We start from the raw sequence: 72,089 nt of genomic DNA, 5'->3' as shown, positions 1-72,089 counted from the left end.
TCTTGTATTTGGCCCTTCAAAAATGTAATGTGATAAAAAGTTGCCCATGGGAATTCCTCTTACCTTCTTTCCTAGCATTCATTCAGTTGATTATTTAACAAATGTTTGTTACACACCTACTATGTGCCAGACACTATGTTTGACACTGGACAAAAATATTTTTTGCCTCCAAGGAGTTCCAGTGACTTCAACAAGTGTAGTGGGCTTATATTTCATCTATTAAAAATATAACTGATGACCACATAAAGACTGATATACATTAAACACACACAAAGAAATTTTATATCAACTAAAATGAAATATAAACAAACCTTCAAAGTAAAGCTTCTATCCTGACAATTATAATAATAGATAATACTTGGAAATTTACCTGCATACAATATGGCTTCGCCAGTTTGTCCTGCTATAACAAACTACCATAGACTGGGTGGCTCAGAAACAACAGGAATTTATTTATTGACGTTCTGGAAGCTGGAAGATCAAGAACAGGATGTCAGCATGGGTGAGGTTCTGGTGAGGACCCTCTTCTAGGCTGCAGATGGCCATCTTCTTGTTGTATCCTCATTTGATGGAAAGAGGGTTGAGAGAGCTCTCTGGGGTCCCTTTTATGAGGGCACTAATCCTACTCCTGAGGGCTTCACCCTAATGACCTAATTACCTCCCAAAGACCCACCTCCTAATACCATCACATTTAGGAGTGGGATTTCAACATATGAATTTTGGAGGGACACAAACATTCAGTTCACTGCACAATGTGTACAATCTTAGGAGGTAATTGCTGTTATTACTCTTTTATACAAATGAGGAAACTGAGCATTGCTGAAGTTCCATTACTTGTCCAAAATCACACCACCAGTAAAAATTTAAGCAAGGATTTGAGCCAGGTAGTCTGACTCTAGAGCCTAGAGTGGAGATATTAATATTTTCAAAACACATTTTGTTTAATAAGACACAGGAACTGCTCATATTCCTCAAATGTTTAAAGACCTGAGAAATGTCTTCTCCAGAGTGGAAACTTGTATTTAATATGTCCCATAATATGCAACTTGTGGCAGCCTTGCATTTTTAAAAACACATATTTCAAGCTCAGACTCTTCCTCAAAACGGGGCACAACACCTCACCATTGAATTCAGAGTGGTCACAACTCTGAGCTTCTCAAAATTAAAAGTATTTTTATCTTCTTGTTGAGATAGGTTGGTGCTGGTAGCTTTGTTTCCATTCAGTTCAGATATTCCAATGTTTATTGATTAAAATCTCATACATAAAAGATAAAGTGCTATGAAAGAACCAAGATGATTTTACACCACCCAAACACATGCAAGCATGTTCTGATCAATTTCTGGCTCTTGCTAAGTACACCAGGCCACTCTGAAGTTTCTATATATGACCCTTCTGTATATAATCGGCATTATTAGTAGATGTTGGTAAGTTAGGATGATATTAATATGTGAGAAACAGAACCCAAAAGACATTTAAAATATCAGGTTTAGTGTAGACTGTCCAAGGCTGAGGCAGCATCTCTAAATGTCAGCAAAGAACTAACTTTGTTCTCTTTCTGCTCCATCAACCTTAGTGATGACTTTCATCTTCATGGTTTCATGATGGCTGCTATACTTCCAGCCATCACAGGCATGTTTCGAGCAGGAAAAATAGGGGAAAGTAAAGCAACAAGAAGCTGTCAGTCCCCAGGGACTTCCATCTACATCTCATAAGCCAGAATTGAGCTACACAGCTACTCTTAGGTGAGAGAAAGGTTGAGAGTTGAACATTTTTGTTTTCTAGCCTCAACAATGGAGAAAACAAGAGAGAAGGGTTGGAAAAGGTATTGGAAGAGCCATACGATGGTGTTAACTACAGAAGTCATTTGCATGTTTACCTCAGAAACGATGGAGAGCATAGGGATGTTTCTTTGTCTCTGTTTGTGTGTATGACTCATCACATATTTTGGTAAATGCAAGGTCTAAGAAGACAATTTGGGTTCTTGCTAATCCATTTGGTTACTTCAGGGAGAAAATGATAGGGTGCAACCTTTTGAGGTGGCACCTTTGGGGCATGTGACAGCTCACTATGAACCAGAAGAGAGTAGTGTCCCCACCCAGCTTGGTACATATACAGAAAAGGGGTCCTTTGGGAAACAGAAAGTAAAACCGTATGGGGTACCACAGGGACCTTATTCCCGGAACATTTCCACAAGAGGTTGTTGAGCATCTCAGGATTCTGGATTGGAGCTTCACAACTGCCACTCTAGGGATGACCAAAGACATAACTATTGTCTGTCCTTAGTCCCCAGGAAGTTCTCAAATTATCCTTTAAGAGAAAGACCTTGAGTATGCCGTTGGGATTGAAGAGATTTGAATAGAATTCTAGCACCTTTTCACTGGAAGGAACCTTTAGAATTCATTTAGTCCAAGCCCTCTTACTTTCATCTGAAGAAATTGATTGAATCCCATGAAATTATTTGCACCAGGATACCCAGACGAGGGTAACTTTGGTGTCCTTTTCTACTCTACCAGTTGGAAGAAGTGGGAACACTTCCACAGTGTATATGCAACACTTAACTGCAAACATCTGTTTAGTACCCTTCACCTCTAAGCTGCAAACTCTCGTGCAGGCACAGACTATGTCCATCTTATTAAATGCAGTATTTTTCTAGGGGCTGGTACAACTTTGGGGATAAAGTAAATACTTGATGTATTTTTTATGGAGTCAGTAAATGGAAGACTAGATGGTCTGAAGGGGCTAAGCAACACCTGATAGAGGTTGAAATCTTTTTTTCCCAAACACCAGTATTTTCAAGGACATTGTGATTCAGCTCATTAGCAGAAATTGGGTAAAGAGCCGATACAGTGTTAGACTAGGGAAGATTTTTCTACCTATTCCATTCCTGACCTTCCTCATCACCCACTTTCCCAGGACTGAGGAGCATTTAAGTACCCCCTGTTTGTGAATCTGTGAGTGAAGGGAAATAGAGAGATCTTCAGTAAAATGTTCCATTCTCTGAGAAGGTACTAGTTACCTGACAATGACACAGACCCAGGAATTCTGGGTAGAAATTGAGCCAAACATATACTTTTAAGTGCAGAGTTAAAGAGATTATAATAATGTCTGTCACGGTAAATCCTAAGGGATCGTCATTGATCTGTGTGGTGTGGTACAGAACGCATGACCAGTTCACGAACTCTTCTAGCTTATACCCTGTATCCAGCTGGAGCCCAGTGACAAAAACACCTCATTTTATTTTTGCCATATCCTTGGGGTCTGTTGTTTATCTTATGTTTTTAACGGCTTGCTTTTGGAAGATGGCAAAGTGTTTTTAAGGTTACAGAGGTAATCGTTCTAATTTCATCCCAAACAGAGATGCCATCTAGAATACTGAAAGCCAGAGAAAACTCTCAGAGTGCAGATTGCCTAGTCAGCAAGGCACACGAGTCGTTGGAAATCTTTCAGTCATTTGTTACCCAAGTAAGAATGCGTTATAGGAAGACAAATCACTTGTTGCGATCTCACTTTTTTTTAGCTTACATTTATTTAAAATTTTTATTTTATATTGGAGTATAGTTGATTAACAGTGTGTTAGTTTCAGGTGTACAGCATAGTGATTCAGTTATACATATACATGTATCTATTCTTCTTCAAATTCTTTTCCCATTTAGGTTATTACAGAATACTGGGCAGAGTTCCTTTGCTATACAGTAGGTCCTTGCTGGTTACTTATTTATTGGCCATGCCACATGGCTTGCAAGATCTTAGTTCCTTGACCAGGGATCGAACCCGCGCCCTCAGCAGTGGGCAGTGAAAGCATGGAGTCCTAACCACTGGACTGCCAGGGAATTCCCTGTTTATCTATTTTAAATATAGCAGTGTGTATATGTCAATCCCCAAATCCCAATCTATCCCTGCCCCCCACCCTTCCCCCCGGTAACCGTAAGTTCATTCTCTAAGGCTGTGAGTCTATTTCTATTTTGTAAATAAGTTCATTTATATCATTTTCTTTATAGATTCCACATATAAGCAATATCATGGGATGTTTGTCTTTCTCTGTCTGACTTACTTCACTTAGTATGATAATCTCCAGGTCCATCTATGTTGCTGCAAATGGCATTATATCATTCTTTTTTAGCGGCTGAGTAATATTCCATTATATATATATATATATATATATATATACCACATCTTCTTTATCCATTCATCTGTCGCTGGACATTTAGGTTGCTTCCATGTCTTGGCTATCGTAAATAGTGCTGCTATGAACATTGGGGTGCATGTATCCTTTTGAACCATGTTTTTCTCTGGATATACGCCCAGGAGTGGGATTGCTGAATCATATGGTAGCTCTGTTTTTAGTTTTTTTAATCTCTAAATCTATTTACAAACCTTTATGTTCATGCAGGATGAAGCACCATGGAATTAGCAATCATACAGATTTTGAAAGATCAGAATGCTTATTTCAGTAATTCCTGAGAACAGATAAGTCTTTCCCTAGTAGTAAGAGAAGAAAAGGTTTGAATCTTCTTAAAGGCTATAGTTTCTGCCACTTAAAGAGATTATGCCATAAATTGAATATCATCATTTTGTTTCCTGTTAAGTTACAGTCTAAAACAAGTGGCTTTTAATGTTAAGCTGATTGTCCTAGTCATAATTTTTTCTCATTATCATTCATTTTAAAATACTGGTGAATCTCAGCTCTTGTATGTTCTCACCTTGCCAAATAAAGCTTATAATTTAAAAATTATAATAATCACCTCAGCTGAATTTTTCAAATTTTGTATCAGTAATTCCATTTTCACATATTCCACAAATATGAGATAAAAAAGTGACAAAAACTATTTATTTGTGTCATTTTTTCTCTTTAGGTAATAGCCTTTAATCGAAGACACATTTTTCCAAAATATCTACCTGGGTGTCTTTTTGGCAAGGATATATTGCTTATCCCATTAACGTCATGGGACTTTACAGTGAGTTTCCTATGAACAGACATTTCAAGATTAGCTCTTCTAGTGTTAGACTGTAGTTTGTAAAAGGAGTCAGGTTTGCTGCTTTGTTTTTCTGTCCTTCCAACTCTTTTGCCTTAGCAAACTTTGATCACTACATGGTCGATTTAAAGCTTAATATTATTGTTTCCAAAATAGTGACTTGATAAATTATAATAGATACTCATATATTGCAAGTAGTAGCGGCCAAATAAGAAATTTATCTTAGGTGAAAGCAGAGTTTGAAAAGTCACCATTTAAATAAAAAAAAAACTCAAATTGAATTCTAGCAATAGTGATCCTTCTAGTCCATTTGGGCTGCCATAACAATATACCATAGACCGAATGGTTCATAACAACAGTAATTGATTTCTCACAGTTGCGGACGTTGGGAGATTCAAGATCAAGGCGCTTGCAGATTCAGTGTCTGGTGAGAGCCGGCTTTTTTGGTTCAAAGACAGATGTCTTTTTGCTGTGTCCTCACATGGCAGAAGGGGACAGGGGAGCTTTCTCTGGCCTCTTTTAGAAGGGCACTAATCCCATCCACCTGGTTAGACCTAATCACGTGCCAAAGGCCTCACCTCTAATACCATCAACTTGGGGTTAGGATTCAATGTATAAACTTGGGGGGTGGGGAACAGAAACATTCAGATCATAGCAGTGATCTCCACTTTTCCCAGGTTTTATCTAAAGGCAAATAACCTCTTTGGGGAGGAACTACATTTAATTAGCTTCAACCACATGTAACCTCTGCATTAATTGCATGATGTATGTATTATATGTATGTGAGTAGCTAATTTTTATTACAACCAATCATGTAAATATTACGTTTCCTACTTTACAATTGAGAAAATGGAAATATAGAAAACTTAAGTAACTTGACCAAGGTCACACTGCTAGTACGTTGCAGAGCTAGGATTCAAATGCAGATACTGGTCTCTTTATCCAATATCTGCTCGTTCAACAAATATTTATTAAGCATGTGCTATGGGAGGGATATTGCGTGAAAGGCTGAAGAAGCAAAGAAAGTAAGTCAGAATCACTGCTTTCGAAGGAGTCACTGCTAATTTTAAAAGAATAAGGAAGTGCCTGAGAGCAGACTCACAGGATAGCAGAGAGCCATGTTATGTATGAGAGAAGAGTGGTTTTTCCACTTGAATTCTCTCATGAAAAGTACCCTTCCTTTAGAAGAAAATCAGTAAGTTAAACCTTCCAGAAATTTAGGACTATCAAATATCTAGCTCCTTGTTTCTTTCCTAATTCAAACTTATTTTCTTTGAGCACAGAAGTGGCCATGGCTCAGATTGTGTTAATAGACCCGGCCTGGGCTTCACAGCACCTATTCCTTCAATGTTAGCACATCCCACCTTCACCTCCCCCAAAGTGATAAGGTAGCAGAAAAAACCCTTTCTTATCAGATCTATTTCAGTGTTAGCCAAGCTACAGACATGACGTCTAAAATGGGAAGGCCCTAAATTGTGAGTGTGTACCCACACCAAGAAACTGCTAATTAGGTTGCAGATAATTAAACTGTATTACAAGCTTAGGGGGAACTCTTTCTTTATTTCTGTTTATTGCAGATACATGAGGAAGTGACCCTTGGAAAGATTATGATAATGCTATCACATTACCCCCTCTCAGATGCATTATCATTGGCTGCAATAATCTTATTTTGTAGTTGTTGTTTGTCTTCTCCAATTAGGATGTCAGCACTATATGTGTCTCATTTAGCACTATGCACTCCATGCCCAGAACTGTACCAGATATACAACGGACAATAAATTTATTCAACAAATATTTATTGAGTGAATGAACGCAGAAAGGAATAAATGCTCTTTTATAACAGAACTTTTATGAGGCCAAAATCTATCCTCTAAAAAGGAATTACTCCCCTCCATTTTACCCAACTGAAACTTTTCTCATTTCATTTCTCTGAAAGAATATTCTATTTCCTTTAGCAAAGAGAGTATCAAGAGGTATATAACCCTATTTTAAATGGTGATAGGTGTTTCAAATATCTATCGCCAGGTGACAAACATCCTGAGAACAAAATGGCTTCCCAGTACCAAATATGTATTTTGTTGTTGTTGTTAGGTCCCTCTCAGCTTTATTTATTTATTTAAATTTATTTATTTATTTTTTTGGCTGCGTTGGGTCTTTGTTGCTGTGCGCAGGCTTTCTCTAGTTGCGGGGAGCGAGGGCTACTCTTTGTTGCGGTGTGCAGGCTTCTCATTGCAGTGGCTTCTCTTGGTTGTGGGGCACAGGCTCTAGGCACGCGGGCTGCAGTAGTTGTGGCATGCGGGCTCAGCAGTTGTGGCGCACTGGCTTAGTTGCTCCGCGGCATGTGGGATCTTCCCGGACCAGGGCTCGAACCCGTGTCCCCTGCATTGGCAGGCGGATTCTTAACCACTACGCCACCAGGGAAGTCTCTATTTATTTATTTTGAAATTTTATTTATTTTATTTGTTTATTTTTGGCTGCATTGGGTCTTGTTGTTGAGTGTGGGCTTTCTCTAGTTGTGGCAAGCGGGGGGCTATTGTTTTTTGCGGTGCACGGGCTTCTCATTACGGTGGCTTCTCTTGTTGCAGAGCACGGGTTCTATGTGCGTGGGCTTCGGTAGTTGTGGCACACAGGCTCAGTAGCTGTGGCTCACGGGCTCTAGAGCGCAGGCTCAGTAGTTGTGGCACACAGGCTTCGTTGTTCCACGGCATGTGGGATCTTCCCAGACCAGGGATCGAACCCATGTTCCCTGCATTGGCAGGCGGATTCTTAACCACTGTGCCACCAAGGAAGTCCGCAAATATGTATTAATTCTCCTGTTTCTGCAGTCTGGGCTGGAGAGTTCTTTGGCTTCACATGGTGTCTACTGGAGCTGAAATGTTTAAGATTGCTTCTTCACTCCTCATGTCCATAATGTCAGATGTGATGTCTAGAACATCTGAGAGCTGGTTGGCATGTCTCTGTCTCTGTCTCTCCACTTGGCTAGCTTGAGCTTCCTCCTAGTGACTCCTTGCACTGCAGCTCTCTTCCAAGAGGGAGGAAGCAGAAGCTGCCATCCTCCTGAAGGCTTGACCTGGAATAAGCAGAGTCATAGCCAGAGCAACCTACTGGTCTAAGTCAGTCCAGATTCAAGGGGAGGAGAAATAGGCTCAATCCCTTGGTGTGACGTGCATATACATGCATATACGAGGAGAGAAGGCATCAATGGTGGCTCTCCTTGGAGACTATATATCACAGTAATAAGGTGGTTCTTCCAGGGTTGTCTGCATGCCTGCCTGCCTTGGGACTGTTGTGACTGTGCACCAGTATGTACCAGGCAGGGATGGTGATCAAGCAGTGTGTGAGTTGGGCAGATATTGCACTCTTTTTGTTCCTAACTTGATGCAGTTGACACGTTGACAGCGCTGTATTGCTTTGGTGTGGTGACAGCTCCAGCCAAGTCACTGCTGCCAGACATCTGCCCATCTGCCCTAAAATATGACTAATTGCCATTATAATGACTCATCAGCTGTATTAAACACCTGTCTTCAGCAAAATCAAATGAGATTCGTAAAGACTTCCTCATTAATCATCACAGCATCCCTGTTGAAAGTCTGAAGGAGGTAGGTGTATTCTCATTTTGGAAATGAAGGGGGTGCAACAAAATGAAGCTCCAGGAAGGTTAACCAAGATCATACAGCTGCTCAGATAGAAAGAAGGGACGAGGCGAGGGGGGAGAGAGAAAGAGTGTGTCCTCGGGGAAGAAAGGAAGGAGAGTCATCAAAATTATTCTTTTCTTTCCTCTTTAATGCTATATGGCAACCACCTAAGTATCTTAACGTACTAAAAGATTTCCAGAAGCAACAAACTTCTGGTATAATCAAAGATTGAGTTGTCCCCTCACCCCTGACAAAATTATTGTAGTGAGATTTAACTTGTACCAGATTCAGATTTGTTTTCCTTCTTTCTAGCTATATGTCCTTGGAAAATACTGTCCCTCATGCATTGATAAGTATAAGTTTCAAAGCTTTGTTGTGCAGATTAAATGAGAAGACATATAGTACATAAGGTCTGCTAAGTGGCTCGTAATAGGCACCCAATTATACATTTTTTGGTCTTAGGGATATTAATAGGTTAATTGAAATACAGAGGATTTTAAAAAGCCTTCTCTCTCTATTCTGTACCTAGCGATTTTAAAAAAAACAACAGAATTGATTAACAGTTACCTGGTCTACATGTTATTATATGCAACTGAGTTTGTACATTTAGACCTGAGTCTGTGTGACCTCGAACCAGTCAGTTTATATTTCTGGGCATTAGAATCCTCATCTGTGACCTCACAGACTGTACCAGATGATCTCTAAGGTTTTTTTCTGTGTCTCTGACATCTGTAGTTCCATGGAAAGAGAAAAAGCCTTTCAATTCTTTCCTCAAGCCATCATTTGTGACTATTTTGCCCTCTAGTGGTAAGAATCAAGGAAAATTATTCCTCCTGAGAAAAAGTTTCACGTCTGCACTCCATCAAAATGTGGTGTTTCGATGAATGCTTAGATTTGCTTCAATATCGTTCTAGTTACGTCATGTAAAAATCCCCCCCCACCAAATTAGCAGCTGGAAACAATATTTATACAGTTTCTTTGAGGGTCAGGAATTCGTGAGCAGCTTAGCTGGGCGCTTCTGGCTCAGGGTCTCTCAGGAGGCTGCAGTCACTGGAGAGCTTGCCTACACTACAAGATGTGCTTCCAGTGCCTTTCAGGAGGCTGATGGCTGGAGGCATCAGCTCCTTACCATGTGGGTCTGTCCACAGGGCTGCTGAAGATACAGCAGCTGGCTTCCCCAGGGGGAGCACGAGAGAGAGAGAGAGAGAGAGAGAGAGAGAGAGAGAGAGAGAGAGAGAGAGAGAGAGAGAGAAGCCAGAAGCTGCAATGTCTTTTACAGATTAATTTCAAATGTAACATACCATGGGTGAATGTACTAGAATTACATAGCTTCAACATAAGTAAATCTCAAAACAAACTATTCCACTAAAACAGCAAGTTGTACAAGTACATACAGCATTCATACGTGTAGAACTTTGTATATGTATAGTAAATACTTTATATACCTATAACTAATATAAAATACTTATATGATTATATAATTAAATATAAATTTATTAATGTATAATATATAAATGTCATATATAAAATATTTATAGTCTACTTTATCTTGATTAAAAATTGTGTGTGTGTGTGTGTGTGTGTATGTGTATGTGTAGTAGCAGTAGTAGCCATAGAAACAAAAATAGTCATGGAAGTGATAAACACCAAACTCAGCGTAGTGGTCACCTGTGGTGGAAAGGGGGAGGAATGAGATTAGGGAAGTGTATACACAGGGACCTTAACTGGCAATATTTTATGTCTTAAGTTTAATTATGACTACAAAGCATCTGTTATATTAGTCTATCTGCTTTTTTTAAGTCTGAAATAGTTTCTTAAAAAATCAAATTATATAGTTAGTGCTTCTAGAAAATAGAGAAATAGGACTGTGGAGAGGGTGACTTCGTTTTGCATTTATGTAAGATTTTATTGTATAAACATTTATGTAAATCTGGAGCAAAAATGACAAAATACTAACATTTATTAATTATAGGTAGAGGGGTCTTGGACGACAACTGCATCGTTCCTTGCATTTTCCTTTTTTATTCTTTTTTTTCAAAATTAAAAGAAAAAAATATAGTCATTTACCATAGGGAAATATGCTACATGGGAGAATAATCCTTTTATAGAAGTTTACACCAAGTCACCACAACTTCAGGAGATCAACCTTTCAGTATCACCACATGTACCTGGAGAAATAGTAATCAACTTATTAGACCAATCATGCATTTTTAAAACCTCACGGCAAATATAGAGAATTATTATCCTCCTCCCCCAATAAAATTTTAGCTAATAATTCCTACACCTATATGTGACTGAGTCTAAGTCATTCTTTAAGTGTGTGGCTTATTTTAATGAAATGGTGACATGAGAATGAGGGAAGATGATGGATAAAGCCTGACATTTTATTAATCCCTTGGTAACTTGCTCTCCGTATGGTAGTACACATTATGTGTTTGCCCCTCTGGCCAGCATCCATTCCCCTTCCTTTAGAAGCAGCTCTCAATCTCCCCTTAGCGATCATTCCTTCCTGTTCCCAGCCCACATGGTTTATGATGCACCGCTGGCTGCAGCATGTGATCTGGGACTGGTAACTGAGAGTCTTCCTGGGACTTTTTATGGAACTCTTAGAAAGAAAGAAACTCCTCTTTGGTTGAGAATTTAATCCTGGAGCTGCTGGTAGACATTTTTTGCTTCAGAATAAAGACAACAGAGAAGAAGCAGAGCCAAAAGATAAGGGAGGGAAGGAGGGAGGGAGGGAGGGAGACAGAGGTCTCAAGATCATGATTGAGAAAAAGCATGAATGTCTCCATGACATTGTTGAAGTCCTAGATCCAGTTCCCAGGTATGTAGGACAATAAATCCTCTTTTTCACTTGTTACTTTGAGTTTCTATGACCTGCAGTCAAAGGAAACTTGCACATACCTATATGCAAGTACTAAAGCATCCTAAAATTCTAACTGTAGAAGGTATGTGCCTATTTAAGGTAAAGGAGCCCCTCCAACCCCCTGCCTCTCCTGGGGAGCTCTAAGAGCAGGGAACTGGAGAGCGCATAAAATCTGATCCAGGCTTCTGAGACACTCCTCCCATGCTGCTTTAAGGCAAGGGTCCTTAACTCAATAACCTGATCCTCTGGGGGTTCTATGAAGAATGTGTGAACATCCCATAAAATTGTGGTGAAATGTTATGTGTACCCAAATATATGTGCTTTCTGGGGAAAGGGTTTATAGATTTCATCACATTAGTAAAGGGACTGGTAAACCAAAAGAGGTTATATCTCTGATAGATGATCAAAGGCAAAATATAGTGTTAAAGTCTGAGTTTCCATAACTCTAAGTGTGTCAGGTAGCTAGACTTTTTAATTAGAGAATTTGAAAGAATGAAGAAGCAATGTCACCATCTTATTAACACCACGAAATTACCTGTTTAAATAAAAACCCATTAAATGTTTAAAATACTTCATCTAAAAGTTCATTTCATTGTGGGCCATCTGTAGTTTCCACTATCTGAAGGATGGAAGAGGCATATAGATTTAACAAATGACTAGAAACTGCATCCTAGAAAAGTTCAAATATCCCCCCAATGTCATGTAAACAAATAAAAGATTGTAGTTTGCTTGTTCTATCTGCATAGAATAATTCTCAGCAGTATCAATTCATTCACATGCCACTGATTAGATCTTGAATATTCATGCATGCATTAAAAAGCCTTCTGTTGCTATGGTGGAACCTCATATCATGAAATGTGTTCCAGCTTTCCTTTAGGGAGAATATTATAACTGAACATTAAATCAAAAGCTGTTGCTTATCAACAAGAACAATCTGGAAGAGAAAGAAGGCAGATTGCCCTGGAAACAGTTGGAGAGGCTAGATTGGATTCCCAGTGAAATATTGATGTTTTGTGGGGCTGGGGCCTGGACAGACTAATACTCAAGCAGTAATGAGTGGTTTAGACCCCAAGCATCTACTGTATGTACAAGTCCCATTGTTAATTTGGGTAATAAGACAACAGAATTCCAGAAGGACAGGGGCAGAGTTGAGGGAGATGGAGCAGGATTGTCTATGGAGGATCCCAGCATAATAATGAACAGCCATCTGGAAACTCTGGCTTTTGACCCCAGGCAAGCTCTGCCCTAGGTAGGTAAAAAGAGTGGAAAATAACTTGGTTTTCATTGTGTGCCTGATTAGGAGCGTAAAACCCTAACTGGCCCTTTGAGGTAGAATCATAGAAATTAAGAACACCTGTAGACCTGAGTGTTTCAACCTTAGCCTTATTGACATTTTGGGGGTTGTGTAATTGTTGTCAGGGCTGCAAATTCTTGGACCTGATGAACTGTAAACTTGGAGTGGGGTCACCCCTCCATGTGATTCTGATGTTGGCTAAGGTTTGAGAAACAGTAATCTAACTCAACGCCTTCATTTCACAACGGAAGAAACAGAGGTTGAGTGAGTGCCTACTCAAGATGCAACAGCTGGTTAGCAGCCCAGGCAGTACACCACAACTCTTATGCAGAGAGTTTGCTAAGCATGGCCTTGCAGGAAGAGGTGGAAATCCTGCAGATACTTCCCAGCACCCTGACACATGAAACATTCTGCTGCACAGCAGAAAACATTCCAAGACTGGATGAATATGTTTCTCTAATTTGGTCTCTCTCCTGGATTCCCAGGTTTCCTAGGTTTTCATGCAGAATACTTCACTTTTATTGACATTACTTTTTAAAAAATAGGGTAATAACATGATTAGTTTACAGCTGGGCTGCTTTACTGTGTTTTTTCTTTTCAACTGTTATCATGAGGTCCCTTTTTAATATGCAATCACTTGGAGTTAGAAGAGGCCTTATTTTACAGCCACAGTTATTAAACTATTGTTTTTCATGTTGATGGATAAATGTTGATTGAAGGTTTTAAACCTGTCTGTGAGGTTGACTGGAATAGAAAGCAGCTTATCCATGTTAGAAAATAAAAATGTGTCAAAGCTTTGTATTTTAGAAACCCTCTCTTGATTGCTTATTTTTTAAAAATTAGCAAAAAAAAAACCACCCCACAATAGATTACTGTGAAAAAAATTTTTTGTCTCTGATAAGTGAGTATAGAAATGTTAAATGGAAACAAAATCACACTTATTTGCCTACTTTTTTTTTGCTTTTTAAAGTAAGAAATAAATGCACACCCCTGACATTAAGCCACACATCCTGAATTCTCTGCCCATTACCCTCTGGGTTAATTTTGTGGGAATTAAGGTCTCTAATTCCAAAGGAGAGTTGTGAAGCCAATTTGCTTTTCATGGGAAAATGAATAAGCAGGGTAAGAACTGGTGAAAGGTATCATCTATAGGAAGATAGCTGTATGTGGGTCTAGGTTGCTTAACAGTCCAAGGAGGGGAGAAGTCAAAACCAAAATGGGTCTGCCTGCCAGAGAGACCTTCCTAGCCTGATTTGTGCCAAGAAACTCTAGAGGCAGCGATTTTGCTTTCCCCTTTTAGTGTTGTTTGTGCAATTTCTGGAAATAACCTTGCAGCTCTGAGTACATATTTATATTCAGATTTCCAAGGAAGTTAAAATAAAATGATGTAAATTGTGACTGATTTACATTGTACTGCTATTTAAATTGCCATCCTTTGAAATGTCTCTATATGGAGAGGTAACATAGTCAACATTTTGGTGACCGTTTTTTCATAGACTTCCTTATGAGCACACAGGAGCACACACACATATGGACAGTTTTACATAAATAGATTCATATGCCTGCTGTTTTATCATGGATGTCTAGTTTTTTTAGTCTTTTTGCCTAGTTCCTTTTTCTTTTCTAATCACCTTCATCCTTAAGGTAGTCTTGAAAGCTTAATGTGTATCCTTCCAAATCTTTGTTCATTGTATAATCACATACACACACATAATTATTATTATGTCCAGAACATAGAACAGAACCGAGTATTTAAAAATGTCTGCAGCATTATAGATGCTCAATAAATATTTGTTAAATGAATGAATGGTTTGCTTCATAAAAGTGGGATAATTATATACATGTATATATAATTATTATAATTATTCTCTCTCTATATATATAATTATCCCATCTTTCTGTATCTGGCTTTTATCCCTCAATGCCTCTAGGTAATCTCTCCATATAGATTTAATTAATTCTTATGAATGGCTACATAATATCTCACAGTTATGAAGGCAACACCAATTTATTTAACTATATCCCTAATTGATAGTGAAGATGATTTTACTTTTTTGCCACAGTAAAGAAATAATAGCTAACACCTACTGAGTGTGTACCACATGCAAAGTATTTTTTTGTAAGCACTTTACGTGTATAAAGTCACTGAATTAAGGTTATTCTCTCCATTGCAGGAAACTGAACAGGAGTGGATAAGAAACTTTCCCAAGGCTGTATAGCTAGTAGATGGCAAACTAGTCAGTATGGCTCCAAAGTACCTTTCACAGAACTAGTTCTATACAAGGCAGTAATCAACACCATTGTACGTACATCCTAATGGAATGGTGCTTTATTTCTAGTTGACAGTTTCCCAGGAGTGGAATTACTGTGGAACATTACCTGTATACTTTATATTGATAGTTGCTTTGCAAAAAGGCAGTAACAGTTTACCTTTCTACCAACAGTATATGAGAGTCCTCTTTCCTTCAGCAGATTATCATTTAAAAAATATTTTATATATATATGTATTTTTTTTTACCAATGTAGTGGGTGAGAAGTGATATTTATTGTTATGTCTCTGTGCTTTTCTGACAGTGAGGTAGAGTGTCATGTTCATCAGCCGTTTGGATTTGCTCTACTATAAACTTCTATATTTGTCAGGGTTCTCCAGAGACACAGAATATAGAATTACTTAGGTGATTATGGAGGCATGGACAGTCCAAAATGTGGGCTTTTGGCAGGGTGGGCCAGCAGGCTGGAGACCCAGGGGAGTCGATACTGCAGCTCAAGTCCAAAAGCTATGAGGCAGAAAACCGAGCCCTCCTGCTGACATATTTGCAACGACTAATCCTTTTGGTATAGTAGCCTTTCTGGAGCTATTAAAGGTCAAACTGCTTGGACCTGAAGTCTAGCTCTCCACTTACTAGTGACTGAGTTCCTTAAAATAAGGATACCAAAAACCTGCCTCATAGGGTTTCTGGGAACACTGAAGCTGTTGCTTCTCACTTTATAACTTTCACCTGCTGTTATTTGTTCTATTTTAGGTTTTAGGGATTTGTCCTTTTTTAAAAATTTTTTTTTTAATTTTAGCAAATTGCTAAGAATATAGGGATGAAATCACTGCCTGTCATTTAGAAAACACACAGGATAAAAGCAAAAACCTTTACATAATTATGTGTCTTGTGATTTTCTGTCCCTAAGTAATTGTTTATTTTATTCATGTATCTTATAAAAGAAAATCTTTTATAGAAGATACAAGAGGGTGATTTTCAGATAAACGTTCCCCATTTCACTAATGCAAGAAATTCAGCCTATCAAACACTTTCCCTATTTGTGCTGCAGAAAAATTTTAAAACGGCAAGCAATAAGACCATTCATCAAAAGAAGTCTTACCTTTATCATGTGTAAGAACTTTTAGGTTCCGAGAAGTATAAAGATTTGTAGTAGAGATGAACCTCACATCTTGACGTCAGCTATATATGCAGTGTTGGGATACACAGGAGTTAGTCATTTGGGGAAATGTTAGGCTAGGTGAAAAACTTCAGAAGGGTCGCTTAGTTACTACACCTCTGGCTTAGCGAAATGCCACGATCCAAGAAAGTAACCATCAGAAGCAATGACTTTGAAAGCTTACTTTCCAAAAATAAATCAACCTTAAAGAGGTTTTAACTTTGTTTTTGTTTTAAGGATTAGAAATAATGCAAATAAAGTGCCCGGCACAAAGTAGTCTCTCAATAAATGGTAGTTATTACTGTCGCTTCTTGCCATCATGGACCGTATATTCTCATATCTGTACCACTTCCCAACGCTTAGCACATATTGGTCGATCATATAAATATTTATCGAATGAGTGAACGAGTGATATCAGTACGATTCAGGTTGCACTCCGGCTAAATGCGTTCCGCGTTAGACCCTGAGGCCAAGAGAAAATGATAGATAAAACCGTCTCCGACTCACCCCCAGTGCTAAACTGCAATTCCCAGCATGCTGTGAAACTCCGTAGTTGCAGTGCGTCCGGGAAGAGAAGTCTCCGGCTCGCCATTGGCTCCGCGGGAGAAGCGTAGTAGTGTACGCAAATACACGGGCTCTAGCTTAAGCACACACGGAGACTGCGCAGATCTCGTCTGAGTTCTGCGGAACTCACTTTGAGCACGGGGATTTTAGCCGGTAGGATTTAAGAAAGGGTTCACTTCCGGTAGCACGGGAAGCAGTTTGAAGATGGCGTCCTCCAAGCAGGACGGACAAGCTGCAGCGTCTAGGAAAAGTGAATTTCGTAGCCAGAAGCCGAAGCCGGAGAGCCGAGGTGAGGTTGTTTGAAAACCAAAGACTGGGGTTTGGGGGTTTTGAGTTGGGGTTTTTTCCTTTCGCTGGCTGGGAACGTGTAACGCCGCCTTGGAACGTGTAACGCCGCCTTGAAGTTAAGTACCTGTAATTGCTGAAGGTTGGGGTTGTTGGCCGGACTCGCAGGAACGACTGGCCTGTATGGCGCCGGCGCGTGTTCCTAACTAATTGCTTTTGCTGGAAACCCCCAAAGTAGGGGTCTTGCTGGATGCGTCTTCTGTAAAAGAATGAGGAGGGCGCTTCGGGACCTTAAACTCGCCGCGGTGTCTGGAAATCGTTGGCAGAGTGAGGGGTGGGATGAGGTGGGAGTAGGAGGTCGTTATGCATATGAGTGAACGAGTGATAGAGTGATAATGAAGGACTGAGTCAGACATAGTGATAGAAGGAGATACCAGGCGTGTTTTTAGTGCTAGTTTGTCAGCCAGTGAAGAAATTTTGGAACGTTTATTATTGTTGTGTATCGGGTTGCTGAAGTATTGCCAACACAATTCCTGTTCTTTCAACTGCGTTAATTGCTCTCTTGCTTTGCAGTCTTGTTTTATCCATTAACTTCTGTATGATTGACAGAAAGAAAGGCCAGAGAAATAGCCCGGGGCCTGCTCAACCAGACTTATTGGAAGTGTTAAAAACCTTGAACTCTCATTGTATAGGCATAAGGGAGATATTAAACGTGATTCGTTGTTGTTTTAATTAAGCGTATGGCAGAGAGGACAGTATATATGCAGCTTAAAGAATAAAACCAAAAGGAGCACACTCAGACCATTAAGTAGAATAGAGCATTACCATACCCCCAGAGCCCCCTACATGCCCTAAAGTAACCATTCTGAATCGTGTTGATTATTCTGTTTCCTTTCTTCATAATCTTGACCACCTATGCACAAAATGTTTTAATTTCGTCAGTTTTTGAATTTTATATGAATGAGAAAGGATTGTAGATATTCTTCTGTGTCTTGCTTCTTAGGCTAAACTTTGTTGTTATTATTCAATCAGGGCAATACTTGTAGCTGTGATTTATTCTTTTCCCTACTATATGATGTTCCCTTGTATGAATACAGGCTAATTTATGTTTTCATTTTCTTTTTCTATAACACACCCACCCCCACCCCTCGCCACTTTCCCCCATTGGTGTCCATACGCTTGTCCTCTACATCTGTGTCTCTATTTTTGCTTTGCAAATAAGATCATCTATACCATTTTTCTGGATTCCACGTATATGCGTTAATATACTATATTGTTTTTCTCTTTCTGACTTACTTCACTCTGTATGACAGTCTCTAGATCCATCCACGTCTCAACAAATGACCCAATTTCATTCCTTTTTATGGCTGAGTAATATTCCATTGTATATATGTACCACATCTTTATCCATTCATCTGTCGATGGGCATTTCGGTTGCTTCCATGACCTGGCTATTGTAAATAGTGCTGCAATGAACATTGGGGTGCATGTGTCTCTTTTTTTTAACGTTCTATTTTTATACTAAATATATTATAATATACAATTATAAACCCACTTTAAATCCACAAAAGCAATATAATTTAAACAACAACGTTTTACAGTCTCTTTTTTCTTCTTCAAACAGAAAGTCACAAAAATTATAATCATCCTCATCAGTTCATTCGGTCCCATGTAATTAATTTTTTTTCATCTTGATCTTTTGTTAGCACTTTTATGAATTCATCCGTTTTCTATTAGAGTTCTGAAAATGCTTATTCCTTCAGTTCAGCAGTATAGTCAGTTACCAGAAACCTGTACTTCTCAGAGTCTTTTCCATGAATTCCTTGAAGATGAAACCCTTTTATAGGAACATTTTTGCAAAAGCATCAGAGTACACCCAGAACTGTCTGTAAATGACAAAAGACTTAAAAAATGACCACGGTTAAAGATTTGATGAAAGTTCATAATAATGCAATTGACAGGGAAATTTAGTTATTTCTGAGGTATACATTTTAAAATAATAACTAGAATTATGACCTATAAATTATACCAGAACATATAAGATTTTAGGAATTTCATGTAATGTCCGAAACATTTATATTAACACATTTCCATACAAATAACCCGAAGTAAGTTTAGTATTCGTTTTTTTTAAATTTTATTTTATTTATTTTTTTATACAGCAGGTTCTTATTAGTAATCAGTTTTATACACATCAGTGTATACATGTCAATCCCAATTGCCCAGTTCATCACACCACCATCCCCACCCCCCGCGGCTTTCCCCCCTTGGTGTCCATACGTTCTCTACATCTGTGTCTCAACTTCTGCCCTGCAAACCAGTTCATCTGTACCATTTTTGTAGGTTCCACATACATGCATTAATATACGATATTTGTTTTTCTCTTTCTGACTTACTCTGTATGATAGTCTCTAGATCCATCCACATCTCAACAACTGACCCAATTTTGTTCCTTTTTATGGCTGAGTAATATCCCATTGAATATATGTACCACAACTTCTTTATCCATTTGTCTGTCGATGGGCATTTTGGTTGCTTCCATGACCTGGCTATTGTAAATAGTGCTGCAGTGAACATTGGGGTGCATGCGTCTTTTTGAATTATGGTTTTCTCTGGGTATATGCCCAGTAGTGGAATTGCTGGATCATATGGTAATTCTATTTTTAGTTTTTTTTTGTTTTTTTTTTTTTTTGCGGTACGCGGGCCTCTCACTGCTGTGGCCTCTCCCGCCGCGGAGCACAGGCTCCGGACGCGCAGGCCCAGCGGCCATGGCCCACGGGCCCAGCCGCTCCGCGGCACGCGAGATCCCCCCGGACCGGGGCACGAACCCGCGTCCCCTGCATCGACAGGCGGACTCCCAACCACTGCGCCACCAGGGAAGCCCTATTTTTAGTTTTTTAAGGAACCTCCATACTGTTCTCCATAGTGACTCTATCAATTTACATTCCCTCCAACAGTGCAAGAGGGTTCTCTTTTCTCCACATCCTCTCCAGCATTTGTTGTTTGTAGATTTTCTGATGATGCCCATTCTAACTGGTGTGAGGTGATACCTCATTGTAGTTTTGATTTGCATTTCTCTAATAATTAGTGATGTTGAGCAGCTTTTCATGTGCTTCTTGGCCATCTGTATGTCTTCTTTGGAGAAAGGTCTATTTAGGTATTCTGCCCATTTTTGAATTGGGTTGCTTCTTTCTTTAATATTGAGCTGCATGAGCTCTTTATATATTTTGGAGATTAATCCTTTGTCCGTTGATTCATTTGTAAATATTTTCTCCCATTCTGGGGGTTGGTTTTCATCTTGTTTATGGTTTCCTTTGCTGTGCAAAAGCTTTGAAGTTTCATTAGGTCCCATTTATTTTTGTTTTTATTTCCATTACTCTAGGAGGTGGATCAAAAAAGATCTTGCTGTGATTTATGTCAAGGAGTGTTCTTTCTTTGTTTTCCTCTAAGAGTTTCGTAGTGTCCGGTCTTACATTTAGGTCTCTAATCCATTTTGAGTTTACTTTTGTGTATGGTGTTAGGGAGTGTTCCAATTTCATTCTTTTACATGTAGCTGTCCAGTTTTCCCAGCACCATTTATTAAAGAGACTGTCTTTTTTCCATTGTATATCCTTGCCTCCTTTGTCATAGATTAGTTGACCATAGGTGTGTGGGTTTAATTCTGAGCTTTCTATCTTGTTCCGTTGATCTATGTTTCTGTTTTTGTGCCAGTACCATATTGTCTTGATTACTGTAGCTTTGTAGTATAGTCTGAAGTCAGGGAGTCTGATTCCTCCAGCTCTGTTTTTTTCCCTCAAGACTGCTTTGGCTATTCGGGGTCTTTTGTGTCTCCATACAAATTTTAAGATTTTTTGTTCTAGTTCCATAAAAAATGCCATTGGTAATTTGACAGGGATTGCATTGAATCTGTAGATTGCTTTGGGTAGTATAGTCATTTTCACAATATTGATTCTTCCAATCCAAGAACATGGTATATCTCTTCATCTGTTGGTATCATCTTTAATTTCTTTCATCAGTGTCTTATAGTTTTCTGCATAGAGGTCTTTTGTCTCCCTAGGTACATTTATTCCTAGGTATTTTATTCATTTTGTTGCAATGATAAATGGGAGGGTTTCTTTCTCTTTCAGATTTTCCATCATTAGTGTATAAGAATGCAAGAGATTTCTGTGCATTAATTTTCTGTTTGAATAAAAAAAAAATCCCACAAGGACTCAGAGGCAAAAAATATACAAATCAATTTTCACTGCAAAGTAAAGGACCTGTTACAGTGGAGGATTACTGGACTGAAGGTCAATATTATGACATAGTATGAGTGTGTTTCATGTTTGGTAATTGCAATCATTGTTGCTTTTGTTGTGGTCATCCATTTACAATGCTTGGTGTCAGTTTATTTTTCTCTTGTAAAAATAAAATACAGAGTGTGTGTGTGGAAAAAAAGAATATGTACAGGTGGCAGATAAACACATGAATAGATGTTTGACATCATTAGCTATTAGGGAAATGCACATGTAAGCTTCAAAGAGATATCACTGCATACCTATTGAAATGACTAAAATTTAAAAAAAATGACAACAGCAAATGCTGGAGAATATGTGGAGAAACTGGATCATTCATACATTGCTAATAGGACCTTAAACATGATACAACCACTCTGGGAAAGCGTTTGGCAAATTCCTATAAAACTAAATGTGCAATTACCATGTGACCCAGCAATTGCATTCTTGGACATTTATCCCAGACAGATAAAACTTATATTCACACAGCAACCTGTATGTGAATGTTCACAGAAGCTTTACTTGTAATAGCCTAGAACTAGAAACAACCCAAATGTCCTTCAGTGGGTAAATTGTTAAACAAACTGGTTCATCCATACCATGGAATATTACTCAGCAATAGAAAGGAACAAGCCATTGGTACTTGCAGCAACTTGGATGTATCTTCAGATGTACTTGCAACAACTTGGATGTATCTTCAGAACAAGCCATTGGTACTTGCAACAACTTGGATGTATTTTCTGAAGATACATCCAAGTTGTTTCAAGTACCAATGGCTTGTACTTGCAGTGAAAAAGCAGTGAAACTGCTTTTTGTCATAACTGTGGTGGTGATTACATGCATGAAACTAGTGATATCTGAATAATATCAAAGGATTGTGTCAATGTCAATATCCTGTACTATAGTTATGTGAGATTTTACCATTGGGGAGAACAGGGTGAACAATACAGGACTCCTCTGTATTTCTTAACTTCATGTGAATCTACAATGATCTTAAATGAAAATTTAATTTAAAAAGTAAATGGGGTCAAAATAAAAAATAAAACAAGAAAAAATTTTGTATCCTGCAAATTTACCAAATTCATTGATTAGCTCTAGTAGTTTTCTGGTGGCATTTTTAGGATTCTCTATGTATAGTATCATGTCATCTGCAAACAGTGACAGTTTTAGTTCTTCTTTTCCAATTTGTATTCCTTTTATTTCTTTTTCTTCTCTGATTGCTGTGGCTAGGCCTTCCAAAACTATGTTGAATAATAGTGGTGAGAGTGGACATCCTTGTCTTGTTCCTGATCTTAGAGGAAATGCTTTCAGTTTTTCACCATTGAGAATGATGTTTGCTGTGGGTTTGTCGTATATGGCCTTTATTATGTTGAGGTAGGTTTCCTCTATGCCCACTTTCTGGAGAGTTTTTATCATAAATGGGTTTTGAATTTTGTCAAAAGCTTTTTCTGCATCTATTGAGATGATCATATGGTTTTTAATTCTTCAGTTTGTTCATATGATGTATCACATTGATTGAGTTGCATATATTGAAGAATCCTTGCATCCCTTGGATAAATCCCACTTGATCATGGTGTATGATCCTTTTAATGTGTTGTTGGATTCTGTTTGCTAGCATTTTGTTGAGGATTTTTGCTTCTATGTTCATCAGTGATATTGGCCTGTAGCTTTCTTTTTTTGTAACATCTTTGTCTGGTTATGGTATCAGGGTGATGGTGGCCTCATAGAATGAGTTTGGGAGTGTTCCTTCCTCTGCAGTTTTTTGGAAGAGTTTGAGAAGGATAAGTGTTAGCTCTTCTCTAAATGTGTGATAGAATTCACCTGTGATGAAGCCATTTGGTCCTGGACTTTTGTTTGTTGGAAGATTTTTAATCACAGTTTCCATTTCATTACTTGTGATTGGTCTGTTTATATTTTCTATTTCTTCGTGGTTCAGTCTTGGAAGGTTATACCTTTCTAAGAATTTGTCCATTTCTTCCAGGTTGTCCATTTTATTGGCATAGAGTTGCTTGTAGTAGTCTCTTAGGATGCCTTACATTTCTGCGGTGTCTGTTGTAACTTCTCCTTTTTAATTTTATTGATTTGAGTCCTTTCTAATTTTATTGATTTGAGTCCTTTCTAATTTTATTGATCTGAGTCCTCTCCCTCTTTTTCTTGATGAGTCTGGCTAATGGTTTATCAATTTTGTTTATCTTCTCAAAGAACCAGTTTTTAGTTTTATTGAGCTTTGCTATTGTTTTCTTTGTTTCTATTTCATTTATTTCTGCTCTGATCTTTATGATTTCTTTCCTTCTGCTAACTTTGGGTTTTGTTTGTTCTTCTTTCTCTAGTTCCTTTAGGTGTAACGTTAGATTGATTGAGATTTTTCTTGTTTCTTGAGGTAAGCTTGTATAGCTATAAACTTCCCTCTTAGAACTGCTTTTGCTACATCCCGTAGGTTTTGGATCGTCGTGTTTTCATTGTCATTTTTCTGTAGATATTTTTTGATTTCCTCTTTGATTTCTTCAGTGATCTCTTGGTTATTTAGTAATGTATTGTTTAGCCTCCATGTGTTTGTGTTTTTTACATTCTTTTCCCTGTAATTCATTTCTAATCTCATAGCATTGTGGTCAGAAAAGATGCTTGATATGATTTCAGTTTCTTAAATTTACTGAGGCTTGACTTGTGACCCAAGATGTGATCTATCCTGGAGAATGTTCCGTGCTCACTTGAGAAGAACGTGTAATCTGCTGTTTTGGGATGGAATGTCCTATAAATATCAATTAAATTTATCTGGTTTATTGTGTTATTTAAAGCTTCTGTTTCCTTATTTATTTTCTTTTGGATGATCTGTCTATTGGTGTAAGTGAGGTGTTAAAGTCCCCCACTAGTATTGTGTTACTGTCGATTTCCTCTTTTAGAGTTGTTAGCAGTTTCCTTATGTATTGAGGTGCTCCTATGTTGGGTGTATATATATTTATAATTGTTATATTTTCTTCTTGGATTGATCCTCTAATCGTTATGTAGTGTCCTTCCTTGCCTCTGTGTAACATTCTTTATTTTAAAGTCTATTTTATCTGATATGAGTATTGCTAATCCAGCTTTGTTTTGATTTTTATTTGCATGGAATATCTTTTTCCATCCCCTCACTTTAAGTCTGTATGTGTCCCTAGGTCTGAAGTGGGTCTCTTGTAGACAGCATATATATGGGTCTTGTTTTTGTATCCATTTAGCAAGCCTTTGTCTTTTGGTTGGAGCATTTAATCCATTCATGTTTGAGGTAATTATCGATATGTATGTTCCTATGACCATTTTGTAAATTGTTTTGGGTTCATTTTTGTAGGTCCTTTTCTTCTCTTGTGTTTCCCACTTGGAGAAGTTCCTTTAGCATTTGTTGTAGAGCTGGTTTGGTGGTGCTGAATTCTCTTAGCTTTTCCTTTTCTGTAAAGCTTTTGATTTCTCTGTTGAATCTGAATGAGATCCTTGCTGGGTAGAGTAATCTTGGTTGTAGGTTCTTCCCTTTCATCACTTTAAATATATCATGCCACTCCCTTCTGGCTTGTAGAGTTTCTGCTGAGAAATCAGCTGTTAACCTTATGGGAGTTCCCTTGTATGTTATTTGTCGTTTTTCCCTTGCTGCTTTCAATAGTTTGTCTTTAATTTTTGCCAATTGGATTACTATGTGTCTTGCCATGTTTCTCCTTGGGTTTATCCTGTATGGGACTCGCTGCACTTCCTGGACTTGGGTGGCTATTTCCTTTCCCATGTTAGGGAAGTTTTTGACCATAATCTCTTCAGATATTTTCTTGGTCCTTTCTCTCTCTCTTCTCCTTCTGGGACCCTTGTAATGCGAATGTTGTTGCGTTTAATGTTGTCCCAGAGGTCTCTTAGGCTGTCTTCATTTCTTTTCATTCTTTTTTCTGTATTCTGTTCCGCAGCAGTGAATTCCACCATTCTGTTTTCCAGGTCACTTGTCCGTTCTTCTGCCTCAGTTATTCTGCTATTGATTCCTTCTAGTGTAGTTTTCATTTCAGTTATTGTTTTGTTCATCTCTGTTTGTTTGTTCTTCAATTCTTCTAGGTCTTTGTTAAACATTTCTTGCATCTTGGTCTTTGCCTCCATTATTTTTCTGAGGTCCTGGATCATCTTCACTATCATTATCCTGAATTCTTTTTCTGGAAGGTTGCCCATCTCCACTTCATTTAGTTGTTTTTCTAGGGTTTTATCATGTTCCTTCATGTGGTACATAGCTCTCTGCTTTTTCATCTTGTCTGTCTTTCTGTGAATGTGGTTTTTGTTCCACAGGCTGCAGGATTGTAGTTCTTCTTGCTTCTGCTGTCTGCCCTCTGGTGGATGAGGCAATCTCTGTATTTTCATTTTAATGTTGCTGGACATTTTATTGTTCCCATTGTTATTATAAACAATATGGTATAAATATCTGTGTACATACCTCCTTGTTGACATGTTAGAGAGTTTCTCTGGTTACGTACCTTACATGGGATTGGAATCCTTGAATTGTAGGGTAGGGCATGTGCAAATAATGCTAAATCTTCCCAAAGGAGTTGTGCTGCTTTACACTCCCGATATCAGTAGATGAGCACTAACACTTGCTGTTACCTGAATTTTTCATTTCTGTCATTTTGTTAAGTGTGAAATCATATCTGATTGTGTTTTTAAATCAGACTTTCCTGATTACTAATGAGATTACGCATCTTTACATATTTTGGGGCTATTTGTACTTCCTCCATTGTGAAACTCCTGTTGATTTCCTTAGCCAGTGGGTTTTTTTTCTTTGTTTTTTTTAAATTCATAATCATTTAAGTGTTTAAATTGGGTAAGATCTTGGTCAGATATGCATTTTAAGTAATCACTATTGTAGAATTTGAGGGTTTTGGGGGGGGATATTGAGAAGTGAACGATAAATAAAGACTAGCTAATTCTCTGTGATTTGAACCAGAAGTAACAAAGTGGATGTGAGTATAAGAAACAGAAAGCAAGTTTACCTAAGAAACAGAAAGCAAGTTTACCTGACTGGAGTGGATAACATGAACTATAAGACCTGCTTCTTAAACTTTAGTATGCATAGGAATCTCGTCATGAGACTGTTAAGAAAGATTCCTGGGCTTCATCCCAGAGATTCACATTTAGTAGGTCTGGATGGAGCCCAAGAACTGCATTTCTAACAAACTCTCAGTTTATGCTGGTGCTTCAGGCCTATGGATCATATCTTTGAGTAGTACTGAATTAAAGTACAGCTGTTGGATTTAAGAGGTTCTTAAAATCCAGGACCAGGAGTTTTGATAAATGATATGGGAAATAATTTATAGCCCTTAGGAGGCATTTTGTTCTAGTGAGAGGAGACCTAGACTGAGCTTCATATTCCCTTACAAGTCACTTAAAGTTTTTGAACTGAATATCTTTTATAAAATGGGAATAATAATACCAGTTCTTCCTACCTTTTGTAGTCGTGAGAGAATACAGAAATAACGCACGTGAAAGGTCTTTGGAAAACCTAAAACCCTGTACTAGTGAATATTAACTGAAAGGGTACACTGGGATCAAGCTTTTGAAAGTTTTATGTACACACACATGCACGTATATATATACACATAGGCTGCACTTCATTGAGTCTGAAAGGTTACTTATATTTAAAATAGTAATGTAAACAAAATGGTGTTTGGATCTTCAACTCTAAGATAGTGTGGTGCAGTAGAAGTTTGTAAGTGTTGAATATGTACCAGGTGTATGCCAATAAGTGTGGATCGAAGAAGAGTCCCTGCCCTTAAGGAACTTTGTCTTCTGAGGCGACTGAAATACATACAATTTTAATACAGTATTTTGGTGATAATGACAGAGGCACGTTCTTGGACTGTTGAATAATATAAAAAGCAGAGGAAAAGGAAATGCGAGGAGAGTATTGGGAAGCTTGTGAATGTATGCATACAAGTGTTCAAAAAGTGTCCAAAAGAAGTTAAATCTGATGTATGGATTTTTCCCCCTTTGTAGATGAATCAGAACTCCTCACTGTTCCTGATGGTTGGAAGGAGCCAGCTTTTTCCAAAGAGGACAATCCCAGAGGACTCTTGGAGGAGAGCAGTTTTGCAACTTTGTTTCCAAAATATAGAGAGGCTTACTTGAAAGAGTGCTGGCCATTGGTACAGAAAGCCTTGAGTGAACATGTATGCATATCTTATGTATTTCTTTGAGATTTTGTTTTTGCTTATATCTTTTAAGTAACTGAATGTGTGCTGATGGATTTTTTTTTAAAGGTGCTACCATAGCTGGTTAATTTGATTCCTTTGATATTTTAAACAGACTAGATAATTATCCTTACAGTTCATTTGTTTTTAGTTTTGTGAATAATAGATTACTTGGAAAAATTCACATGCCTTTAAATATTTAGGGGATTCACAGATGGTCTGAAACTCACTTGTGAACTCCAAATTTCAGAATGTCTGCTACTATAATGGTTGCCACGAACGTGTACAGTTTGAGCTGAGGCATACTCCTGGCATTGTTTAACTTTCCTCTGCCGTGCCCCTAGAGCAGTGTATTTGATTTTATTTTTCAAACTGGATTGAGACCCCTTAGTGAATCAAGAAGTCAATTTAGTGGATATAATGAGCCTTTAGAAAAAAATACATCAATGTATCACATGTGGTAAGGATAAGTATCATTTAATGAAGCTTTTGGTTCACCTGTGTGTATGTACACTAGATTGATAGAAAATGTATTTGTCAGCTGTGGCACTGCTCTAGAGTCATTTGTGTGCATTAGGTATGAGGATGGTTTAGCAAACTGCAGGCGTGTTTTACAGCTGTCTACATCGGAGATTAGACTCAATTTGGGGGGTTTTTTCGTAAACTTATAGACACCTAACCTTAGGTTTAATTGTTCGTCATTCACTATATTGAAATATTCTTCAGATTATGCTCACAAGTTAGAAAACAGCATTTTTATTTGCTTTGTTGAAATCTGATTCTTCCATTTGAAAGTTAATGCATAGTTTTAATCACTGTAGTAATCATAATCACTGCTTTTATTTTTAAACCTATGATAATTTGTTTTTACTTTGTATTTAGCTAATACAAACCAGCTAGAAAAAAGTTTGAAAGGGAAAGTCCATTCTCACTCTAGGGAGCAGATTAGAGATTAGAGCTGGATCCAGCCAAGGTAGGGAAATTATATAGCTTTACATTTTTACCTTAATTTAAAAAGGTAGCCTCATTTTGACTGATATATATTTTTTAAACTAGAGATAATCTTTATTCCAATAAGTATAAATTATTCTAAAGCCAATTATAAATGTTTTCAATTGCCTGAGTTTTTTATATTCTTTGAAGTCTAACAGTAATCAATTATTTACATTAACTTTCTAGCTTCTTCAAGGAGAGAGTTAATGAATTTTGAGATAGCTTAATGGCAGACAAATTATTAATTTGGTTAGGATCGGCTATGTAATTATCTAAAATTGAATTCATTTTCAGACAACTGCTTGTTTGCTCTTTTTGTATTGTAGCATGTTAATGCAACCCTGGACCTGATCGAGGGCAGCATGACTGTCTGTACAACAAAGAAGACATTTGATCCATATATCATCATTAGGGCCAGAGACCTAATAAAACTGTTAGCAAGGAGTGTTTCATTTGAACAGGTAAATTAAGAATTACAGAGACTTTGCTTTATTTGCCTCAACATTAGAGACAACATATAACACTGCGTCTCTTCCTACACCATAAAGTTTTCATTTTTGTGCTTAACTGTGCTTAAATTTCTTGGCTTGCAGAAGATATGTACTTGTCAAGAATATTGATGGAGTTTTCTTTTTTATTTTCCCAAAAGGCAGTACGAATTCTTCAGGATGATGTTGCATGTGACATCATTAAAATAGGTTCTTTAGTAAGAAATAAAGAAAGATTTGTAAAAAGGAGACAACGGCTTATTGGTCCCAAAGGATCTACGTTGAAGGTACTTTTTATTAGTGAAAAAGTATGTCTTCCTCTTTTGTTAGTTTTTAAGTGTACTGAATTTCAACTTATTGCTCTTTTGATGTAGGCGTTGGAACTCTTAACAAACTGTTACATTATGGTACAGGGAAACACGGTTTCAGCCATTGGACCTTTTAGTGGCTTAAAAGAGGTGAGAACTATTTATTCTCTTCAGTTAATTTTCCACAGAGAATAAATGAAATAATATAATAGTTCATTGGATAATATATTGTTTTATATATATATTTTTAGAATATGCTTTGATTTTCCATTAGTAAATTCTTCATGTAATTTGCGGGAATTCATGTAATTTCCTGGACCCTAACATATTATGGCCAACCTTTGGTAACTGAAGAGAAATCCATTTCTGAATTAGGAGGTCTGCACATCATTACTCCCTCCACTCGAATTTTAAGTGGGCATTTAAGGTCTCAGTCTGTAGCAAACATAAGAAACACAAAGTAATTACATGCATTTTTTTTTTTTTTTTTTTTTTTTGCGGTACGCGGGTCTCTCACTGTTGTGGCCTCTCCTGTTGCGGAGCACAGGCTCTGGACACGCCGGCTCAGTGGCCATGGCTCACGGGCCCAGCCGCTCCGCGGCACGCGGGATCCTCCCGGACCGGGGCACGAACCCGTGGCCCCTGCATCGGCAGGCAGACTCTCAACCACTGCGCCACCAGGGAAGCCCCTACATGCATTTTAATGACTGGAGAATTGAACAGATCTTGTTCTTTGCAGTAATGTATTCAGCCAGCAGAGGTCAGGCTCAGAAAACTTCCTTTAAGATATATTTTCTTTGAATGTTAATGTTTTTATGAACATCTTCTTTAGCTTGTCAGATGTTATGAGAAAAATCTGTGGAGCAGATACTCTTTCTATTAACTCCTTTTGAGGCTTTTGTTATCTGTATCTGGCAGTGAGGTCTTACTTGCTTTCCAGGGCCTTTAACCTTAATTCTATTGGACCTCTTTCTCATAAGTTATCTGCTTTTTTCTCATGGGGCAATAATAACTTAAATATTTTGAATATTTCACAGTTTTGTAGAGTCTAAGTATATTATTTACTTCTTATGACAGATCCTTAAGGTAGTTTTATTTCCATATTACAAATGAAAAAGCTGGAATAGGAAAATTAAGTGCCTTTGTTGTATGAAGTGGCAGTCCCACTATTTGAGTGCATATATTCTAACTCTAAATCCAGCCCTCTTCCCCCTAAATTTTACAGCTCCAGAGTGTTGTGTTAATTCTGTGTATAGCTTTTTATCAGTAAAGTTGAGAGACTTCATTGTATCCAAGGGAGGTTGACTATTATGAAAGATCTAGAAGCCACTCAGAACAGTTGAAGGGACTACAGTATCCAATTTGGTAGCCATTGCCTGGTTCATAGGCTATGTTGTGATATATTAATCCTCGTCTACCTAGTTCACTAAAATCTTTATACATGACTGATTCATTTTTCTTTGCAAATTTCAGGTTCGAAAAGTAGTCCTAGACACTATGAAGAATATTCATCCAATTTATAACATTAAAGTGAGTGTTCACTGTATACTACTACAAAGTTGTTTTTAGCTACAGAAACCTTTCTTGAAAGTAAATCTTTTATGAAAGCCTAATATACAAAACAGATAAAGCAGAGCTATTTGGGGTAAATCGGGGTAGAGTTCAGCCCACTCAACTCTATCCCAGTCCTATAGTTACTTCTTTGGAAGTTTAGGCCTCTTTGGAGTACAGTTTGAAAGCTATTGAAGGGGACAGTGTAATGTAGTGATTCACTTCCAATACAAATAAAATAAGCTTCATAGGATTTGTAGTAGATGGTACCAATCCAGTTTTCTTGGGGTTTGAGCCCACATATTATATTTAAAGATGTGATCTTTTACAATTCTGCCTTTTTCTTTTTTTAATTAATTAATTTATTTAAAAAGATTTTTGTTTGGCTGTGTTGGGTCTTCGTTGCAGCACACAGGATCTTTCATTGTAGCACGCAGGATCATTTGTTGCAGCGCACGGGCTTCTCTGTGGTTGTGGTGTGCGGGTTTTCTATCTAGTGGCCGCCAGCACCAGTGCGCATGGGCTCTCTAGTTGAGGCACCCGGTGGCATATGGGATGCCCAGTGGCATATGGGATCTTCCCCGACCAGGGATCGAACCCGTGTCCCCTGCATTGGAAGGTGGATTCTTTACCACTGGACCACTGGGGAAGTCCTGAATTCTGCCTTTTTCTATAAGTAAAGTCTGGAATATTTGAGATTGCATTAAAACCTATTTTGGAATTTAACACTCAAATTATAGGCTCTTCGAGAGAGATCTGTTATATCCCTGTATGCATAAAGTTCTTGATTATTCTTGGAAATGTAACCACGGTATAATGAGTTGTTTTATGATGGATATTTGTTAAACAATCCTTGAATTTAATGAAGTTAAGTTGAAAAGTCACTCTTAGATTGGGGTGAAAAAACGATTTTGAGTTACATTGGGACATCTTGCATCTGATGCCTCGTTTGCATCCTCTGATGTTTCAGTGTCTATAAAATTCAGATGGAGTAGGGGAAGTATGAAAACATTTCGTTTTGTTGATCATGAGAAACTTTTTTTCTTTCCGTCATATTTCAGGGTGCTAGCTTCCTGCTTGTAGGAAACATCACTAATTAAGAACTCTCCCTGCTAATTGTTAGGTTGAATTTTAAAGGTTTTAATGAAATAATGGTTGAAAAACTGAGTCTTATTTTCATCTCAGTTTAATAATTCTGTCTAAATTTCTAATGGTTTTCTGATGCTTGGTTAATTATGCATGTTTGAGATTATATATTTTTTGTTTCCAGAATTGGTTTAATCCTACTGAAGAGACTAAGAATTGTTCCTTTTAATTTTATTATTTATAGGAACAATGTTGATAATGTCTTAGGTTGCGAAACATATGACTGCTAAAATTAAAAATGTTTGGGACTTCCCTGGCAGTCCAGTGGTTAAGACTTCGCCTTCCAATGCAGGGGGTGCAGGTTCGATCCCTGGTTGGGGAGCTAAGATCTCACATGCCTCGCGGCCAAAAAACCAAAAAGCATAAAACAGAAGCAATATTGTAACAAATTCAATAAAGACTTTAAAAATGGTCTACATCAAAAAAAAATTTTTTTTTAATTAAAAGTTTACTTTGTTCATATATTGCCATGGTTGAAGACCTTAATGATTAAACGGGAGTTGGCGAAAGATTCTGAGTTAAGATCACAGAGTTGGGAAAGATTTTTGCCACAGTTCAAGCACAAAAATGTGAATAAACGCAAGGAACCAAAGAAGAAAACTGTTAAGAAGGAGTATACACCATTCCCACCACCACAGCCAGAAAGTCAGGTCAGTATTAAATGTTGAATTTCTTTAGATGAGGGGGAAATCATTTTAATGTATTTTTGTCGGAAACTTTGAGGGTGGAATTTCTGTGTATGTACGTTTCGGTGTGTAGAGATTTAAGAAACTGAAGGTAAGTAAGTGTGAATAGGCTTATTTTGAACTAATTGTATGGGGGTGGTGAGTGGAAGCTTCATACTGTGAGTGTAAACTCTGTCAAGGTAGGTGGTGTCAGTTGTGTATCTGTAGCCACTATAAATGTTCCATGGTTAAAAAGAATTCAACGATTTAGTCCACAATGCTTTCTACTCTGCTTTAGCATCATTCATGTGACCATGTACTATAGGATTGCTCTGGATTTGAAATCTTACGTCTAATATCTATCCTTTTTTTAAGACATGAATGCCTCTAATTTTGTCAACTGTCCTCTGGCATCATTCCCTTTCTAAAATTTCCTTTTCTTTCTTGCCCATCACTGTTTTCTTTCATACTCCCTTTTCGTCTATCAATCACACCTGCCCAACAAAACTAAAACTTAGATCAGTCCTAAAACTTGACTTGTTTCCGATAACGTGGCTACTGAACATAGCTGAAGAAAGTCATATCTTTGGATTATATCCCTTAAAAATTCACGTTTCCAATCTCAGATAGGTCTTCAGTATTCTCTGGCAGCTCTGTGTCCTCTTAATTCTTTAGCCACCCTCCTACTCCAGTAAAATAAAATGCAATGTCATCTACTAGAAGTATTTGAGACTACGAGGCAAGAACTCTTTCAACTTCCTCTTATCTCAATTTTTTTTTTCCATCTGCATCAATCCTTTCTTTTTCTGTTCTTTGAATTCTGTCGTCACCTGTCTTCTGAGGTGTCTTGCTTCATTATTCCCTTCCTTGGCTGTATGTTAAAGTCTTCCCTTTTACGAGTTCTTTGTGCTTAGCATGTAAACCCATCTCTTCTGTGTACTATATCTTGTTTTCCCCATAGCCCTGTGTTTGTAGTTTTCCAGGAAGGTTTGATGAAAGGTCAAAGGTAAAAAAGGAATGATGATCATAGTAAAAATGGAAGTGTTGGATCTTGAGGTCTATTTTGGAAAACAAAGTGAAGCCAGAAGGAAAGTGTTTGTTAGTTGGGGGAAAGCGAGTGATCCAGTTACTAAACCATGCTTCTGTAACACCTGATATATTTTGTATAGCCCTGTACTGTAAGTAGTTGTTTTTTTTTTTATGACTGTAAGCTTCTTGAATCAGCGATGTCTCATTTGACTTATTCTGTCACTTACTTGCTATGTAATTATGGGCATAATTTATTTAACCCCATCCATGCCTCAGTTTCTTTGTACAGAAAATAGGGATAATGATCATTCCTGTCTCAAAGAATTGTTAATGAGGATTAAGTGAGTTAGGAAGTGTAGAGAGCTTAGTATTAGAGTTTAGTAGAACATTGTCTTAGGTAGACCAATTAATTATATGTTGACTACTTAATGAATTTGCTACTGCAAATTAGTACTTAGTCTCCACATCCTGACAGTTCTTGCTTTTCATTTTGTATGCTGCAGCCTTTTTTTAAAAACAGCCTTTTACCTCTTCTCCTTTCTTCTGTAACTTTCATAAAGTGCTACTTTGCTCTCTTCACTCTTCTCAGGAACCTTTAGTCATTTCTCAGTCATAACCCACTTCCCTTATCTGTCATTCATGTTTCTTCATGCTTCCCCAAAACTGTCTTTCCAGTTTCCTCTCACACTTTTCTGAATCATTGACCTTCCACCCCACCTCAAGCAGTCTGTTGGGTATTCCATGAACACATCACCTACTTTCCTACCTACATGCTTTTGTGCATATATATTCCCCTCAGCTTAGAGGACATTTCCTACCTTTATAGAGTAATCAGTTTTGACCCCACTGTCTTTACCTCAAGGTCACTGTGAATTTCTTAGGAATTGACTTCTCATCTACATTATTTATGATGTATTGTAAATACTGATTTCAACAGATTGATAAAGAATTGGCTACTGGTGAATACTTTCTGAAGGCAAGTCAAAAGAGGAGACAGAAAATGGAAGCAATAAAGGTAAGACCATGTCTAGCTTACAACACTAGTTGCAAAGTTTATAGATACTTGAATTCTTATTTAACTACAAAAGCGTTTTTTAATGTAGTTTTTTTTCTTAATGATGTAGGCTAAACAAGCAGAAGCTCTTAGTAGGAGACAAGAGGAAAGAAACAAAGCGTTTATTCCACCTAAAGAAAAACCAGTTGTGAAACCTAAGGAAGGTAATGCTTGTTTTCTAACTCTTGGTATGCTGTAAGTCTGTTAGAGGAAAAGTAAACCCATAGTGGATTTGTCTGAAGCTCTTTGAGTGTTAAGAAATAACCATGCGTTTCATCAATTCTCTTAGCATTTCATTAATCACAAATCCTAGGGAAAAGCGGTGGTGACTGAGATAATTTATAATTTAGTAGCAGCTAATGCTTATTTAAGAGTATCCCAGATTGACAGTCCCTTCGTGACCTCTGTGCTGAGGAAGGACTCTGTTGTGAAAGATAGATATAAACCAGAGCAGTGAATCTTCTGTAAAAATAAAACAGTAAGATCCCTGAGCTCTGCTATCATGCCCTTTAAAAAGAGCTTATCAAAAGTTGTACTTTCTTTACTTGTGTGATCTGTGGCTTAAAATTTGATTCCTGTATGGTTAACGTGGATTTCTCATCACTTGGGCTAAAAGACACCAACAAAATAGCAGGATGATCTTTCTTACTCAGGGGCTTTTAAAGACACTCAGAGAAAACACGCTGATGCCTTTTCTTCTTATTCCTAACCTCATTTTGATCCGTCTTCTCCTCTTCCGCATTTTCTTTTCCACTAGTAACACGTGTACTCCTCTGTAAGGTAACTCTCCAAAGTAGTCAGTGGCACAGTGAGGGGAGGGAGGTCACCCAGCAGCATTGCACATGACCTGTTGGTCAAAGCCAGATGTAACAGTACTAGTTTGTTAATTTATATCAGTGTTAACAGCTTTAAAAGTATTGTATTCTACTATTCAGATCCTTGGTTATATAAAAATATAAGCATTATACTTTCTAGTTTGTACAATCTGTCAGTTATGTACTCTGAAGGTATTCAATAGCTAGTTTAATCTCAGTTTATTACTGATTAAAGTGTAGCTATTCCACTCTAGTGGAGGCTTTAAGTCTGCTCTCAAGTTGCTGGGTTGTTTGATGACATTTTATCTTGTGGTTCTTTATGTCCTGAGTGCTGTTCTTTAAATAATAAGAAAAGGTTGTGTTTTTTTCCACTGCTTTTCTGTTATGTTCACACTTTTTGTGTTAAATACATGGGTTTGGGTTCTGTTAGGAGGACCTCCAGATACTCTCAGATTATTGTCTTTATTATCAAAATCTTGTTAAATGAAATACTACTAGTCATTAATTGAATATTCGGAAAACTAAGTTTTTTAAGGAATACTCTAAAGTTCCAATATGGAAAAAAGAATCTTAAACAATTTAAGGGAAAAAATGTAATTTTAATAGTTGAATCCAGTAATTGGTTCAAATAGTTAAGTTAAAGTATAATGCCATTTTCGTGTATATTTTCACTAATGTATTTTTAAAGTACTTTGTTTTCTCCTAGTTAGAAGAAATTTCTAACTTTCCTTTAAGCAAGTGTTTTATATCTTATAACATGATCTTTCAATTGTAACAGTACTCTGAAATTATCGTCTTATATATGTATTCTTTGTTTTGTTTGGTATAATCTAAAGAATTACATGTATTGTTTTTATTTAGCTTCTACTGAAACTAAAATTGATGTGGCAGCCATCAAGGAAAAGGTTAAGAAAGCGAAGAGTAAGAAACTGGGAGCCCTTACAGCTGAAGAAGTTAAGCTTAAAATGGCAGCAGATGAAAAGAAAAAGAAGAAAAAAAAGTAACATACATAAAACAAACAAAAATCCCTGAGCTAGAATTTATTAAGCTATCTCCTTTTGTAAAGGATTTTGAGATACTAGGGCATTAGTTGCCTTATCCCTGAGAAGTAATACCCTGATCACTTTTTTCTGAGTTTGTTTTGTTCTTTACATAAACAGCAATTCTTTATAAATTATTGTATTCTCCATGTTTTTTGAAAATTTTTATATTAGAAGGTGGTATATCTGTGTTTATATGCATTGCACCTAATCTATTCCAGGCACGTTTTATCTAGGCATGGTTTTAGGGGTAATTCTTAAGGTTGTTTATGTAAAGATTTTTGCAATTTAGCTACTGTAATTATCCATCAAATCCAATGTCTGAGGCCATCGGTTAGTCTTTAAATATAATCATGTCCCAGCATTTGGTTTTGAGGAAAATAGATTTTTCAGTGCTCTAATGGCAACAAGTAAACATTTAGGTTTATACCTTTTTGTAATCTTATTTTACATTTTGTTCCAAGAGTAATCCATAATCCAAAAGTGCAAGGCCTTTTAAATTAATTCCCTTAATTACTATTCCAATATGAGTCTGAGGAAGTAGTAAACCAGAAAGACATCAAATTTGCAAGAGAACAGGGAAAACCAGATATTTGGAGTTGAAGCAGCAGGCAGCAGGTTACATAGAAACGCTTTTTACTGATGAGGGCCAGGACCCGCCTAAATCTAGCTCACTGATTTTACATATTTAGAAGCTAAGGCACACGGGGGGTAGGTTACTCACTGAAAGTCACAGCTGTGGCAGCATGAAAACAATGCTTCTTCATAAAAAGTGGAAAGTAAAGATGAGTTTACCTTCTAATGTTAGGAAATTGAACCATTTCTTCTTTTGAGTAAGGGTTTGCTGCAAATTAGAAATAACACCCAATTTTATTTTTTAAAGCCATGTACGAATGAGGCTTTCCCCCCCCCTGGATTGTATTAGTTCAGAAGAACTAAATGAGGGTATTTGTGCTTGACCAAACTGATAATTATAACACTCAGTATTAGGATTGGTGGAGTAACAATGAGGAAAAGAGATGTGTATCTGTTACGTGGAAATATTGGCCAGTCTGGAAACACAACAGAGTAGTAACCTGTGAAACAAACATAAAATATACTCTTAAATGTTATTCCTCATAATGCAGTAACATAGCTCAGATAGATCTTATACAATTTAAGGTTTATATACATACGTGTCACTTTGTCTCGTTGTGGGTTAGCTATAAAATAAGAAAGAAAAGAATTAAAAGAATAGATACTGGTGAGGCTTTTGTTTTCTTTTAAAAAGCCAAGTCTCTTAATTATAACCATTGACTGTTTCAATCAACTTGTTTATATAACCTTTATATATAAACTTTTTATATACCACTACTATAAATGGAAAATCATTTTACATAATGTAACTGGCAGATAAAATAAATGCAATTAAAATAAAACAATTAAAAATAAGTATTAGTAATAATCAGTGTGAGCAATTTATTAAAATATTTTCCTGAAAGTAAGTTTCTCCTGAGAAGAATGATACTACCTATGGTCAGTAATGAAGAGACAGTGGCCTCTCTCATACATTCCAGTCTGTCATTAGTATATCAGTAGGGCATTTGGATATCAAAGCCATATTTACTCCTCTCCTTCCACTGAGCTTTATTAAGATTTTGACATTCAGAGCACTGGGAAGAGAATTCCACATCTGCCATAGCCTTATACTTTTTAAATGGTCAGACACCTCTTTTACACTGGTTCTATGCCAGTTGCTGTTGCATTCCTATGGTGGAATCCATCAAGGAGCTGACCCTCTGGTACTCGTGAGCATCCCTGGTCATCATACCTGTGACTGACTGGGCTTTGCTGTGGTGAATTGCGACGAAGCTTCCGCTTCTTTAACTTCTCCTGGCAGTTATATCCATGAAATCAAGGTATGATATGCTTGCTAGTTATATTTTTTCTTACATATATATATTTTTAAAATGTTAAACATTCAACTTTTGAACATTGAAACAAATGTCATCCATGCACTAGCTAAAAATCCGCTTGTGTACCATTGGTGTGCCCAGCATATTTTGCAAAACCATCCTGATTTGGCCTCCATTGGTATTTATTGAACCTACCAGTATCTAGAAGACCACAAAGGGATTTTTTTCCTCCAGTGTTTGCCACAATTTGTCAGAGACAAAATCTGATAAATAAAAGCTTTTATCCTCTAACTCTTGCCCTCCTGCAAATTAGCGTGCGTTTTCCTTTGTCTCTCTTAAGAGCCCAGGGGCTTTTCATTATTGGACTACAGCCTTAATTTTCTGAATTTTATCCCACAAGGTTAGAGACCATTTCAGGCTAGATCTCTAAGATTAAAAGCTAAAACTCCAGCAGTTTTCTTCTTGTTATCATTGTGCTGGTGGTGGTGTTACTGTCTAGATTTTTATAGAGAATGATTTTTTTAAGGAAATACGCAAATTAGCAATTATTTGCTTTCTAGACTAGGCACTTTGGTTACAAAGTTGAATTAGACAGGCATAATTCCTGCCTGTTTGGAATTCAGAGTCTAGTGGGAAAGACAGCTAACCAGTGGCAACAGTTAAATTACTTTTTACATAATTTAAAATTATTGTCTCAGTTTTCATCACAGATTCTAAAGAAGCGTGAGTGAGTCTTGTTCATGAGCATAAAAACATATCATCTAAAACTTGGGCACAAAGAAGACACCAAAATACCAAGAGTAAACTCAAGATCTGAGATTACAGGAAGGATGAATTTGGGGATAATAGATAATATTTACTGAGTGATACTGTATGCCAGGCACTTGGTCTAGATATAATTTTTTTTCATTCGTTTCACGAAACCTGTGAAGAGGTGCCACCGTCTACATTTCATTAATGAGGAAACAGGTCCAGACACTTGCCCAGCGTCACAATGGTGGAACTGGAAATTGAACTCTAAAATCTGTGGTTTTAACTCTTATGTCATACTGCCTAACTTGGAAAAAAAAAAAGACATGCTTTCGTAGTGTTGGAGTAACATGAAAAATTCAGTTAACATTGGTGCTCTGAGAAGGGATTTGTTGCACTATGGCTACATGTTAGTGAGTTCTCTAAACAAAACTAATTATGAGGGAAAGAATGGTTGAACTGGAGAGAAATGACTGGCTCAGAAAGCTGGTAGAAAAAGCGTCTCTGTAGCTGGAGTAAAAATGAGAACTCACTGTTTACAAATCAGGAGGAAGGGAAAAGCAGTTGAAAAGAATTTTATAATTTTAAACCCGGAAAGGACCTTAGGAAATGTGTAAGCAATGCAACACTTTGGCCAAACAAAAATTTATGCAGTTAAACTCAGTCTACTCTACCCTCCTTCTGCTCCTAGCACCCCGCCCCAGCCCTGCAGCCCTGAGGGGTTCAGTTAGTTACAGATCTGGACACAAAAGTCCTAGAGGATTTGCACAACTGCAGTAGCTTGATTGAGGTTTTCCTTCACACCATGGCAAAAAGTAAAGAAAAAACATACTGAGATGGAAAGGAATGTGTCTGGGACAGGAACCATAAATAGACTCTTGGCCAATTGTGTATTAATATTTCAAAGTTATGTAAAACATCCTTGGAAATGTAGCTTCATTGGCCTACGCTGTTCCTCATTAAATGCTGTCTAACTAGTAAAAAGTGCCACGTTGCAGCTTTATTTATCTGATTCTAAAGATGAAAATGCAAGTCTTGAGTGCTTGGACAGGTAGTATCACACAATTCAGAATTCTTTTGGTTAACTTTGTTATACAAATTTTTGATCTTGCTGAAATTAGCAAATCTTGGGTCTACAGTTTCCCAGCATCAGAGTCGTTTGTTGTTTGTCTGATTAGCGCTAACTAAAGAATATTATTTGCTTCTTTAAATTTGTCTTGAACCATATATTCATTCCCAGGTTTGATTGCAACCCTGATGCCACTTTCCCTGAAAATAGCTGTTAGGATAAAGCAAATGTTTGCATTCTTAGCTCTGTAGAAAGTTACAAGAGTTTTGAACACATTGTATTATTGGTAGATTGCTCCTTTTACTCACCACAGAGATTGTCCAGACAGTTGTCGTTACTGGGGCAGGCACTGCATGTGGATCCTTTTTTATATGGCCAGGTTGGGTAATTGCCTCTGTGAAGTAGAGGAAAACTGTCCATTAGGAGAGTTTTTGGTTTCTTTTTTTTTTTTTTCCAATTGCAATTTATTATGGTCCTTGGCTAAATCCTAGGATGGAAGTCTGCAGATTCAGAGGGTTGGTAGGAGAAGAGGAGAGGGGGAAGCAGAAATGGAAACCTGCTAATATTTGCAGAGTTCATTCTAGGTGCCTGTGTTTAGGAACCTATGTCTTAATCATCTCAGTTAATTCTTAAGACAACTCCGGGAAGAAGTTATTTTTATTTCTATTTTACAGATAAGGAAACTAAACCTCTAAAAAATAAAGTAACTTGCCAAAAATCACAAGGTACAGATGTCAGAGTCAGAACGAAACCTAGATTTGTCTGATTTCAGAGCAGTACTCCCTCTACTTACTGTCTGGCCTATGTGATCACTGCCATCCAAAAAACTGTCCGTCTTAGAAAAGCCATCATGACCCACATTTTTGTTCTCCTCAGTCTAGCAAACCTCCATAGTTTTTATTGGATGGGAGCCATTTGGCTGGGGAAAGGGCTTTCCAAAAGAATATAACAAGAGGGCTTCCCTGGTGGCGCAGTGGTTGAGAGTCTGCCTGCCGATGCAGGGGACACGGGTTCGTGCCCCAGTCCGGGAAGATCCCACATGCTGTGGAGCGGCTGGGCCTGTGAGCCATGGCCGCTGAGCCTGCGCATTCGGAGCCTGTGCTCCGCAACGGGAGAGGCCACAACAGTGAGAAGCCCGCGTACCGCAAAAAAAAAAAAAAAAAAAAAATATATATATATATATATATATATATATAAGAAACAAGAAACATGGGGGAGTTTCTAAAATGCAATCTGTTTTCACATAAAAGATGTGATATGAATAATAGATAATAATTACTGAATACTCTTCGTGTCCTAGGCAGTGTTCTAAGTATCCTCGAATGAATCAATCTTCACAATAACCCTATGAGGAAGATACTATAATTTTTTTAATCCCCATAGCTAGAGGCTGAGGCACAGAATGTAAGTAATTGACCAAGATCACAGATTAGAAAATGAAATAATAACCAAACATTTTATATCCCCATGAATATCTCTGGAGTAGTAATGATGAAAGGCTGTACATTTATTTCAGTGAACCTGCCATTGCTCTAATCTTTTTTGGAACTCTACTTTTGGAAAGGAGTTCTTAACTTTTTCATGTCATGTACCCTGTGGCAGCCTGGTGGAGCGCATGGGCCCTTTCTCAAAATAGTTTAAAAATACCGAAAATAAAGTTCATAGGATTATAAAGGAAACAAATTAAGTTGAAATAGTTATTAACATGTTAAAAATATTTGTGATATACTAATATGTACTTCTCAAGTATTAGGTAAGAGCTAGCAGGGAGTCTAATAATTACAGTAATTTCAAGGTAGTGATAAAAACTATTTTGAGAGAGATGCAGCAACTACAAAGTGATATGAACATATCTGTGATAAAGATACAGGTAGTGCTGTACAGTCACAGCTATTGCTGATAATGATTGGAGTGTTATCTTCATAAACGTTACTTTCAATAGAAGTTACTGAAAAAGATGTAACTTTTTTCTAATCCAAGTTCATGGACACCTCTCCCTTAATACTATGCGTTAATCTTCAGAGTTGAGACATTACTTTTTATTAAAACCTCATTTCCAACTAAAAAGATATGTTCAAATCTCGTTTGGCTCCAAATTAATTTAGGTTGTCTCAAATTTACCCTTCTGCTTATGTTACCCTGTGGAAAATAGTCAAAGGAATATAGTAGAGATTCTGATAATTATAAAAGATATCCAAAATGGACATTAATCATTGGAGTATCTTTCATTGTTAAAAAGCACAGTACTCATTGAGTTGTTAAATTCTAGAATGTTTTTGATGCAGTCATTTATGCTGCTTCATACTTTAATTGTGCATTCCATACTTTAAAGAAGAGAGGAAAATTGCTACTTCAAAAACAAGCTAAAAACAAGGCAGTTGTGACTTCTAGGGAAATAGACTTCATCTTGGGAGAAACATGCTACTGGAAAGGCCTGACTTTTGTCTAGATGGGAATGATTAGGACAAAGATATCTACAGTCTCCCAAGGTAATAGAAATAAAGCAAAAATAAATGAGACCTAATCAAACTTACAAGCTTTTGCGCAGCAAAGGAGATCATAGACAAACGAAAAAACAAACTATGGACTGGGAGAAAATATTTGCAAATGATGCAACCGATGAAGGGAAGTTCATACAACTCAATAACAGCAACAACAACAAAAAAACAAAAAATGGGCAGAAGATCTAAATTGACATTTCTCCAAAGAACACATGGAGATGGCCAATAGGCACATGAAAAGATGCTCAAGATCACTAATGATTAGAGAAATGCAAACCAGAACTGCAATGAGGTACCACCTCACACCGGTCAGAATGGCCATCATTAAAAAGTCTGCAAGTAATAAATGCTGGACAGGGTGTGGAGGAAGGGGAACCCTCCAACAGTGAGGGTTTACATTCCCTCACTGGGAATGTAAATTGGTGCAGCCACTATGGAAAACAGTATGGAGGGTACTCAAAAAACTAAAAATAGAGTTGCTATATTATCCAGCAATCCCACTCCTGGGCATATATCTGGACAGAACTATAATTCGAAAAGATACATGCACCCCAATGCTCATTGCAGCACTATATACAATAGCCAGGACATGGAAACAACCTAAATGTCCATCTATGATGAATGGATAAAGAAGATGGAAGATGTGGTGTGTATTTATATATATGGAATACTTCTCAGCCATAAAAGAAGAATGAAATAATGCCATTTGCAGCAACATGGAGGGACCTAGAGATTATCAAAGTAAGTCAAGTAAGTCAGAAAGAGAAAGACAAATACCATATACTATCACTTGTATTTGGAATCTAAAATATGACACAAACTTACCTACAAAACAGAAACAGACTCAAAGAGAACAGACTTGTGGTTGCCAAGAGCCGGTGGGGATGTCAGGGAGGGATGGAGTGGGAGTTTGGGATTAGCAGATGCAAACTATTACATACGTGTATAGCTGAATCACTTTGCTGTACACCAGAAACTAATACAACACTGTAAATCAACTATACTTCAATAAAATAAAAACACAGAAAGACAAAGGGACCTAAAGTATTCTGCCCAATAAAGAAGTAGGAAGTTTCAGTTTCCTTGGTTGCCTGTCAGGGCCTCAGCTGTCTTATCTGCAAAACAGGGGTAATAGTAGAACTTACAGACATTTTATGAAGATTAAATAAGTTTAATATATGCGAAGCACTTAGAACTGTGCTTAGTACATAGAAAGCTTTATACAAACGTTATGGCATTGTTTTTAATTATTGTAATCTGTTTAAAACTTCAGTGCCATGGAAAATGCTCATATGTAATTTTAAGTAAAAAATAGAAAATGTGTATTTCCATCATCTCAGTTTTCTAAGTATGTGTACGATGCATAAGCACACATATATAAGTTTAAAGGAAGTTGGAGGAGAATGTCATGCATCTTCCTATTTTCCAAAGGGAGAAAAATGATGTCTGTTTCAAAAACAAAACTGTCAAAAGTAAATGAAATAAGTTATATAAATTGAGAAATTCAATTCAGAGTGGGTTTTTGTTCTGCTTTAATAAGTTAATAAATATTAAATGGAATATTAATCTTCCCATCTTGTGGTGTTATTAAAATATCCAATTAATCTATGTCCCTGAAAACATTTTAGTTTTCCTACTCTTAAAAATGTGTTCGTGTGTGTGTGTTTATGTAGTGTTTATAAAGGTGTACACACAGACACACACAAACACAAACGCACATACAAAGAAAAAGGTATCAGTGTAAATGGAGTAAATCTCTGGGCAGAGGAATTAAGGGTAACGTTAATTTTCTCTTTTAAACTTTTTTTATTACCCAGATTTATTTTCTATAATGAAGATAAATACTTTTAAAATAGTTTTTTTTTTCTTTTCCCAGAAAGAGGTTAATTTGGGCACTTACGCTGGTCCATAGTTGCATATAAAATGTGCTCCATTGCGAAGACTTTCAAAGCCAGCAACTCGAGAACAAAACTGTACTGCACAGCCAACTTTGTAACTATCTGCCCAAACAATCTGAAAGAAAATACAGATTGTTAAGAAGAGAGAGATACTAAAATGAACACTTGAGTATGATTAGGCCTTCGTAAACACAGGCATGTGAACTCTACTTAGGCAAAGCAGTTACCGCTAGGGAAGTTTTAGGTAGTCAGAATTTGGTTGGAAAGTGTGTGTGTGTGTGTGTGTGTGTGTGTGTGTGTGTGTGTGTGTGTGTGTGTGTGTGAGAGAGAGAGAGAGAGAGAGAGAGAGAGAGAGAGAGAGAGAGAGAGAGAGAGATAAATAATAACTAAGCAAATTTTGACAGCTAGTGCAATGAAGAAATAAAACAGGCTAACAGGATAGAGAGTGACTGCTGGGGAGAAAGAGGGCTGCTTTCACTTGGATGTGCAGGGAAGGCGTCTCGAGTGTGGAGGCAGCATTTGAGATGAGGCCTGAATGATGAAGAGGCAGCGCTCAAAACATGCAGGAGACCAACTGATGGAGGAAGAGCATCCGTGCAGAGGGAGCCCTTGGGGCAAAGGCCCTGGCGTGGAGTCTGCTTGCGTGCAAGAGTGGCAGAAAGAAGGCAAGCAGAGGGGCTTCCCTGGTAGCGCAGTGGTTAAGGATCCACCTGCCAATGTAGAGGACCCGGGTTCGAGCCCTGGTCCGGGAAGATCCCACATGCCGCGGAGCAACTAAGCCGGTGCACCACAACTACTGAGCCTGCACGCTAGAGCCCGCGAGCCACAACAACGGAGCCCATGTGACACAACTACTGAAGCCCGTGCACCTAGAGCCTGTGAGCCACAACTACTGAAGCCTGCATGCCTAGAGCCCGTGAGCCGCAACTACTGAAGCCCGTGCGCCGCAACTACTGAAGCCCGTGCGCCTAGAGCCCGTGCTCCACAACGAGAAGCCACCGCAAGGAGAAGCCCGCACGCCACAACGAAGAGTAGCCCCCGCTCGCCGCAACTAGAGAAAGCCCACGCAGCAACGAAGACACAACGCAGCCAAAAATAAATAAATAAAGGCAAGCGGAGCTGGGATCCAGGAGTTGGGGAAAATCACAGGCAATGAGGTCAGAGAGGAGCAGCTCATGGGGAATCTTGTAGTGGAGGGAGGGAGAGTCCCTTTTTCAGGTCTTAGGAAGGTCACTTTGGCTGATAAACTAGATGGACTGAGAAGAACAGGGGTGAAAAGAGGGAGGGAATTCGGGAGACTGCTTCACTGGTACTGGAAAGAGCAGATGGTGACTCTCACTTCGGTGATGGTAGTGGGGTTCCCTAGAATTGACCAGGTTCATGGTTCAGCTTAGGGGTAAAGCTGAAAGAATTTGCTTTTGGTTTGAGGGTGGGGTAAGAGGGAGAGAGAAAAATCAAGTTAATGTTTGGGTCTGAACAACATTTGCTGAGACGGGGAAAATGAGGGAAGGAGGAAGTGGATGGGAACACAGACAAGGGGTTCTGTTCAGTTCCTGCTACTCTCGAGATGCCTGTCAGACGACCATCTGCCGGTCAGAAGACAGAGCATGGCTCGAGACACAAACCTGGAAGACGTGGGAATGGATTAGATCTTGCAAGCAAAGATAATAAACAACTAAATGAGAGCATGGGATAAAGAAAAAAAAAAACAGCCAGCAAAACATTGAAAGGGAGTGGCTAGTGGCATAGGAGGGAAAGCAAGAACAGGGCCAGCTTCCAGGAGAGGGATGTGCTGTCCCACTGGACCCCGTGATCAGAAGGGCCCCATACCTGGTTTAATTCAGTGCTGCACGCATTTTAGCACTTTCAGTGGCACTTTTCCCATGATTTTTGAACAAGGGGATCCACGTTTTCATTTTGCATTAGGCCACACAAATTACACAGCTCATCCTAACTAAGACTGTTTGCTGTAATAGAAGGCTGAAGAAAAAAGTAAAGTATTTTAAAAATCTAGTATGTGGGGGCTTCCCTGGTGGTGCAGTTGTTGGGAGTCCGCCCGCCCGCCGATGCAGGGGACACGGGTTCGTGCCCCAGTCCGGGAGGATCCCACATGCTGCGGAGCGGCTGGGCCCGTGAGCCATGGCCGCTGAGCCTGTGCTCCGCAACGGGACAGGCCACAACAGTGAGAGGCCCGGGTACCACAAGAAAAAAAAAAAAAATCTAGTGTGGATTTAAGCCAGCAATTAATAAATGCACTCCTTTTTACAGTGATACAAAATAGAATTTTAAATAATTTTTACATATATATATATATATATTTAGCAACTTTGTGACTACTTGTACCAAATACAGGGAGATGAATGAGCTGGAGCCAGTGGGTGCCTTCACAAAATGTAGAGAAAAGCAGTCAAGAAACCATTAGGCTAGGGTTTTGAGCTCTGTGAAGGGGAAGCAGAGGGCGCTCAGGGAGTTTACAGCAGGGATCCTGCTCTGAGTTAGTGAGGCCGAAGCTGAAAGTGAGCTGGTCCGGGAGGCCAGAGAAGGTTCCCAGCAGAGGGCACACCTGTGCGAACCAACCCCGAGGTGGGAAAGACTCACAGAACTGAGACAAGGCTGGTGTGTCTGCTGAAAAAGGTCAAATTTACTCAAAAAAAAAAAAGAAAAAAAAATCAATTAAGAACAGCTCTCTGGGGAGAGAGTGTAGAGTAGGGGAAGAGGGTTAGGATGGAGGCAGCTCCTCCAAGGCTCATGGATGGAGTAGGAGGTGGGGGAGGAGCTAGGGAGGGCTGGGCAGTGTCGGGGGGCGGGGCCGGGACACTTTCCATTCTGTCCTCCTCCTTGTGTGACAACTGGGGAGGAGCTGCGGAGGCAGGTACTGGTCTCCCACAGAGGATCAGTGCTCTCCTTTGGTGAAGGACGGCCCTCCCTGGTTGAGGTGGGGTGTCTCCCTTCCCATATCACACACGGTATCCCCTGCAGGGAACTCCAGGTAACCAAGTAAATCAGGCCTCTATCTCCCCGAGAGCACCTAGTTTTATGGCCATTCATTCTCAGGTTTGATGCTTGTACTTTAATTTCCCAATCATTTTTGTATTTATTTTTATATTTCTTCATTTCTATTCACTGCATCTCAAAGTGACTTCCTCTGGGGTGCTTTGTTTAAAATGCAGATTTCTGGGCCCATCTCAGTCCTACTGCATGAGAGTCACTGGAATTGTCCTTGAAATCTGTATTTTTTTAAAACTGAGATATAACTGACATACAAAATTATATTAGTTGCAGGTGTACAATACTGAATCAGTGATTCAGTATTTGTATATATTGCAAAATGGCCACCACAACAGCTAGTTAACACCTATTACTACACATGGTTACAAGTTTTTTCTTGTGATGAGAACTTTTAAGATATACTCTTAGCAATTTTCAAATACATAATACAGTATTGTTAACTCTAGTCACCATGCTGTACATTACATCCCCAGGACTTATTTATCTTAAAACTGGAAGTTTGCACCTTTTGACCACGTTCACCCATTTCACTCATCCCCCACCTCTGGCAACCACCAATCTGTTTTCTAAGAGTTCGTTTTATTTTTTTAAGATTGCACACATAAATGAGATCATATGGTATTTGACTCTGTCTGCCTTACTTCGCTTAGCGTACTGCCTGTAGATCTATCCATGCTAATGACAGGATTTCCTTAAGGAAAATGTAGTGTATTTATATACACACAGGCACACACACACATATTGGAACATTATTCAGCGAAAAAGTTTCTCTATTTTAACAAGTTTCTCAGGTGATTCTTATGCATGCTAATGGGCCATGTTGGGAGTACGATCGCCTGAGTCCATCATTTTATATTCTGATCCTCTGGTCTTTGAGCACTTTCCTCCAGTGTTGTATCTCAAGTGTCAAGTACTCTTAACCTTTGGGTTCCTCCCACACACACTTAATGCTTTATGCTATTTCTTTTATTCTACTTTCTTTTACATTTCTGATCTCCCTTTTCCAAGACAGTGCAAATGTTAGTTACCATTCGTCTTGTGTTTTAGTTGGGCTCTCTTTAAATCAGGTTGTAATTAACATAGAGGCCATCCGTTTTAGGTTATGAATTTTGACAAAAGCATGTAGTTGTGCAGCCGCCACCACATTCAATACCTAGAACATTTCCCCAAAAGCTCCCTTGTGCCCCTTTGTGGTCAGCTCCCACCCCCAGCCCCTGGCAATCACTAATCTATTTTCTGTCCTTGTGGTTTCGCCTTTTCCAGAATGTTACATAAGTGGAATCAGTTTAAATGTAGCTTTTTCAATCTGGCTTCTTTCACTAAGCATAAGCATTTGAGATTCACTCATGTTGTTGAATTCATTACTAGTCACTCTCCTTTTCATTGCCGAGTAATATTTATTGCATGGATTTATCAGTTTATCCATCCATTCAAGTTGGCCTCTTTTTAATAGCTTCATGGGCATTCAGTTTCTGGGTTCAACTCTGTGGGCTCTGGGGTTACAAAGACCAAGTTTATATTTCAGCTCAGCCACCCACTGTGTGACCTTGGCCTCAGCTTCCTCGTCTATTAAATGAGGGTAACACCACCTACTCCACAGGCTTATTTTGACATTCTAAATGGGCTAATAAGAAAGTGATTAGAACAGCTTATGGAACATAGCAAGCTCTCAGCAGATGTTCATGTTTTATTCTCTTATGACTAATTTTCTTCTGCTTTAAAACTTTTGAAACTTCTTTTTAATCAGGTAGATTCCTGTTGCATGTTTTCATTTTTTCATATGGTAAACAAAAAGAATTTTAAAAAATTAAGAGCTACTCACTGAGAATTTTCCTAGTGGCCGGTAGTGTTCAGCATGTTACATGCAACATGTTTAACCTCATAACAAATCTATAAATACATACTGCCCCAATTTTTCCTAGATGAGGGGTAGAACTTAATGCTACTTGACCACAAAGTGCTGTGAGGACAGTCCATGCCCTAAGCAAGATGCTTCCAGAGTGCTCTCCTTTTTAGCAGAATCAGGAACCTATACCTAACAAAAACATTGCATCTGGGGAACCCAACCCAGTGGGGGCAGGCATGTCTCTTCCTTCTAGCTAACAACCCCTATACACCATCTTCCCCTTTCAATTCTCAGTATGAGTCCATCTGACTCATTATCAGTAATATGCAACATGTACAAAATCAGCTAGACAAACTGAAACATCGCACACTTCCGTTCGTTCTGGGAGGGTGTAAAAATAAAAATTTCAACGGGTGGGGATAAAAAGAAATGAGATCAATAGTGCCATCTAGTGGGCATTATTAGCACTATCAAACCTGAGCTGCTGCCCACCCAGCTATTTTTTTTTAATATTTATTTAGTTATTTGGCTGCACTGGGTCTTAGTTGTGGCACGCGGGATCTTTTAGTCACGGCACGTGGGATCTAGTTCCCTGAGCAGGTTAATTTCCAGCATGAATTTAAAATGGTCCCCTGCATTGGGAGCGTGGAGTCTTAGCCACTGGACCACCAGAGGAGTCCACCGCCCAGCTTTTTAAGTCAAACTATTCCCAAACTTTACAAAGATGAACTGTCGGCAACAAAATATCTAAGCTAAATAATCTTCCATATCAATACACCAGAATTCTTCCACAATTGAAATCTCTAGTGAAGACAGAACTAAAGCATTGAGTTAACATGTCAAGAAATATCACACTTTAATGAAGTAATAATGCATCTGGGGACTTCCCTGGTGGTGCAGTGGTTAAGAATACGTCTGCCAATGCAGTGGACATGCACGGAGCAACTAAGCCCGTGCGCCACAGCTAGAGCCTGTGCACCACAGCTAGAGCCTGTGTGCCACAACTACTGAACCCTGTGCACCACAACTACTGAGCCCACGCACCCCGACTACTGAAGCCCGTGCGCTCTAGGGCCCGCATGCCACAACTACAGAGCCCGGGTGCTGCAACTACTGAAGCTCACACACCTGGAGGCCATGCTCTGCAACGAGAAGCCACTGAAATGAGAAGCCTGCACACCGCAGTGAAGAGTAGCCCCCACTCGCCGCAACTAAAGAAAGCCCACGCACAGCAAAGAAGACCCAATGCAGCCAAAAAAAAAAAAAAAAAAAAATGCATCTGAATCTATTGTCTTTACTCTGTACAACCACTGCTCACTGGCCAAAATCTGAAAATAGCTTGCTTTTTATTAACAATTAACATGAGGGTAAGTGGGAAGTTATAAATACCCACTTGAGGTAATTTCCAGCATGAATTTAAAATGGCAACTGAGTAATCTTGGACCTCCTAGCAAGATTTCTTGCAAGGATAAAAACAAGAAGTCTTCAATCAAGCTGTCAGAGCCTTCTTCCAATTGATGGAAAAACAGCTCATGGAAGAAATCTAAACTTTGTTCAATGACTACTAAGTACTACTACTTTACTAGATAAGCAACATATCTTATATCTGAATCCCAACTCTTCCTCTTACTAGCTAAATGACACTGGGATAACAACTTCTTGACCCCTCTGGGCCTGTTTATTCATCTATGGATAATAGCATCTCTTAGAGGTGTGTGGTGAGAGTTGAATGAGATCTTACATGTAGAGAACGAAGTACCACATTCATTTAAAAAGTAGTTGCTGGTGCTGTCTCTTCCCAGACCCAGAGGTCCCTGGACATCCTCTCCCTCATTTGAGTTGGGGGGTAGACTGTAGTGGTCTCTTAAAGAGAACAGGTTAGGATCACTCACTTTGGCTCTGCTACCTGTCTGAAAGGAACTGGATTTTAGGAAATGTTTTATGTCCCAAATATTAGCCCTCTTTTTTTTCCCCTAAATGCAAGAGGAAGATTTACAAGTAAGCTCTGTTAATTTGGGAAGGGCCATCTCTGAGATCTCAGGCCTCTATGACATATAATGAAGTTTCCTCCTCTTGTTTTGACTTCCTGGAATGATGGACATGAAGTATCTTTTAACTTGCAGGGTTTAGGAGACTGTTGTCAATTTAACAGTCTTTGGATTACTGTGTATTTGGTGGGTTAAGCTGCTTGCCATTCTTCTGAAATGCCAAGTTCATTTGTACACATTGTACACCTTCTACACCTTGTTAATTTTGCCTGGAGTTCTTTTTACATTCCTTTTTATTTGACAAACTCTCACTCAGTTTAAGAACCAACTTACATGTCTCCTGCTGTATGAACAAGTCCTGTGTCTCCATACCTCCCTTTGGCCAGGTCAGTTGCTCTGTCCCCATTGCTCCCATGGCACCTTGTCAGTTTCTCCGAGCTGCACTAGCTATACGCTATAACACATCCACTTACACACGTCTCTTCCAAATAAAAGTCACCTCCTAAGGGTCAGGGGCCATTCCCAGCTGTGTCCCTCATTCCCTGCCCCACAAGCCATTTCTCCTCCCTCTCACTTCTCTGCGATCGTACTCCCGAGTAAAATCTTAGCACGTAAGCTATTATCTCAGGCTCTGTTTTTTCAGGAGTCTGGACTAAAACGCATGACCTGTACCTTACAAAGTGCCTAGAATAGGGGAGAAGCTTAAACACTGACTGAGAGTCAGCACCTTCAGACTGACAATTACTCCTGGAGATTAATACCATAGTGCATAATGGCACCAGATACCGCTTGTAGGCACTCTGGATTTAGCTTTCTTGCCCTTTAGGATTTGTGGGAATCCAATGAAATTTATTTTCTGGTTTATTTGTTAATATAAACCAAAATTGATGGCTTATTGGGCAAGTCTAGGGGAGACCTTACTTATATTTCCAAGAAAGGGACCAAGCCTACTGATGATTTCATAGCTCCTCCTTGATTACAATAACCTTAAGATGAAAATTTCACTGACATCAACCCTTTCCCTCTCATTATAACAATTTCCTGTAACTGTGCCAAACGTGTTTCATCTATACCACCACCAGTGAGGTCAGTATCTTTATAAGGCTGAACTATATTGAGTTTTTCTACCAACATTTTGCTCTTAAAAACACCTAATATTCCAAGTTAACTGGCTTGTTAGAAATGCTTTTGCTCTCAGACATCATTTCAACAATTTTTTTCTACGTTAAAACCAGTCAAACATAGGTTCACTACTTTTAGTTATTGGTTTGACAAGGACCGCCAGGAAATAAAATAAATAAAATGTGGCCAGTATAGGGAGGCAGCATATTAAGAAGATTATAGAAGACTTTTCCTAGGGATTTGTTTCCACCATGTTGCAAATGTGAGTTAGAGTTAGGAAGCCAAAAACAGCTTGAATTTAAAAAAAAAAAAAAGAAAGAAAGAAAAAATCTCATCGAGAAGCTCTGAATGTGGCTATTGACACTAATACTGTAGATGTGGGTACAGGGTAGCTACAGGATTATTTGTACAAATTTATATGTTGACCTCTCCACTGGGTCTGGGACTTTTTTTTCGTCTTCATGTGGCACATCATAGATTCTTAGTCCATGTTTGAAAGACTAAGAGGATATGGAAGCATCAACTATTATTACCACAATTTTTTTTCTTTTGGCCACACTGCGCAGCATGCGGATCTTCCCCGACCAAAGATCGAACCCATGCCCCCCTGCAGCGGAAGCACAGAGTCTTTACTACGGGACCACCAGGGAAGTCCCCTTCAATTCTTATTGATGCTTCTGTCTGAGAGGCTTATTTCTCCCAGTTTTATAGTCCCAGAACAATTGACTCAAATTTCCTAGAGAACTCGTACCTGGAATAAATCCATTTACTCATAAGGTCCTTTGATTGTTCACAAATGGCACTAAATACCACGGGAAGACAGGTGTGATAAAATTATTCAAAGGCTGTGCAGATTGGTGGGCCTCACATTTTACCTATGTCCATGTAACTACACTCTTCAAGCACTATCTCCTCTGGTATTGGAGTCTGTTCCATTTATTTATTTATTTATTATTTATTTATTTATTTTGCGGTACGCGGGCCTCTCACTGCTGTGGCCTCTCCCGTTGCAGAGCACAGGCTCTGGACGCGCAGGCTCAGCGGCCATGGCTCACGGGCCCAGCTGCTCCGCGGCATGTGGGATCTTCCCGGACCGGGGCACGAACCCGTGTCCCCTGCATCGGCAGGCGGACTCACAACCACTGCGCCACCAGGAAGCCCTCCATTTATTTATTTTTAAAGTAAGCCTGTAACCCCTACTCTCTAATATTTACAGGGACACTAGCTTACTCTATATTTTTCTTAACACCAGATTCCAGCTTTCTCCTCACCCTTGAAACGACGGCTTCCAGAGAATATAAGGCAGATACTTACCTGAGTATAATGGCCACAGACCTTGTCACATTTCTGAGTCTTGAAGTCATAGTACTGAATTTCGTTGTACCAGTCTGTGACGGCTGAAGACACAGAAAAGAGGTACAGAGACCCAGTCCAGAGGTTTTCTCCCAGTGAAGTGAAATTTGGGTGCAGCTTGTGGGGTAGCTTCAGCTGTATGTTGTGTGCAAACTGACAGTTCCTTGCCCATGCTTTTGCAATTTGGGCTAGTACTGGGTCCCAAGTCTGCAGAAATAAATACGAAACACTAGGAGGGTCAAGAATGGAGCCTGTTACCCAACGCTGTAACCGCAGTGAGCAAAGTGGGAATTTGCATGGGAGGTGAGGCACGATGTCCAGAATGGAGAAGGACCACGAACATGTAGGTCCTCCGTATGTGGAGGATCATATTGTGGTCTTCAAGTTTTGACTAGCGTTAGTGGGAGACATGATAATCTAGTTTCGAGGAATTTAGAATCAAAGTGAGTGACACAGAACAACATTTCACTGAAGGTCTATTATGTTGCAAAATAACATGCTGGTTTCACATATTTTCTGTAATTTCATACCTACGATAGCCCCTATCGTAAGAAGCTCAGAAAGGTTAAAAAACCAGGCCAAAGCCACAGACCTAGGGTTCAAACCCAAGCCTGACTGAATCAAAATCCTAGCCTTTCCCCCAGACGCCCTGCGGCCTCCCTGAGACAGTCAGTACTCTGCCGGCAACAAAAAAAAGTCAACTTAGAGACAAAAAACGAAACCAAAAAAACCTCACAAAAATTAACAGGCAAAAAAGAGACATAAATTGCACCTGAGGACGTGTGCAAAGGACGTGTCCAAAAAGAGAAGTAAAACATACTTGCTTTATAACAAGAACTGAGTAGGCAGAGAGAAACTAGGTTCGTTTTGATCGCAGGTGGTGAATTTAAAGCACACCTTCATCACCGCGAGAGCACTGGTCAGGATTACCAAGGATTCACCACCAAAATCAATCCACATTAGTTGTTTTTGACTGACTTCTGCCACAAGCCCTCATGTTTTTCTTACCATGTATAGCATATCACTGGCTTTTGGAGTCACTTCTGATCGGAACTTGTTGTGCATTCGAACACAGTCTTTGATGAAATCTTCATTTTCGATATCTGGCAAAGTATTTGCTGGAGAGGAAGAACTGGAGACCACAGAGAGCATCCAGTGTGTCACAGCAAGTGTGACTCGCATGCTCAGACTGTCTGGCATGGAGACCCGGAGGCTGGAATCCAGAGGCACTGCAGGTCCCGAGGGTCGGTGAGCCGGTTTTACAAAGCACAGTCGACTTCAGCTTTGAGAAAACGGAAAGCAGAACATGAGTTCATCACAAGTGTGAAGAAAAGGGTTTCTCCATATATGGTTTGCAGCTCGTTTTGTGCCCTTAACCCTGTCTTTTCGGTGGTTCTCAGTGACACAGCACCTATTGCAACATGGATTTTTACGAGGTTACATCAGACTTTCTTTTGAGTTGGGGGATGTTTCCAAAGGAAGTTCTGGAATCCCCAGAAATAATAGTCCCAATTTTTACTGAGGTTCTGGTGGTTAAACAAAAACATCTCTTATTTCAATAAAGGTCTTGCCAAATACTTTTTAAAAACATTTTTTTTGGAGTCACATCAGCACACTGTGGTTAGAATATCTGGTTAACATCATCGCTCGACCTAGAATTCATTCACAATGGTGAATGTGATGGGGTTAAGTCGATTTTGTCCATTCCCCTCCCCCAAATGAAAAAAACAGTTACGTGGACTTTTGGAGGCAGCTGGCTACTGCTGCCAATGGATTCCTAATTTTGCAGCCTTTGCTAAACCTCTGTCTGCTCTTCTCCTAGATCACAACACAGAGCCTATTTCCTGGCCCTTCAGAGGCATTAATCAATCTCCTTTGAAGCTTTAATATTAGCTTTGTCCACACTCCAAATTCTTGGCTTACCTAATTTTGACAGACCTGTTTATCTATACCGCCATGAAAATAATGGGACTGCTGCAGGCATTCTAGGACAATCTTCTGCTTCTCAAGATACATCCCTGTAGCATGTTTCTCATGCCAGTTAGCTCCTGCGGCATTAGGTGTGCCCCATGCTTCTGTGCAGTGGCTGCAGCTGCCGCCTTGATTGACAAAGCCAGTGTGCATGTTAGGCTCCCCTATTCATCTCTATGTTCCCCAGGCGGTGTCAGCTATTCTACAAGTTCAAAGGATACAGCAACTCTCTACACGGTGACAGGCCACTTATGAGCTGACTTTCTTATCATCTTACATCGTTGTAACCGTTTGAATCCAGCTACTTTACTACCCCTCCCTGATGGACAGCCCCGCTGTATCACACATGATTGCCTTGCAGCCGTAGAAATGGTCTCAAAGCCACGAGAGGTTCTCTCAGACACCCCTTTAGGTAACCCAGCCTGACTTCTATTTTGTGATGGCTCCCGTCAATGAAGTTTCTTGGGAAACATAACTGGTTATGCTGCAGTTTCCCCTCGTGGGACGCCTGCTGTTCATTCTGATGCCACAGGAAAATCAGCCCAAGCTGCTGAGCTCATAGCTCTTACTAGAGCTTGTACCTTAGCAGAAGGGAAAACTGCCGCTATTTACACAGATTCCAGATGTGCTGCTGGAGTCTGCCTTGCTGTTGGCACAATTTGCAGATCCCGTGGCCTCTTAACTTCTGCAGGTAATCTTATTGCTAATGACCATATAGCAGCTGCCTTATTACAAGATATTCACCTCCCTTCTAAAACTGTTGTTCATTGTTCAGCCCATACCAAGGAAATGCTGTATCTTTAGGAAATGATCAGGCTGACAGAGTTGCTAAAATCCAGCTCAAAATGGACACCCTTGTTCCTTCTCTACCGAATTTTTAAACTTACTTGTATTCTTGACTGATTTCATCAACTGTTAAGCAAATGCCCCGCCGTCTGAAAGAGGCAAATGGGTGCAAAAGGGTGCTGAACAATTACCAGATGGATACATCTGGCCAAATGGACTTCCTATAGCACCCTTCCCTTTAACCTCTTGGCTTATATCCCATCAAGTGGGATGTATGTGCAGATGGGGGAGAATTAAGGAAATACAAGACAATTGGTTTTGCCCTGGCATCCATAAAATTTCTGACCAAAGTATTTCCCTGTGTACTACTTGTAAATCTCCCCAAATTTCTGGGAAATACCTGGGATACCCCAAGAAATCCTCCAAGGCCTACATTCCCCTTTGTGGCACTCCAAATGAATTTTATAGATTTCCTCCCGCTTTAGGTTATTCTCACTGTTTGGCTGTTGTCTACATGTTTCGTGGATGGACTGAATCCTATTGGACTAGACGTGCCTCAACCACAACAGTGGTAAAGACATTAATAACTGAGGTTATTCCTCACTTTGGCATTCCTTTATGGACTGAATCAGATCAAGGAACTCATTTTACAACATAAAGCACTTGCTTGCAAAAACTCCAGGGTACTCATTACAATTTCAGACCCCATATCATCCTTAACCCTCAGGGAAAGTAGAACGTAAAAAATCTAGACATAAAAAAACTTTAGGAAAGATCTGTCAAGAAACTGGACTTAAATGGCCAGAAGCTTTGCCCTTGGCCCTTATAAAGATCCAGAATACTCCAAATAGGAGACATGGACTGACCCCTTTCAAAATGGTCTTTGGATACCCAATGTCCATTGGTATTTCTAAACCTTCCATTCCTGGGTTAAGTGAAGATTATGGGAACTTAGGTGAACAACCTGATGATATGACTAGCTAGATACAACAACAAATGTACATGAAGAAGGTAAAAGGGGCTTGGCTTCCATCAACTGATAAGCCTCGCCATCCTTTCGACCAGGAGACCAAGTGTACATCAAGGTCTTTAGAAGAAAACATGTGCTGTCACCTCCCTGGGAAGGACCTAATGAGGTACTGCCAACCACCTACACTGTCATCAAAAGGAAAATCCTCCTGGATCCACGCAAGCCATGCCAACACAGGCCCAGAACATCCCTCTCAAGACAAGTGGGAGACAGATGCCCCAGGTGATTTTGAAAGATTTCCAGGGCCGATTCCCAGGCCCAGAAGCAGCCAGCGTCATGAAGCAGACAGCTTTTCCCAAGATCACAGATCAAGAAGCCTCACTTTCACCTATCTCCCTTTCCCCACTTTTAAGACTCCCTATACACACACATCAAAAAACAGAACACTTTTTCTTATTAACAAATCCTTTCTCTGCATTTATTAATCATTTATTAGAAGGCTAGCTGGAGAACACTTGTCTCTATCTTATTTCTCCTCTAAGTCTCCACTCTGGGCTCGTTTTCAACCTGTGTTTTGTTCTTACTAACCCTCCCTTACCCCCTTATGCTAACTTACCAAACCCTGGCCACGCTAACTCAGCCTGAGTGTTGATTATGTCAACATGTGGATAGTGCAAAAGAGCCTGACCGAGTCTGGGTTCCTGCTGATGTGGACATGGTGGGCTAAGTACGTAAGATGGATGAGCGGCAGGGTATGATATCCATGACAAGAAAATCATCACTCTGCATCTTCTTTTTTTTGCGATACGCGGGCCTCTCACTGTTGTGGCCTCTCCCGTTGCGGAGCACAGGCTCCGGATGCGCAGGCTCAGCGGCCATGGCTCACTGGCCCAGCCGCCCCGCGGCATGTGGGATCTTCCCGGACTGGGGCACGAACCCATGTCCCCTGCATCGGCAGGCGGACTCTCAACCACTGCACCACCAGGGAAGCCCTCTGCATCTTCTTTTAGTGAGTCATTTGGGCCCCAGAAAAAAATCTGTAGAAGCCCACAGACTGTCCCTTACCCAGATAAATAGGTGAAAAATTTTCCCTTTGCATTAAAAGCAAACATGACACTGACCTTTCTTGGGTGACATACCAGGACAATATTGCAAATCAAATTCTGTGGTTTGATTCCATAGGTGACATCTTTAAACCTCGCAAGGAAACTGCAAATGACTCTAGCACCACCATTTTGGGAACAAATGTCTGCCAAATCACCACATGTTCCGGATGTCTCAGAGGTCACCCTTGTACAAGTCAGGATATTGCAGCTGCCCCCATGATCAAGCTGCCCCAAACCACAAACTATATACGGGTGGATCAAAAATCTGGACTTACTTTGGTTAGGTGACAGAAATAAGCTTTACAGCTGCCAAAACCAGACAACCGACCTCCTATATCAGCTATTTTGCAATCTGTTTCACTCTCACATGTCGACAGGAGCGCATGGAGAATGGAGGCGTTTGGACACTACAGCACCACTGGCAAAAGTCATGGAATACCCCTGGGAATTACAGCTTCCATTCTAACCTTGTCTGTAAACCACTCTAGTCTTTTTATTTTGTGTGACAACCAAATGTATAAAGGGTTCCTGACTAAATGGTCAGGACCATGTGGATTTGGATACCAGTCTCCTTCTGTCACCAAATACTCCACCCTAAATACCAGCCAAATTACAAACATGAGTTCCTTTGTTCATAAAGTTGTGCCACATAGACATGCTTGCCGAGAAATCACAGGGAATCTGCTGCGTATCCCAGTCCCAATGTCTTTTCAGCACTGAGGGTCTTATTGCCAAGCTTTAAAGATTATGAATTGGAAAAAGGAATCTCTCTGCAGTAATGGAAGAAGAGTTCAATACTGCTGTGCAAACCCTGAAAATACTCCAATGAGAAGTTAATAGCTTAGGGCTTCCCTGGTGGCGCAGTGGTTGAGAGTCTGCCTGCCGGTGCAGGGGACACGGGTTCGGGCCCTGGTCTGGGAGGATCCCACATGCCGTGAAGCGACTGGGCCCGTGAGCCACAGCTACTGAGCCTGCGCTTCTGGAGCCTGTGCTCCGCAGCAAGAGAGGCCGCGACAGTGAGAGGCCCGCGCACGGCGATGAAGAGTGGACCCCGCTCGCCGCAACTAGAGAAAGCCCTCGCACAGAAACGAAGACCCAACACAGCCAAAAATAAATAAATAAATAAATAGATAGATAGATAAAACACACACACACAAACCAAACTGCTTGAAGATGGGAAATGAAATTTAAAAAAAGGGGGAGGTATTAATATGTAATGGCAACTCTTAAAAAGTAAAGAGAGAAAGATAAATACCGTATGCTAACACATATATATGGAATTTAAGAAAAAAAAATGTCATGAAGAACCTAGGGGTAAGACAGAAATAAAGACACAGACCTACTAGAGAATGGACTTGAGGATATGGGGAGGGAGAAGGGTAAGCTGTGATAAAGTGAGAGAGTGGCATGGACATATATACACTACCAAACTTAAGATAGATAGCTAGTGAGAAGCAGCCGCATAGCACAGGGAGATCCGCTTGGTGCTTTGTTACCGCCTGGAGGGGTGGGATAGGGAGACGCAAGAGGGAAGAAATATGGGGACATATGTATATGTATAACTGATTCACTTTGTTATAAAGCAGAAACTAACACACCATTGTAAAGCAATTATACTCCAATAAAGATGCAAAAAAAAAAGTAAAGAAACATTACAGAAACCTAAGGTGGAATTATTGTTGCCACTAAGATAAGGTAGAAGGCCCGCTGCAAGAAGGGGCTATCACCATAGCTAACTATAGTATAATATAAACTAGGTGTGGTAGACAGGAAAGAACCTGGCAAGGCCTGGTGGGTCAGTCTTCTTTGAGTCCCACTATCTCTAGATGTCCCAGCAAACACTTGTCTACCAAGCATTAACTCTTTCCATCTTCTTGTGGATTATCTTACTTCCCCTAGAAGTCCCAAACCTCCACCTCCTTTCTCCTTGGTCCAGGACATATATACCTCATCTTGCCTTACTACCTTTGTAATTTCTCATGCTTATGTGAATTCCCCATATGTACACGTTAAACTTGATTTTCTCCTCTTAATCTGCTTTTTGCCATTTTAGTTATATGACCAGCCAAAAAGAATCAAGAGGGGAAGGGGGTAACTTTCCCCTCCCCACAGATGCATGTGTGTAATATATGTGTGTGGAAGGGGGTGACAGAGCGTGCCCGTGAGAAAGGGGGGGCAAAGAGAGAACAGTACAAAGAATACTGGTCTCAATTTCAGATTTCAGTTTAAGCTCTGTTGCTAACTAGCTGTAAAACTTCGGATGAATTATCCAACTCTCTAATCCTGCCTGTTCACTGAAAGAGACTAAGAGGACCTTTTCTGTTATACCTTCTTAATCAGAGAGGGTTTGGGAGGATCAAATGAACTAGCTAACATATTAATTCAACACAACTAAATTCCTGCTCTGTGTATTCAAGTTAGTAATACAAGATAAAAACATAGTCACTGCCTTCAACAAGCCCACAGTGGTAAGAGCTGTGAGCTGGTGGTGACAAAGACGGGGAGAGTTGAAGACCAGGGTAGAGGAGAACAAGGGCTAAGGACTCACAGGTGAGGATGCTTAACCCATTCTGGGAAAAGTAGAGATGGCTTCCTACATATAGCAGTGAGGTCTTCACTGAGCTGGGTTGGTGTTGATCAAATGAAAAAGGGATGGAGAGATGAAGGAAATTGGGGGGATAGGAACTGGATTTCTAGTTGTGAAGTTGGAAACATGATGTCATGGCAAGAATAGAGAAGAGCCAGTTCACATTCTCTCTATAAAGATGACTTTAAGTATTGCTTATGTCTGGTAGGAAACATGGTACCTGGCCTCATGGAATTTAGAATCCAAATGGTGCTTTTATGCCAATCAGGAAGAGCTGTAAGACTCAGATTAAGGAGGACTTCTGGATTCTGCCAGTGATTTGGATTTTACCACAAAGCTGCTGGGAAGTTACAGGAGAGATTTTTAGCTATAGGGCTATAGGTGGGGTGTAATCTGGTTTTAGAAAACACCAGTGTTTTAGAAAATCAAGAGATATGGAGAATGGAATGGGGTGGGGGAGGTATTAATATCTAATGGCAACTCTTAAAAAATAAAGAAACATTACAGAAACCTAAGGTGGAATTATTGTTGCCACACACATGCACAGAAAATCACCTCACAAGGTACTCATATATTATAATTTCAATATGTCCAGGCTACCTAATTTATACCAGCATTCCTTTCCATTATATTGACCTAGGGTAAGCATCTCCTTGTGTGGGGTTCAGAGGCAACCTTGATCAAGGGAGTGACAATCAACAGTTAGACCTTCCTCCAGCTTGAGTTGGTAACCAGGCCTGAAGCCTGCTTTCCATCTTGTTCTGGGTCTCTGAACTAGATTGCCTGGGTTTTGAACACAAGAACAAGAGAGGTGAGAACTTGCAAGCAAGGAAATTCAGTGATGTTTTGTGGTTGCTTGAGCAAACCACATTGTACATGTACAACTCCCAAGAATGAGCAATATTATCTTGGTGATGAAATAAACTAATTACTTTTCTCTAATTTCCAAAAATAAGCAAAATGGAGTCTGCTATTACTGAGACCAATTTTTACATGATTATGCAGAGCAATTTAGCTCCTCAAAGCTACAACCCTCAAATTTCTTAATTCATACTACATTCCCACAACAAAAGCCCAAAGAAGTCATTTGCTCAGAACAACAGGAACTTTTGCTGTTTCAACAGGCTCACAACTTTGCCAAGTCTTTCCTTTTCTTATCTTGGGTCTTCACCATGATCTCCTTGAAAAGTATGTGTGTGTTAAGAAAGATTTGTTTTCAGGGTTTATCTCTGAATAGTGGCACTTTTTTATTCCTTTCTGTGTTTACATTTTTTGGTTTTTTACAATAAGCATATACTATCTTTTATAATTAGAAAATAAACTGAAATTTTTATTTCAGAGAACCATGGGATCTGTGTAATTGTTAAAAAAAGAAACCACAGGCCCAAAATGGAGTCACTTATGTTGAGCTCACGAAGACTTAATACCTAACCTAACTGCAGTTAGAACCTCCCCCAGAAATGTACTCTTAATTGCTCAGTCTGGAATTTTCTGGTCAGTGCCAATGAAGTCATCTGCCACATAGCCCCTTTTCCATCAGCCAAAAGAAGATGAGCTTTCCCTTTTGTACAGCTCCTCTGAGCTTCTCTCTGTTAGATGGGTTGCTGCCCAATTCATGAATTCTTGGATTAAGCCAGTTAGACCTTCACATTTACTCAGCTGAATTTTTGTTACTTAACAGATTTGGTGGCAGTGACAGTGGGATCCAAAGTTATCTTCTGATGGCATTTAGGGACAAAGAGAAACACAGGTGTGGTACCCCATACAACCTTTGAGTTCACTGTCTTTCCTGTTATTTTCGAGGGCCATTGGTAAGTTCCTTTTGGTTTTAAGCTCCACTCTCTTTGCATGGAGCTCCCCATCTAACTGGTTTTCTGCAATTCCCTATTTGGTTGGAAACTCTGACCTTGGTTTTGTCTCCCAATCCCCAGATTCCATGGTGGTTACTGGCCAGAGTTGACTGGGTCCAACTTAAAAACCAAACTGAGTCTGAGGTTGGACTGGGTCCCACTTGAACTGGACTAAGTCCAGCAAAGTCTAGTTGATAATGGGAGAAACTTGAGAGTCACAAAAAGCTGCAAAAATGGTTGGCATGCATTGAGCATTTAACAACTGTTACAGCACTCACCACTTAACCTGAAAACTCCTGTGTAGGGTAAGTTGGTCACAGAATGGGTTAGATTGACACTAGGTCACCCGCCAACCTCTAAAAAATTTCTGTGCGAGAAGGTACACTGTGAAACATCACACAATTTCCAACTCAGCAGCACACTTTTTAGATGTTAGTTTGATACTGAGAGACCCAAAAGTTTAACTAACTAAATAAATCAAAAATGGGTTCCTTAAAATCCAGAGTTAAGTGTACTACCTTACGGCACACCTACCTATTTTATAGGTAAGAACTATCTGTCGTGGAAGCTCCAAGAATTTGGCTTGGTAACCATGAGGTTGGGGGTCAAACAGTTTGGCGGCTGGACACAGATGTGGGTTAATCTCCATTTTCAGCCCAGGTCCTACCAAACTGCTGCCAGCTCTTGGGGAGTTACAACCTAGTTTACAATGGCCATGACAGAACATTCAGATTAGACAAGATCATTTAAAAAGTGCACTTGGAAGTAAGGGTTCCCAAATTAAGCAAGCAGAATGGGATACCTATTTTAATTAGTACACAGAGGAATCCAAAAGGCTTCAAAATTCCAAAATAGCTTCATGGGGGGGAAAAAAAAAGATTGTTGCAGAAGACAAATGAAGATTTAAAGACAGGAGATCATAAGTAAAAGCTCACCAAACCATTAGCTTTACAGGTACAACAGCTTCAGGGCCAAGCAACTAAAATACCTGGCCCCCCACAGGGCACATTCCTAGGAGCCCTGAATTAAAACACTGGCCTAGGGACTGTTGTTTTAGTTGTAATCAACTGGGACACTGGAAAAGAGGTTGCCCTTCAAGGGCCTATGATGATTTGTCAACATGAATTCAAATGCCTTCATAATCCACCCCTAAAGGTATGCCCCCTTTTAGGCCCCTTCCAGAACTGATGGGACGCCAAGACTCCAAAGGATTCCCTAGGAAAGTGCTCTGCTATTTTCTTAAATAGCCAAGGGAAGTTAAAATTAAAATGAATAAGAAACCAGTCTGTAGAGGGGATTCCTGGAAAAACTGGCAGAAGCCAGTTGAAGGGTAAGAATTCTTACCACAATCTCCTGAATCTCTGTCATGCTCGGCTGAGACAGAAAAGTAAAATTTCACGTTGTCCCTTTCTTTCCAAATCCAGACCCATTGGTTATTGACGCTTCCTCTCCCAGGGACAACTACTGCATTCTCACTTGTCTAGTTTTGTGTCCTAAGAGCTTGGCTTGGCGTTCTGCCTGCCTGGGACAAGCAGGCTATTGGTTCTTTAGCTATCTATGGGAGTGACTCTAGATCTTGGGAAGGTGGTAACTTGCACACTAAGATGCCTTTTGGGTCCATGGAGTTATTTAATACTGCCAGAAATATTTATTGTCTGTTCCAGCTGAAATCTGGCAAGATATTTGAAAAGATTTAATAACTATTTTTTTTAACATCTTCATTGGAGTATAATTGTTTTACAACGTTGTGTTAGTTTCTGTTGTATAACAAAGTGAATCGGCTGTATGCATATGTATATCCCCATATCCCCTCCCTCTTGCGTCTCCCTCCCACCCTCCTTATCCCACCCCTCTCGGTGGTGGAAAAGCACCGAGCTGATCTCCCTGTGCTATGCAGTTTCTTCCCACTGGCTATCTATCTTACATTTTATAGAGTATATATGTCAATGTTACTCTCACTTCGTCCCAGCTTACCCTTCCCCCTCCTCGTGTCCTCAAGTCCATTCTCTAGGAGTCTGCCTTTATTCCTCTCCTGCCCCTAAGTTCATCAGAACCTTTTTTTTTTTAGCTTCTATATATGTGTTAGCATACGGTATTTTTCTCTGAAAGGATTTAATAACTTTATGATCAGAAATTTGGCCAAATTGGAAACTGATATTCAGAGCCTAAAGGGATTTTTTTTTAAGCCTCCTCCTGTAAGCTAAAGTGAAACCACGTCCCCAGAGAGAAAGAAGAACTATTTAAAACCCTCATAAAAGGATTTTGGGTGGATCAACCTCTGGTGTCATTTAAGTTACAACCCAATTGCTTAAAGACAGTTGCTCTTAATTCCTTATCTCTAAACTCCTTGTAAAACTAGAAATGCAGTTTGGGAGACAGTTCAAAGTTCACTTATTCCTTTACCAATCCCAACCACCACCCCCCCATCCCTCAGAGGTCTGTAAATATTAGCCTTGGGAAACCAAAGTCCTTCTTGGAGGAACTTGCATTCCTTCCCTGTGCTTTGAGATATAAATATTCTATAAACTTAAAGGAAGTAATTCTTGTTAGAAGGAAAACAAAAGGGGAAAAGGTAATTTGAAACTTGGGCAAGTAGAAAAATCTTTTAAGTGCTTCTCCACAGATATATATTGAAAGGCTTTAACCAGGTAACCTTAACTTGCTCCATCTAACAGAAAAACTTAGATTCAACTTTTATAACTAATGAGCTTTACATGATTGTACCTATCTCATGGCTGAAATTTCAGAACAAGTCTATAAGGTCTTTGCACCTGTCTGTATGTTCATGTGTGTTTAGAGAGACAGTAGATGTGAGATATATATCTACCACTGGATGGTATTGCTAAGATTAATTTATAGAAGAGCTCTAATTGGCTTAAAAAGTACTTATATAAATTAAAATAACAGAAACTAAGCTAACGTGATCTAGGATTACGTTGTGTTTATATAGGTATATAAGTGTTTTGGAAATTCCTGAAAATCTGATATGTCCTGATATAATATTATCAGTCCTAATGCCAGTTATCATCTATTGGGCTGCATCCCTCAGGCCTGCAAGTCCTATACTTGCCCAGCCTCAAGATCAAATAAAGAACTCAGAGATGTTACCCAGTCCAAGCTTGTACTGCTCACCCTCTGGCTGGCTAATAAATCAAGAGACAAGTTGTCTAAGTGCCCATCACCAGATGAATGGATAAAGAAGATGTGGCACATATATACAATGGAATATTACTCAGCGATAAAAAGAAACGAAATTGAGCTATTTGTAATGAGGTGGACAGACTCAGAGTCTGTCATCCAGAGTGAAGTAAGTCAGAAAGAAAAAGACAAATTCCGTATGCTAACACATATATATGGAATTTAAGAAAAAAAAAATGTCATGAAGAACCTAGGGGTAAGACAGGAATAAAGACACAGACCTACTAGAGAACGGACTTGAGGATATGGGGAGGGGGAAGGGTGAGCTGTGACAAAGCGAAGAGAGAGGCATGGACATACATGCACTACCAAACGTAAGGTAGATAGCTAGTGGGAAGCAGCCGCATAGCACAGGGAGATCAGCTCGGTGCTTTGTGACCACCTAGAGGGGTGGGATAGGGAGGGTGGGGGGGAGGGAGACGCAAGAAGGAAGAGATATGGGAACATATGTATATGTATAACTGATTCACTTTGTTATAAAGCAGAAACTAACACACCATTGTAAAGCAATTATACCCCAATAAAGATGTTAAAAAAAAAAAAAGAGAAGTTGTTGGGCTTCACTGGTGGCACAGTTGTTGAGAGTCCACCTGCTGATGCACGGGACACGGGTTTGTGCCCCGGCCTGGGAAGAGGCCGCGGAGCGGCTGGGCCCGGGAGCCATGGCCGCTGAGCCTGCGCGTCCGGAGCCTGTGCTCCGCTACGGGAGAGGCCACAACAGTGAGAGGCCCGCGTACCGCAAAAAAAAAAAGAGACAAGTTATTGGGACAAGCAATAGTGACTTTATTTGGAAAGCCACCAGACCAAGATGTTGGGCTCGTGTCCCAAAGAACCATCTTGCCTGAGTTAAAATTCAGGCTTCTTTTATACTAAAAGTGGAGGGAGTGAAGACCAGCATTTCCTGGTTCCCATCAGCCTCTGGGGGAGTTGTGTTAATTTCTTCCCTCCGGCTGTCACTCACAGGTGGGCCTGGTCAGGATGTTTTCTGTGAGCTAAACAAAGGTATTTTAGCTTAATGCTCATTACCTGGGACGCAGAGTTCCCCGGGAGATGGACCCTTATGTATAACTTAAGCTGACAGGCAACATCCCTTTAGTGATTAACTTGAAATACAAAAGGCTCTTCCCTATTACAGTACCCTACTGTCAATATCCCTTGCACAGTCTTGTGGGAAAGGGATGAAGACTTCCTTTTTTTTATTTTTGCAATACGCAGGCCTCTCCCGTTGAGGAGCACAGGCTCCAGACGCCGAAGCCCAGAGGCCAGGGCTCACGGGCCCAGCCGCTTCGCAGCATGTGGGATCCTCCCGGACCGGGGCACGAACCCATGTCCCCTGCATCGGCAAGCGGACTCTCAACCTCTGCACCACCAGGGAAGCCCTAGTCAGGCCTCTTTTATCTGCAACTATTTGAACCTGATGAAACCCCTTAGCACTTTGTTGTCTAATTTGTAATTGACCTTGGAGTTTTTGTTCCAGTTCCCAATACATATACTAAATTCCCGTGCTATTTATTTGGACATAAATAGGTAGGTTGACTCTTCTCCAGCTACAATGAAACTACCATCTATTTCAACTGGATAGGCAGACCTGTTGGGGGCAAACTCATGAAGAGGTTAGTATACTGCCCAAAGTTGTTTTTTTCTTTTTTTTTTTTTTTTTTGCGGTACGTGGGCTTCTCACTGTTGTGGCCTCTCGCGTAGCTGAGCACAGGCTCTGGACGCGCAGGCTCAGTGGCCATGGATCACGGGCCCAGCCGCTCCGCGGCATGTGGGATCCTCCCAGACCGGGGCACAAACCCGTGTCCCCTGCATCGGCAGGCGGACTCTCAACCACTGCGCCACCAGGGAAACCCCCCAAAGTTTTAATGTAATTGGCAACTGCTGGGTCTCTTAGAGCATTTATAGATTCTCTCGCCTGGACAGACACGTGGAAATGGCCTACCATACAATATTTCAAAGGGGCTTAATTTAAACCTGCTTCTGGGTGCCACCGATCTGTATCAGGGCGACTGGCAAGGCCTTATCCCAGGTTAAATTAGTCTCGACATATTTTAGAGATGTTCCTTTTTAATGTATGATTCACTTTCTTGGTTTTTCCTGTTGACTGTGGTCTGCAGGATGAAAGTAGTTTTAATGCCTCAACCCAAATCCGGGGATAATTTCCCTTAGGAGGGCTTTAACCACTTCAGAGACTTCTGTCCAGGTGGGATATGCTTCCACCCATCCTGAAAAAGTATCCATAAACACTAGCAGGTTATCAGGAATTTCCTGCAGTTCAGGGTATTTGAGTAAAGTCTATTTTCCCGTCCTCGGTGTGGCAGGTTCCTCTGTTTTGAGTCCCCATCTAGGGAGGTCTGACGGCAGTCTTTTTATTATTTCTAGACTGTGATGTCAATCTGTTCTGGTGGAAAGCTTCAGGGTGAGGTCCATCAGAAAGTTAATCAGCTCATTCCCCACTGTCAATTTTTAAATGGGGCTCCTGTGAGGAATTAGATGCCTCAAGTCCAAGGGAGCCCCTGGGCTTCTTTGTTCATCATGTTCCTCTCTTTCTACTATCTGAGAGTCTTTTACTGTTTTTCTTATGTTTTGGCCTAGGGAAATCTGTTTTCCAATGCTCTTTCTGCTTACAGGAAGCACATGTTTCTTCTCGAATAGTGGCTTACCTCTCTTCAAGTAACTAGCCTTCTGGGAATCCAATACAGCTGCCAAAAAAGTGGCCTTTTGTTTGCATCTTTTCTTCTGTTCACCCTGCTGAACACTTTAAAAGCAACATCCACCAACTGAGAAGGATTTATTCCAAATGCACCATCTAATTCTTGCAATTTCTCCTGGTATCTGAAGCACTTTGCCCTCCCCGCGCCCCCCAAAAAGGGGCAAGTTTACCATTCTTTTATTTTCAGGGGCCTCACAATCTGCATTAGGATGATGTCAGTAGGCCTGATAAATCCTTTCCAAAAACTCAGAGGTCTTCATTTGTGTTTTTGCTGAGTTTCTTGAATTTTGTTCAAACTCTTTTGCTTTTGTTCCCTTTCAAAGCCCTGCCAAGATGCACTAATAAGTAATGCTCTAATAAGGGCATTCTTCCCTCATTGGGGCTCCAAGTTGGCTCAGCTGTGGGTGCTGTCAGTTGGCCTTCAGGTGTAGAGGACCCTCCCTATAAATGAGTGTTGCAATCTTTCCAGTTAAACAAGTCTGAGAAACCCAGCTGGCTGGTCATTTGCCTTTAGCCCTCATGCAAGATAACAATGGAAAGTGCCTTGCCCTGGGAGCGGCTCCTGGCCCAAACTGGGTGCCCTGTTGGGTCTTAGATGGTGATACCTGGCCAAGTCCCTGTGCCCCAGAAACTAAACACGGGATTTTTTCTTTTTTTAAGTTTACTGAAGTATAGTTGATTTACAATTTTGTGTTAATTTCTGCTGTACATCTAAGTGATTCAGTTATGTATAATTTTCATATTCTTTTCCATTATGGTTAATTGCAGGATATTGACTGTTGTTCCCTTTGCTATACAGTAGGACCCTGTTTATCCTTTCTATATATGATAGTTTGCATCTGCTAATCTCAAACTCCAAATCTATCCCTCCTCCACACCCCTCCCTTGGCAACTACAAGTCAGTTCTCTATGTCAACACAGGATTTTCTAATTGATCCTTAGAAGGGGGGAAGTCATGAGCTCAGTCAGTGGAGTTAGGTTTGAAGCAACATATTCTCACTCTCATTCCCTTCATTTTCCCCGATGTAATAGCACAAATACTTGAACATGAAGGATTTCATCATTCTTCCCCGCTTCTGTACAAAATCGCTATAGTCATTCAAAAGCCACTGTAAAACCATAAATAGCAGTTGATCATCTCTAACCATTAAAGGGATGCCTTTTTGCTTTGGCATCAACCAGCCGGGATTACAATGCAATTGAAAAGAAAATTGGTTACTGCTGTGACACAGTTTAAGATAATTACTAAAAGTATTAGTGATATCATTTACCAGGATATTCCAGGACTTTACAAGTTCCATATAATTGCCAGAATGTGCATATTAAGTGTTTACCCATGATATAATCTAAGACGTTTTATCACCATTTATTTGACAGTGCTTCCCACGTAATTTAACATACCAAGTAAGCCTAGTTAGTTTAATATTCCTCTGAGATTGAAAGAATCCAAATAATTTGAAGTGTTCCAGGGACCCTTTGGAAAATCTCAAAAGTTAACTAGAGGTCAAGTGAGCTTCATTTAGAATTTGATCTTTGGGAAGCTTGTCAAAAATATCAAAAATTTTAACCAGTGATAATAAAAGATCTCAATGGCAAATACAGATCACTTAAAGAAACTCAGTTACCATAAGTTCAATATTTCAAGAAACCTTTGTCCTCTTAGAGAACCAAATTCAGGTTTTGTACCACTTTACCTTTAAAATTCTATTTCTTAAGTTCAGTGTTACCTTAGCCAATCCTGACAATGCACAAAACTCTTCCAGCGATCCTCCTCCACAAGCGTTCCACAACTTTCTGTATCCTTATTCATCTGTTCCTTTCTTCTCCATTTAGAAACAACCAGCTCTAGGACAGAACCGCCTTTTTCCCTTTAACAAAATGTATTGTCATGCTGAAACCATGCACGTCAGACTGGAACTTGAACCCAGACTGGAACTTGAACCCAAGCGGCCAGGACTCGAGTCCAGCCAAAACCCAATCTTCCAACTGAGATCACACACCTGGTTTCAGGACTTAATGAAACATCAGGTTCTTGATGTCTCATTGCAAAAAGAATTCAGTGAGAAACAAAGTGATAGGTAAGAAGTGGATTTATTTAGAAACACACTCCACAGACAAGAGTGTGGGCCACCACAGAAGGGGAGAAAGGCAGCAGGGTATGGAGTTGTCAGTTTTTATAGGGGTGGGTAATTTCATAGGCTAATGTGCGGGAGGAATATTCCAGCTATTTTGGGGAAGGGGTGGGGATTTCCTGAAATTGGGCCACCGCTCACTTTTTGACCTTTAGGGTCAGGCTTAGAACTGTCATGGTGCCTGTGGGTGTATCATTTAGCTCGCTGATGTGTTACAATGAGCCAAACTGAGGCTCAAGGTCTCGTGGAAGTCAACTTGTCCGCCATCTTGGACCCATTTGTTTCTAATCAGTTTATGTCATGTTCTCGGGCTATGTCATTCTTCCAAAGGTTGTGCTCTGTCCTCTTCCCTCCTGTCTCAATTCCTCATTCCTTCTTTGCTGAAGACAAACATCCTACATTTCTTCATACTGAAATGTTTCCCTTATAATTCTTAACCTTAAAACCTTAATCTCTAGTGAAAACCAAGATGCAAGTAATTGTAAACTGTCATACCAGCATTTCCTGATTGATAAACTTATGTTCTAATATTTTGTCCTATTTGAAATGACCCAGATAGTCAATGAATTCTCTTTTAACTTAAAGTTACAAAAATCTGGAGACTATTATAGACATTCCCAAAACATAATTATTCCTAGAGTTCACCTAAAACTTCTACCTCATTTACCTCTATTTACTTAAAACCTTTGTCGTATTGTTATTTTTCTTGCTGACAAACTTTGTAACAGGAATAATAAGGTCTTATTTGATTTCTAG

The 72,089-nt window shown here is 39.6% G+C and overlaps 2 protein-coding genes across 4 annotated transcripts; one reads left to right on the top strand and one right to left on the bottom strand.

Moving 5' to 3' along the window:
- The first annotated feature begins 16,953 nt into the window (after positions 1 to 16,953).
- On the top strand, positions 16,954 to 37,536 carry KRR1 (KRR1 small subunit processome component homolog). 3 transcript variants are annotated; one of them, XM_060025271.1, is made up of 10 exons: positions 16,954 to 17,051; positions 27,307 to 27,479; positions 28,820 to 28,954; positions 29,143 to 29,268; positions 29,356 to 29,439; positions 30,763 to 30,819; positions 32,466 to 32,636; positions 34,618 to 34,695; positions 34,805 to 34,898; positions 36,411 to 37,536. In XM_060025271.1, exons 1-10 carry the CDS (start codon positions 16,967 to 16,969, stop codon positions 36,551 to 36,553), a joined length of 1,146 nt encoding a protein of 381 aa, XP_059881254.1. In that variant the 5' UTR covers positions 16,954 to 16,966; the 3' UTR covers positions 36,554 to 37,536. The 3 variants fall into 3 exon arrangements, with proteins under 3 accessions (XP_059881254.1, XP_059881255.1, XP_059881256.1); XM_060025272.1 differs by lacking the exon at positions 29,356 to 29,439; XM_060025273.1 differs by lacking the exons at positions 29,356 to 29,439; positions 30,763 to 30,819.
- LOC132433906 (glioma pathogenesis-related protein 1) lies at positions 37,506 to 55,298 on the bottom strand. The gene is made up of 6 exons (XM_060025274.1): positions 55,029 to 55,298; positions 53,982 to 54,227; positions 44,705 to 44,817; positions 40,612 to 40,697; positions 37,765 to 37,791; positions 37,506 to 37,665 (listed from the first exon to the last, which is right to left on the bottom strand). The coding sequence occupies exons 1-6, from the start codon at positions 55,218 to 55,220 to the stop codon at positions 37,511 to 37,513; spliced, it is 819 nt and encodes a 272-aa protein (XP_059881257.1). The 5' UTR covers positions 55,221 to 55,298; the 3' UTR covers positions 37,506 to 37,510.
- Between the last annotated feature and the right edge of the window lie 16,791 nt (positions 55,299 to 72,089).

The sequence above is a fragment of the Delphinus delphis genome, chromosome 11 (genome assembly GCF_949987515.2).
Source record: "Delphinus delphis chromosome 11, mDelDel1.2, whole genome shotgun sequence".
NCBI classification, from domain to species: Eukaryota; Metazoa; Chordata; class Mammalia; order Artiodactyla; family Delphinidae; genus Delphinus; species Delphinus delphis.
Note: the sequence above shows the minus strand (reverse complement) of the source record. Positions and strands in the feature narration are given on the sequence as shown.

Bases quoted from the DNA above. Each gene is read 5' to 3' on its own strand.
- KRR1 (XM_060025271.1), top strand. From the start codon at position 16,967: ATGGCGTCCTCCAAGCAGGACGGACAAGCTGCAGCGTCTAGGAAAAGT. The intron at 29,269-29,355 runs GTACTTTTTATT...CTTTTGATGTAG, and splicing joins CCAAAGGATCTACGTTGAAG to GCGTTGGAACTCTTAACAAA. The intron at 32,637-34,617 runs GTCAGTATTAAA...TGATTTCAACAG, and splicing joins CACCACAGCCAGAAAGTCAG to ATTGATAAAGAATTGGCTAC.
- LOC132433906 (XM_060025274.1), bottom strand. From the start codon at position 55,220: ATGCCAGACAGTCTGAGCATGCGAGTCACACTTGCTGTGACACACTGG. The intron at 37,792-40,611 runs GTGAGTAAAAGG...CTTATTTTATAG, and splicing joins CTGTCTGGACAATCTCTGTG to CTAACCCACAACGAGACAAA. The intron at 37,666-37,764 runs GTATGTATATAA...TTTGTTTCACAG, and splicing joins ACAACGAGACAAAGTGACAC to GTTACTACTCTGTTGTGTTT.